At 36.1% G+C, this 72,089-nt stretch overlaps 2 protein-coding genes across 2 annotated transcripts in view; one reads left to right on the top strand and one right to left on the bottom strand.

Annotated features, from left to right (window-relative positions):
* The window catches only part of LOC142341596 (alpha-1B adrenergic receptor-like), a 213,196-nt gene extending 200,632 nt beyond the window's left edge, over nt 1–12,564 (bottom strand). The window contains exon 1 of the mRNA XM_075392669.1: nt 12,179–12,564. The gene's annotated coding sequence lies outside the window, so the exon portion shown is untranslated. The remainder of the gene's footprint in view (nt 1–12,178) is intronic.
* A 43,907-nt stretch (nt 12,565–56,471) lies between these two features.
* Nucleotides 56,472–70,697, top strand: LOC142340895 (uncharacterized). Its single transcript, XM_075391666.1, has 4 exons — nt 56,472–56,876; nt 62,107–62,423; nt 67,093–67,331; nt 70,428–70,697. The coding sequence occupies exons 1-4, from the start codon at nt 56,614–56,616 to the stop codon at nt 70,542–70,544; spliced, it is 936 nt and encodes a 311-aa protein (XP_075247781.1). The 5' UTR covers nt 56,472–56,613; the 3' UTR covers nt 70,545–70,697.
* The last annotated feature ends 1,392 nt before the right edge of the window (nt 70,698–72,089 follow it).

Genomic DNA, 72,089 nt, shown 5'->3' with positions numbered 1-72,089 from the left:
AAATTTGTTTAAAAATTCGGATGTCAAACTAATAAAAAAAATCACAGACATTGTAGGGACAAAAAAAGAAGCAAAGTTTTTATGCACACTCATCCCTTTTGTCAATTTTGAAAGACAATTTTGCTGATTTAAACACACTTCGAAAGTCAAAAATTGAAAATTTACTTTAATATCAGTTTATAAAAAGCATGCTTTTCTTCTTTTATATATATAAAAAAATTTTTAGAGCCTAAAAAAACGGTTCAAAGTTTTTAAACCCAGCAAAATTATGGAAGTTTAAGCAATATAAGAACAATAGTTCGATTGAAAATTAATTCTTCAAAAACTTGTTATAGAAATGGCGAAACTGTTTTCAAATTAGCCAAATTGAGTTTGAACTATAACTTGAAATTTCAATTTTTTTCTTCATATTCGGCATTTTCTGGCCTCCGAGAAAAAACTTGTATCCTAGCTTCTATGAAATTTATTCAAAGTGTTTTATCTTTTCAAATGAAAATAGATTTAGGAACAGAATTAAACCAAGAAGAAGAACTTTTTTCGATACATTAGTTTTTTAATCTACAAAAATTGCTTGAGTAACGTTTTAGCCATAAAAATCCAAGAAAACTATAAATAATTTTTTTTCTGAGAAATATGCCAAAACAGTTTCTTTGTTTCAAAGAAAACACTGGTAAGAAGTTTTTTGATCAAATGTATTAAGTGCTGCTCGACGCTATGAAATCTGTACATGATAAGTTTACTTAAGCAACAGGCTCAGTTTATCCGAGAAAAAATAATTAATGTGTTTGCATAGAGTTTTTGTTGTCTCATTTTGACTTCTTGAATATCGATCTCCTGATTGTGTACATTGAACCTTGAAGATTTTGCTATCAATTATTTATTCATTTTTATATTTATACATTATTTTTATCAACCTCACTCAAACACAAACTATGTTTTAGTAAATGTTATGTGTTACAAAAATGACAAGTCTTGATATCAGCTCTTATCTTTAGATTTTATTTTGATTTTCTTGAAACTCTTACCGCAAAAATGCAGGAAATTAGAAATTTTTAGCTAAATCAAAGAAAATGAGTTGAATACTCGTAACTATATTAAAAAATTAGCAATAAGTTCTAAGTTCTCAGAAAAATTTATGCGTTTTAAGACAGTAAACAAGAGGCTGTTTAAACCAAATTACGAACAAATATGATGGAAATGTGTAAAAACTCAGGTAAAAAATTTCTACTCCTTTTTTTCTACGTTTTGCTAATTTAATTAAATTGGGTTGTTTCCCCTCAATCACATATTTCGTTCTCATTTGCTTTCATAGTTTACTACTCAGGTAAAGTTGGGTTGTTCTGTGAAATTTTTTTATACATTCAGCTAATCAACAAGCATAGTGTTTCAAAGAAAAAAAGCATATATAATAAGACCAAAGATCAAAAATAGTTAAACTATAGTTAATTTATTTTTCAACTTTTTATACGCAACACGTAAAACGCATCACTGGCGCATTTCCCATTTGTTGTTAAAATTTACTGACAACTTTGATTACCTTTCAAAATTCATCTTCATTAGTTTTCCTTATTATCTTTTTTAAAATTTTTACTATATACCCCAGCGATCCAGAAATTTATAATCTTGTGAGAATCAGGCAAACATTCTTGCAAGAGAATTCATGATTCTTGAAAGCATTTTGTAAGATCCTCGCAAGATTTCAATTTTGTTTCTCCCAACTGTTTGACTGAGTACGCCGAAAACAACAATGATAATGATAAAACGGCTGGTATTATTGCTGATAATGTTTCTCAAGTCCAGTTAAAAAACCATGTTTGATATTTTTTTACAGTATCTGCTTTTTTACCCGCCCCTTTTCATTCCAGGCATGGAAATGACAGATGCGGTGTTACATAAAACTATTATAAGAGACTTGAGCATAGAACTTGGTGTAAAACCTAGGCATGAAATCTCTCCACAACAGAACAAAACAAAACAAAACAAAACAAAACGAAACAAAACAAAATAAGACACATGATCGCCAAGAAACTTCATAAAGTTTGTTTAAATGAGGGATCATTGAGGAGGTTTCTTACATTTCGGGATAGTTAGTTAAAAGATGCAAAAATTGCATTTCATAAAAAAGACGATATGCACTGTGTCACCCACTGGTAATAAACAACGAGATTCTTCAGATGATATTCACCATGATGACAGATCGACTGAGCCACTTTAAATTAAAGCGCTTTTGGTTTTAACATCTGACGTCTACAGGGCTGTTGAATAACAAACATAACAATCTATGGTAGAAAAATATTAACCATTCCTCAAAATTTATGTTTTCTTAAAAGCTTTTTGATTTGCATTGAAGTTGAACATTTATCAAGGCCATCCATTGGGTCTTCAACTTTGATTGAAAAAATTGTAGGTAGGAACAAAATCGTGAACACTAAAGTTGAACTTGGGGCTGTAATTTGGGTAACGGAAACATCAGTAAGAAAAATATCTTCCAATTGTTGCTTTCCGATAGAGGAGCATTCCGTGTAAAATGGGAAACAACTTGATACAAAACGTTTGATTACAATTTTGGCGTAAAAAGGTATTTATAGAAGAATTTTGAAGATTTTCCCAATGAGCCGAAAGAGTTTGTACATCACAAAAGACGTTATGCACCTCAATGCTAATAACATATCAATTGCTAATAAACAACACACCTTCTGTTTGACAACTTAGCAGGCTGTCGTGACCGCGCTGAACAGTCCAAACGCCTTGAGTTGTAAGGTTTTTTCCCTCTCATTTGATTTTAATCTCCTAGAGACTCTGTGAATGAAAGTGTACCATTTTATGGCAAAAAATTTGCTGGATTTGTAGCAAAATCAACTTAACAAAATCATCGATAAACTGATTGCAGCCGCCAATGATAAATTTCTGCACCTACAAAATTGGAACGCAGATTGTGTGGCATACTTATTTTGGTGTGTTACTTTGGGAAATCTTTGTACTGAAATAAGTCTCAGACTGTTGGTGTCTCTATAACCATTTCGTGTGAAAGAAAACAAAAAATGTCAAAACTTTTTGTCGTATAATCTATTAAAGTGAAGTTGAACAGGAAAGGTTTGTATTCCTCGTGATGTTTTTAGTTGCTTGTCGGAAAATAGTAATTGAATTCGAAATCTTGCATGTTTCTTGCGAACTTTCAAAGTGTATTTTAAAAAACTTATTGGGGATCAGTTCTGCTGATCGAATTTCTAGGAAGTTTCATCTAATTTGGTTTTCAATTAGGGTTAGGTACCAAAATTTCATTACAAACTTTTTAAAATTTTCAAAAATTTTTGAAAATTGCAAGATTCTTGCAAGATTTTGAATCAGGACTGAATTTTTTTGTTTTTCAGTTTGTAACTTGTTTAATGAACAATAATTTGCTTCATAGGTGATTTCTAAAACATAACTACTCTGATTTATTTTTTTTGGCTGGATTGATATCTTGCAAGATTCTTGCAAGAATCTTGCGAGATTTGAATCCATCATGCAAGATTCTTGTGAGATTTGAATCCGCTCATCACCAGGGTATGACTCAACTATATGTTAAGTTATGAAATAGAGAAGTTAAATGCACTTGAGTTCTTTGAAAACTGGGCTCGAAATTCTTGAAAAAAAATAATTTTGATCTTTAAAGTGTTATCTAATATAGGCCGTAGTACTGAAAGATCCTCGCATGATTACAAGGAATTGCGAAATAGTCCAGCATTTGAGCATTTCTGTGTGTTTGAGACAAGAGAAGCTTCAAACAGATCGCCAATTGGCATTAGATAAGAACAATGCCCGTTATATTCATAATTTAAATTTTCAGTTGAAGCGCGTTTCAAAACAATGATAATACTTCTTTCTTTGTACACTTTGGTCAATTTACACCATTCGACAAATAAGTTATTAAAATTCATTTGACGTGATCTTGATCATGCAGATCAGCAGTTTGACTTTCATGAGGTGTACACAAACTAAACTATTGAGCAGAATCTTCCGTGCGACGGCAAAGCCTTGACAAAAAGCCCACAATTATAGCATATATTAAGAAAATCAAATATCTAAATGGCCCCGTACTTTCGTTGCAGAGTAACACAGCACTGGTACATTAATTTGGCATTCAAAACAGAGCTGAAACATACTATCTGAAGATAAAAATAATCAAACAGTCTTCACAGGACATTCGCATAACAAATACCGACTGTAATTCCAATGAGCATGAGTATTAGATCAATGCATCTTGTCTGTACAGACTTAATTAACCGAACAAACTGTACATACATGGCAACATGAAATTTTCGAATAACTCACATGTTATACTTTTAATGGCCGCCCCCGTGAATTAGTCTGCCGATATAGTTTTCACAGGACTTCAAAACAGTACTGAATCGAGTTTAGCATACCCAGTCGTGATACAGTACCCACTGTCGTGGGACCAGCAGCAGCCACGACACCAGCAGCCGTGGCACCCTGTCGTGGCACCCAGTCCACGCACCCGATCGTCTTTGGCTCGAAGAAAAGACTTTCCCCCAGAAATTGTTGCAAAAAAAAACATGTTTCTTAGAAATGAGCTCGGCTACCGTCTTAAGAGCACTAAAGTTATAAGACGTGAAGACTTTGACGAAAAATGCCCTTTTCATTTTGATAAAAATGGCGAGGGTTATCGACATATGGCGGTTTTGATTCTATCTGTCTTGAGAGATTTCGAAGAGTCCGAGTCATCTGTTTAACAACGATTCTTTTCTGTTCTTGCCCCCCCTCACTTGCGAGGACAAAAAAGTACATAATTGGGTGGGGGTGCTAACTGACTGCTTTTATAGGTATGGGGGGAGCTAACTGACTGCTTTTATAGGACTGGGGGGGGGGGTGCTAGGTGACTGCTTTTATAGGACTGGGGGCGCTAACTGACTGCTTTTATAGGACTGGGGGGTGCTAACTGACTGCTTTTATAGGACTCGGGGGGTGCTAAGTGACTGCTTTTATAGGACTGCAAGTGGGGGGGCAAACGGGAAAGATCCATAAACTGTATTTGAATATTTGAATTCTTTTGTAATCCCTTAGTGATTTAGTTGTGCTTCGGTTGATTAGGTTGAATTCATTTTTTAACATTGCTTTCGTTTCATTTCTGTATTAATAATGTTCTTAGCTCAAAAGATCTGTATATTATTTAATTTGGCAGTTTTTTGCGTCTTTTGGTTTTGTTTCAGATGTCCTGTTAATATCTGTCACAACTCATGCGAATCTGGATATATTTTTATCACGGGTGCTCAAATGAACTTTTCGAAACAGTCGCTGGCTTCTGTGAACAAATGTGAGCAGATACCTTCCACATGGACTAAGATGAGTGGACTAGTCCATGATGGAAGATGGCTGCAACCATCTCGGGAGACGCCGCTGCATCACCTTCGTCAATTAGATTATTTCAAAAGTGCCATCACCACAGTGCGAAGATTTCACTTGCACATATTTCAAAACTAAACAGAAACATTCAAACTACTTAATTATAATTAATAAATTAATCGATGATTCCAACTCAAATCCAAATGAAATTGAGTTTTAGAACAGTTCTTTTTTTGTTCTAAGCAGCATGATTTAGCATAAGTTAGCAGTATAGTTTGCAATAGTTTGCATTAGCAGATGGATTTTGGAGTGAAAGTAATTAGCGGGAATTTGGAGTGAAAGTAATTAGCGGGAATTTGGAGTGAGCAAACACAAGCTGGCCTTCAAAGCAAGTATGCTCAGATTAAGTACATTATTTAATTGCCGCTGTAAAGATAAAGCGCATTCGGTAATTACCGATGCTAAGTTGAAAGACAGTCGGTGTGCACTTATGTACAGTTGAACTACATTCTTTTTTGTTCATGTTAAGAACTCATGCGCGAATGAGTCATATCTGTCACAGACTGTAAATTCCAAAAAGTGACATGAACATAATAATGGGAAGAAGAAAAAACATACTATGATTCAGTAATGGATTGCACTGCGGCGTAGGTCCGGGGCGGCTATTGCATTGCGAGCCTTCCAATCCTAATATAAAGGCAGTATTATCTAGAATTTTGACTAATCGGAAACAACTTTAAACAACTTTATCACAATTTCTTTAAAATTTTCTTTTAAAATTTTTATTCAATTTTTAGGTTTTTGTTCTCATGTGAGGTGCAACACATTAATTTTTTATCGTCATCTCAGGAAAGGGGCAATATAGATGCTCTCTTCTTGTTTCTGAGTTATGAAACACAGTAATTCCAGCAGTCGATGCCTAAAAATGGTACAATGCTCAAACTCTCCTTCCTCTCTTCACCTACCCACAGAACTTTCCACCCACCCCCGTACTTCCTACATTTTTCTGACAACTCTTACAAATAGAATAGGAATAAACTTACTCACTTTTTTGTTTCAAGATTTTCCACAAGTAACTGTCACACAGTGGCATTGATCGTTATAAGAATTTCTCCGCTTGATATAAAGAGTGCACTCGTTACAGGAAATGTCATTCATAATTAACAAGCGTATCTCTTACATCATTTTCACACAAATACTTATGAGACGTCTGTCTGCTAAAAGACACGCGTAATTGTCCAGAACAATTGTCTATTTATTTCAACAGTCTGAATTTGTTCAAGTGCGACTAAAAGGAAAAGGTTTAACGCTCAAGGCAGTTACTGGAATTCAAAAATCGTGCTCTAGGACTCTTCCCTTATTTCTCTATGGTTGGTGATACGATTGAGATTTCTGAAGGAACTCAAAGCCCAGTTAATAGGACACTATCGGAAATAAATTTCAGTCTCAGCCACTAATTATAGTTGAAAACAACAAGAAACACAATTTTTTCCAGAAGTCTGTTGTTTTCCACGGTCTTACGTTGTTTTTGTCGTTTAACCCTTTATTTCAGATGTCATTTTTGGTTTCGGGAGTTATGACACAAGTATTTACATGACCAATGGAAGCATCCGCAGTTAAAAACAAAGTTCCAAGACAATGCATTCGACAAATGAGAAGATAGGGTTTTGAAGCTTTTTTAGGAAGAAAAACAAATTTCAAAACTGACTAACGCCCCTAAAAATTGGTATATACTATTCGGTCAATTTCACCCATCCTTTTCCAAGAAATGTATCTTAAAACGTGTAGAATTGGGCCAAATGTGAAATATGTTTGCAAAAGAATTGCTTGGTAATTGAAAATTTTGCACAATTTGCTCATTTTGAACAATTCGGAGACAAAATTTGTCCGTCAATTTTGGCACTATTGCGGTATTAAATATGCCACAGGTTGTGGTATTCAATTATACTTTACGTCTCTTAGAATCCACCAAAAAGCAAGTAGACAATGTTCGTTAAAGCAGCTAATAATCCGATTTCAAAGACTTTGAAACCAATAAACTGGCCCGACAGTGCCGGCATATCAACTACAAAGCGCACAATTATACCAAGTACATTGTGTATTTTTTATGCGTTAAACGATTGATTACAGAATATATATTTGTAATTTATATTCTTTATTTGTGCTATAAATATAACAAATTTCATTTATTAAGTTTAGATAAACTGCTGTAACAATGAAAAAAATTTTCAGAGCTAACTTAAAAAGACTGAATAAATCAGTACAGATTAACGTATACTGGACGTCCATTTGGTGAAGAATGGGCAATTGTTCTAATAATTTTTTTCCTCTTAAAAATCCCTCTCTATGAAAAGTGACCAGTAATTAATTAATTCTAATAAATTATTCTTTATGAAAAGAAACCAAGAAATAATAATTTAAATAATTTTTTTATGAAAAGTAATCAGTAATTTTTGCTTCCCAAAAATCTTTCGGTCTGAAAAGTGATCAGTAGTTATTAATTTGTTTTAAGTTTCATTGCATTTAGTGTGAACAGTAGAGTGGTCAGAGAAACTCAAAAAGAACGAATAAATCAGTATAGGTTGAGGTATACAGAACGTCCATTTGGAGAAGAATGAGCAATTGTTTTTAATAATTTTTTCCCTCTCCAAAATATCCCTCTGTATGAAAATTGATGCGTAATTTCTTTTATTCTGATAAATCTGTTTGAAAACAGCCAAAAAATTTAATAATTTCCAAATTTTTTGATCAGTAATGGTTACTTCCTTAAAAACCCTTTTGTCTGAAATGTGGCCAGTTATTATTAATTTCTTCAAAATATCCCTGCTTGTCCAGTAATTTTTAAATTATGAAAAATCCTTCAGCATGTAAAGTAATCAATAAATCTTGTAAAGCATTGATAACCATGTCAGGAAAAGAGTAGGATCGCCCCGACAGACTGTTTTAGTTTATAAACTATGATAAAAAATCATAATATTTATTTGCGATGATCCAAGAGCAATAAAAAATTTATTTCATCATCTGAAGTTCTATTATCCGGTTTGGGCGGCAATTAGAGATAGCAATGGAGATGGATGAATGCCGTTTTATCAAAATCAACGCCAAATAGATAAATTTGCTGAAAACATTCTTACATGCTTAATTGTAAAATACGGTGACAATTTTTTGTCATCATATTCCACAATCTTAAAATCTGGTTTTCCATAAAAAACAATTGTGGACTATGATGACAAAATGTGTCGCCATACTCAGCAAAACACCTTTTCTCAAAAAGATTAAGTTTGGTTCTTTATGACAATGTCGATGCTTTAACACAGTTCAAATCGCAGGCATTGCAGACGTAATTTGGCACACACACTTCTATATGAAATGTTAAGCTAATTAATTGATTTTTGTTCTTAACTATTTTTCCTACTTGGATGAATTACAAAGTTAGTCATTGATAGAAATTCAGATCAATTAATCATAATCAAGGGATGTTGAATTGATTGCTAGCAAGCAGAAGCAAGACGTGGTTTTCTTATAGTTTTTCTAGTGTTGAAAATAGACACTGTTCTGCGGGTTTGAAAGGTTAAAATCTAATTTGTCAACCATTTTTTTTGTTTGAAACTCAACATGTCCATGATACCGGATACAAAAACGTAAAATTTATTATTACTTAGCTAACGCAAACAGAATACACTGATAATTTACATTCAAAAAAGAAAATTTCGGAAGTCAGTATAGTGAAAAATAATGAAATGATAGCGCACCTTCCAAAAAAATATTACAATGATAATTCAGAATGATCATAATAGAAGTCCTGGCAAGTAATTTTCCATAACCGTTGCTATTTTGTAATTGTTATTGTTCCGCTTGATTTATCTTTCTGTTAGCAGGTACTTTTTTTGTAATTAGGGCGCATAAATGAGTCAACTTATTTAAATCATCGAAAAAATTTTACGCAATAACATCAGCAATATATTAAGTAATAAAACAGCATATTTACCAAATCAATGGTTGAAGACATTACCTAGAATACAGAGAAATATGGTAATTTTTTATGAATTTTTGTCTAATATCAAACATTTTCTCATTAAATTTTTAGATTATACTGTGTTCAGTTGAAAAGCAACGCTGCATGTATGGCGTTTTTTTCTGCATCTGTTAATCTAGATTTATTTGGCTCTAACTGTCATCTTACAGTCTGGTGGTTTTCAAGAGCAATACTCAAGCTATAATACAGAAAATACAATCAAATATTGAATTTAATTGCAAAAAAATCATTAGCAAATGTACTGAAATTTCAATCATACTCCCAAACGCTAGCAAGCAAAAAACTTTGTTTTCATTTTTTCTTTTATTCTTTGTTGAGAACTGTATGATATAATGAATCAACCTGAATCTGATACATATGTAAAAATTCTCGAATCTTTATTTTCTTTATATATATATATATATATATATATATATATATATATATATAAGTTAGACAAGCATGACGCAAGACCGTAGGTTTTTTGCTTTGGATTTGTCGATTTGTTTGCTTTTCGAACGTATAGAGTTGTTGGCGTGTTCGGTTTCTTAGGTTCGGTATGTTCAGTTTCATAGATTCGGTATGTTCGGATATAAACGTAAGTCCTCCTCGGTGTGATCGGATTCCGACCACATGAGCTGATGTACTTGATTTTTTATGGTCATATGAGCACTTAGTGTGATTTAATGAACTTAACCACCATCAGTATTCAAAATGTCGAAGTCTATATATGAGTTCAAGAAAAAAAATCAATTAATTTTCAACTTTTTCAAGAAAATTGTTTCCAAGTGGTACGTTTGAAACTCCTGCGATGATAAAGTTATCATCACATTTGACTACTTCTTATAGAACTCAATTTTTGGTAGGAATAACTAACAACCGAGCATAATTATCATTCATTTAGAAAGGAATATACCGATTCTAATAAACCAAACATACCGACAAATATTCCACTATTAATACCAAACATACCCAAGCTAAGAAAAAAACATGCCGGATCTATAAAACCAATATGATGAAACTAAGAAACCGAATATACCGAAGAATTCTTACGTTTGAAACCAAAGACACAAAGAAACCGAACATACGCACAAATCAAACACATGGACAATTTCTTGCGTAGATTTTGTTTTGTATTTTCGTTTATAGAAACGTTTTAGGCCCAATATATTTGTTTATGCGCAAAACAGTGACACAATGCTGCTTCTAATTTCCAACTAAAACTGCTATTTGATAAGTAATTGCATAAAAGGCGATTCCCGAGCTCCTATTTAGATTACAGATGAGATTGCAAAAGGAATGAAATGTTGTCATGGTGTTCTGTTGACAATTGGTCTATTTAGATTTTATAAAAGTCTGAGAATAATCCATAAAAACTGTTGCTCACTCTTTTTGGTGTGATTTTTTGAACGTCTTTTCAACATAAGCCGCACCTAATTGTTTTGCTTGAAAGACTCTATTAACTAATGGTTAAGTGATTCTGCTTGAAGTCACTGAGTACTTCTGGCGTTTATCGAGAACCGCGAAGCGGTTCGAAATATTAAGTCAGAATTTCGAAGCGACTTCTGCAGAGTCACCTAACCATGCTTAAAACACTGAAGCGTGCACGTTTTAAAATGACGAAAGTCAACGAAATTCAATTTCTGGCTAAGCAGCAAATTCTGGCGTTTTGACTTCTGGCACTGCAGACTTTCGGCATTTTAAAACATGCACGTGAGTGTTTTAATACGTAATATTTAAATTCACTTGAACGTTTGGATATAAAAGGCAAAAACTCAAGAGAATTGTTCGAATTTGTAATAATTTTTGAGCTAGTAAAGTTGTTTTTTTTTTCAGAGAAAACCTGGCAAGGGTATGAAAACAGTAGGAGCCTCATCATCTCATGTACTTCCATGTATACAAATCTCCACTTGAGGTTTAAAAACCGGAGACGTTATGCTTTAACTCGTTAACTAGGGTTCTATAGATAGTGCTCTCTAGATGACGTACAATTAAGAAACTTATTAGTACTGACCAAACAGTAATTAAGTCTGCTAAAAATTTTATGTTTCAATAACGTGGCCAGCAGATAGTTGTGATCATGTCTTTAAAACCTAGTCGGGAAATTCTACAGTGCTAAATCTCCTTATATAGCACTTTGACGTCGATTCTCGTGAACAAAATTATGCCGAGACCTTAATAAGAGCAAAGAGGATCAAACAACATGATAAAAAAATATATCAAACGCAGAAAAACCTCAATTGCGTTTGTTCGAATTGTTGTTTTTTCTTTTAGCTGCAAGATACTTAAACAAGCGATGCGGTGAAAAAATAAAGTTTGGATGCCTTTGAAACTTTTTGTAATTTAGAGAGGTGTCTAAAGGTGACGGGGATGGAAGACTCGCCCGGATTGAGGCCGAATGGTTATCTTGTAAAAACTTGCAAGTTTCTGGCAGAAACTTACAAGGCGATGCATCGCCTTGCAAGTTTTTCTTCCAAAAACTTGCAGGTTCTTACAAGTTAACTATTCAACTTGCAAGTTCTTACAAGTTAGACATTCAACCTACAAGGCTCTTACAAGTTAACCATTCGACTTACAAGTTCTTACAAGTTAACCATTCGACTTGCAAGTTCTTACAAGTTAACCATCTTTTGCAAGAAACTTACAAAATCTCACAAGTCAACCATCTTTTGCAAGAAACTTGCAAGTTCTTACAAGCTAACCATTCGGTCTCGACCCGGGAGTGCTCTTTTTTTTTGGGGGGGGGGGGTCATCTATTACTGATACCTATCTTAATTCATATAGGATTAATTAGCTTAAGATCAACAAAATTTCACTTACTGTAATTTATAGATGTCAGACAGCCTTCTCCCATTGAGGGACAAATTCATTGGTCTTATTTTACATGGGTCAAATAAATGGATAATGATAACTCATAATGACAACAGCAACGGGTTGAAGGACCCGTCTTAACTTGGAGTTAGCTAGAGCAGCATATATAAAATGTTTAAAAGGTAAGTATCATCATATAGGGGCCGAAAAAGCCTGTTCACGAAATGGGAAACAACTTTAGGGTTAATATGATAGGGGTTAATAGAGGACACAATTCTGTATGAATTTGAGGCAATAGGAAAACATTTATGGTCAAAAAAAGATTGCCAAGTTTTCCTGTTATGATGATAAAAGGAAAAGTCCCTCAAAGAAGCCAGCAAAATATTGAAATACAATCGTTTGATGTTTCATCACTTGCGTGAAAATGAAAGCTGCTTCACACCGAACTATGAATGGATAGTTGAAAAAGATCTATAACAAAAAAATATTTCGCGCTTTCCCACTGTTTTTAATGCGATACATAACAAAAGGAGTTGACTTTAAGATGTGTAAGCCTTTAGGCGACAATGTTTATACAATTTTTATTTGCGATATGGAGTCAAATATAAATTGAGCGACAATTTTTGTTTGAAATTTGCAATAATTTGAACTAAATTGGTCGTAGAATCAATCCGCTGGATTGATTCATTGTGCTAGAACTTCTGGACAGCCGCGACAAAATGTCTATGGAAACAGAAAAAAATCTATTATATTTAATTACAGTCCGGCAGGTAGAATTGTTGCGTGCTGTCAGTAATTACCTCGCTGCAGAAGAAGATCAGCTTCACCAAAAATTGTGAGAATCCAAAATATAAATAGAGCCAATTTGTTAAATAGCCATATAAACACGAATTGATCACTTTAACTTAACTTAAATGTATCGTGAACAAGAAACGCACATATTTTGAGAATTTGGAATGTGTCTCGCTATGATAATATTGCTCGTTTTAACAAAACTCCTATGACATCCGTAAAAACAAACTTTTTCGCAAAATTTGCCTGTTTTTGAACTATTTTAAAATGCCTATGAAGCATATTTTGCGCTGGAGGAAACAGCTTTCAAAATAGTTATTGCCACTCAAAATCAATCTGGACAAAGTGAGGCCAAAACAAATAGATCATTTATTTGGATCTTGAACATTTGGCAAGGAATGAACGGCTAGGTTGTGTTTGCATCCTCCTTTTGAACTAGTTGACTGTTGTCAACTAGCGGAAACATTGTAAATACATATGACATTTTCTCCGTCAATTTATTCTCAGCTGCGTTGCAAAAATGAAACTTAAAACAATCATCAGAGGGAGCAAATGATTTCTGCACTAATTGTGAGCGGGTCCTCTTTGTCGCAGAATCTATTCTTTTATCAAGTAAATTCAGTATTCTTCACGGCGCACATTTTAAGATAAGAGTTGTTAGCGTGTGTGGTCAACTCTGACAGCAAGGGAAACTAGTTCAAATTTGCGTCAAATCGAAAAAGAGACAAAATTTTAACACTGTTTTCTAACTTTTCTTTAAAGGTCACTTGCAATAATGACCACAGATTATGAACACAAATAGCAATTTTGAAAAAGCCTAGATCACTACCATAAGATATTTTAGGTTCGTTCGGCAGCGTCTTAAATATTGTCCACCTATTGCCCGCCCTTGTATTAACTATTGCCCGTCCTTGAACCAATCAATTTTTGACGGCGAGAATAACTGGATAAATGATATAATATGACAAAGTGGCAGTAGTGTTGTCCATTAATTTTTTTGCCATATAATGATTTAAATCTTGCATGGCTGTACAAGACAACTGAAAACGTCCATGTAATATGCAACAACTTTCTAGGATAACAATCATGGTAGAAAGGTGAAAAAATTTTCCAAAGCTGTGGGATGTGTATTTGTAAGAGCTTAGTATTCTTTACAAAAATTTTGAAACTCCAACAGACCAGGAAAAAGCTGGCACGGATTCGAATTTTTTAATGTTCTTTTTCTCAACGCAATCTAATTTTGTTTCTATTCCTAATAACACACTCAAAGATCCCTACCAAACTAAATTGATGGTCATGTTTAATAATATAGAGTTTATTCTGATGCAATTATTTCAGACTAACACACTTCCTTTTGTAACAATCTTTGAAAAAATACTAGTGATAATTTTGATAGCAAATATCTTATAGTTTCAAAAACAGTGCAACCCCTTAACAAATAACCGTTGTTCGCAGAAATCTATGAGGACTAAATAAAATTTAGTTTAATATCCATATTTCTTGCTAATCTTCGAGAAAAAATATTGATGAATAATTTAATAAAGATCATTGATGAAAATTGCAAATATGTTAGATTTATGACCGTTATTTGGCGAATCCTAATTAGTAACCACTTCCAGCAATTATCTCGCAAAATGTTGAATTTTTGCAACCATTTGCAAAACAATTTTAAATTTTTTGAAAGAAAGAAACCAAAGTTTTGCAAAATATTAAGATAATAAGGTTGGTAAAATTTTTTTGTGGGTGTTCTATTTGGTGTAAGAATGTTACCAATGATTTATTTGCTATTGTTAACAAAAAAAATCACATTTCTTTTCTTGGTTATTTTTGAAGTAGCAATTTTGCCTTTCGAAATATGCAGTTATGCAGACCACTTTTATCATTAGATTCAAAGGCAAAATAACAGGTCTCAGTTTATATTCAAACAAAAACGAAACCCTGAAAAAAGAATAAAAGTTACCTTTTGTACAAAAAAATAAAAGCAAAAAAAGTAATGGATGACTGCAATGATTAGATTTGTCCACTGAAAATATATGTGTTGAAAAATTGCCTGATCTTAGATAACAACTTAAAATACGTTCGTAGAGTGCCTAGTTGACGCTGTAATAAATTTAGGCAAAATGAAGCAAAAAAATTTTCATTATTATTTTTTTGCATAGAGACAGAGACAAACAGGAAAATAACTAAGTTGGCAACTATCAAGCTATCTGAATTGTAGATTAATCAAAGGAAGTAATGGCCAAAAATATATTCGAACCTAAAAATTAGAAATCTCTGGCAATATTTTGTTAGCAAAGTTGCTGTTTTTTGCATTTTTTTTTACAATTTAGCGCTGAAGATAGAACAGCAATGTTTTAACAATGTGAAAGACATTCTTCGAGATGAGATGAGAAGATAAGGAAAAAATTGGCTCGTTTGTAAAAGCGGGTGGTGAAAAGTATCGTTTTTTCTAAATATTTTCGTAAAATTTTGAATGTTCATTTTTACCTGATGAACTGTGAATATTAAAAATAACTTCAATTAAATGTAAATAATTGAACAAAATCTTTAATCATTTTATGAATATCAGATATTCTGCGAGATTCTCTCATGGTGGCTGGTAAATTGATAATTGTCTGTATTGTATGCTTTTTTTGAGGTTCTTGTAATACAAAGCACCGTTTTGCAAGATTCTGTCGGATATCATTTAAAATATTACATAATCATTCTTCGGAATTGTCACTGATTGTCAGTACAAAAATTAGGATCCCTATTTTGAGTTTGAGACAAACTGGAGGAATATAGTTGACCAAAAAAACTCAAGCAATTCGCGAATAAGTGCTTAGCTCTTCTTGGTTTTTTGATTTTTCAAAACCGCCATGTATAACATATACAACTAATTTGTATCTTTAATTAATTATGTTTATACTTTGCAATTGCTTACTGCCTTCGTTATAAAATAGAAGTTTTAGAATCCCGTTTTTACAAAAAGTGGAGGATTTTTAAAATGAGAAGTAAAAATTTTCTACTAATGAGATTGTAAATTCATTTCAGAATTTTGTAAAAAGCTGCAGATAACATACAAGCCTTAATATTCTCCATGAAAGATTTATACGGACAAGCTATTTCCATGAGTTGAATCAATTAGGGTACCTCATTTGACTTTTTTCAGCAAGTGCTGAAGTGCTGATGTGTGGAAAAAATACAGCAAATATCATGTTTTGGTTTTACTTTTCGTTAAAAACAGCGAAAAAAGTAAGCAGAATAGTAAAATCCCTCCTCAATAATTGCTTTTCAAATATTGATAGAAGGATCCTGAAGAGCCGAAAAAAATTAAAAGCAAAAGTCCTTAACAAAACTTAAAGAGTTCAAATCATTTTTTAAAGATAATATAAGATAAGAATAAAAAAGTAAGCAGGGCAGAGATTTAGTTTTTAAGACCCATTTCATAGAGGGCGAATATTAGCAGCTGAATTTTTGGTAGAAAGTAATGATAATTATAATTTTGTGGTTCTTCTGTGTTTATTGCTGTGACAACTTTGCTAGTACCTTCGTAGAGTGCCTAGTTGGTAGAGTGCTTTCGTATATACTTTCGTAAAGTGCCTAGTTGATAGGTTTCGACGCTGTATTAAATTTAGGCGAAATGATGCAAAAAAAGTTTGACTATTATATTTTTGCCATGGAGATAGAGAAAAACAAGTAAATAACCTAGTCGGCAACTAACAATCTATCTGAATGTTAGATTAATCACAGGAAGTAATGGTCAAAAATGTATTTGAAACTAAAATTTAGAAATTTCTGGCAATATTTGTTAAACAGAGTTGTTGCTTTTGCACTTTCTTTTACGTTTTGGCGCTGAAGGTACAGCAGCATTGCCTTAACAATGTGCTGTGAGAAGATAAGGAAAAAAACTGGCTCGTTTGTAAAAGCGGTTGGTAGAAAATCTCGTTTTTGTTCCAAATTTTTGTACAATTTTTAAGTTTCATTCTTACCTGATGAACTGTGAATACTAAAAATAATTTCAATTAAATGTAAATAAATGAACAATATCTTTCAATCATTTTATGAATATCAGATATTCTCTGAGATTCTCTCATGGTGGCTGGTAATTTTTAAAAGTTCCTAATTGATACATGCCTGTATTTTATGCTTAATTTAAAATTCTTGAAACACGAAGCACCGTTTTGCAAGATTCTGTCGGATATTATTTAAAACTTTACAAAATAAGCTTTCGGAATTGTCACCGATTTTCAGAACAAAAATCAGGGTTCCTATTTTTAGTTTGACACAAATTGGATGAATTTATTTGAAAAAAAACGCAATCAATTGGCAAATAAGTGCTTAGCTCCTCTTGAATTTGTGGTTTTTGAAAACCGTGATGTATAACTTATACAACTCTTTTATTTCATTATTTAATTATGTTTATACTTTGCAATTGCTTGCTGCCTTCGTTATATAATAGAATTTTTAGAATCCCGTTTTCACAAAACGTGGAGGATCTTTAAAATGAGAAGTACTCTACCAATTTTCTACTAATGAGGTTGTAAATTCATTTCAGAATTTTGTTAGAAGCTGAAGATAACATACAACCCTCAATTTTCTGCATGAAAGATTTATACGATCAAGCTATTTCCTACGAGTTGAATCAATTAGGCTACCTCATTTGACTTTTTTCAGCGAGTGCTTAAGTGTTGATGTGTAGAAGAAATACAGAAAAACTCATGTTTTGGATTTATTTTTCGTTAAAAATAGCGAAAAAAGTAAGCAGAACAGTAAAATCCCTCCTCAATAATTGCTTTTCAAATATTGATAGAAGGATCCTGAAGAGCCGAAAAAAATTAATAGCAAAAGTCCTTTACAAACCTTAAAGAGTTCAAATCATTTTTTAAAGATAATATAAGATAAGAATAAAAAAGTAAGCAGGGCAGAGATTTAATTTTAAGACCCATTTCATAGAGGGCAAATACTAGCAGCTGAATTTTTGGTAGAAAGTTATGATAATTATAATTTTGTGGTTCTTCTGTGTTTATTGCTGTGAAAACTTTGCAAGTACCTCCGTAAAGTGCCTAGTTGGTAGAGTTCTTTCGTATATACTTTCGTAAAGTGCCTAGTTGATAGGTTTCGACGCTGTATTAAATTTAGGCGAAATGATGCAAAAAAAGATTGACTATTATACTTTTGCCATAGAGATAGAGAAAAACAAGTAAATAACTAATTCGGCAACTAACAATCTATCTGAATGTTAGATTAATCACAGGAAGTAATGGTCAAAAATGTATTTGAAACTAAAATTTAGAAATTTCTGGCAATATTTGTTAAACAGAGTTGTTGCTTTTGCACTTTCTTTTACGTTTTGGCGCTGAAGGTACAGCAGCATTGCTTTAACAATGTGCTGTGAGAAGATAAGGAAAAAAACTGGCTCGTTTGTAAAAGCGGTTGGTAGAAAATATCGCTTTTGTTCCAAATTTTTGTACAATTTTTAAGTTTCATTCTTACCTGATGAACTGTGAATACTAAAAATAATTTCAATTAAATGTAAATAAATGAACAATGTCTTTCAATCATTTTATGAATATCAGATATTCTGTGAGATTCTCTCATGGTGGCTGGTAATTTTTAAAAGTTCTTAATTGATACATGTCTGTATTTTATGCTTATTTTGAGATTCTTGTAACACGAAGCACCGTTTTGCAAGATTCTGTCGGATATTATTTAAAATTTTACAAAATAAGTTTTCGGAATTGTCACCGATTTTCAGTACAAATATCAGGGTTCCTATTTTTAGTTTGACACAAATTGGATGAATTTATTTGAAAAAAAATTAATTCGCAAATAAGTGCGTAGCTCCTCTTGGTTTTGTGGTTTTTGAAAACCGCCATGTATAACTTATACAACTAATTTTTTTCATTATTTAATTATGTTTATACTTTGCAATTGCTTACTGCCTTCGTTATAAAATAGAAATTTTAGAATCCCGTTTACACAAAACGTGGAGTATCTTTAAAATGAGAAGTACTCTACCAATTTTCTACGAATGAGGTTGTAAATCCATTTCAGAATTTTGTAAAATATGCAGAGAACATACATCCTTTATTATTCTCCATGAAAGATTTATACGACCAAGCTATTTCCACGAGTTGAATCAATTAGGCTACCTCAATTGACTTTTTTCAGCGAGTGCTTAAGTGTTGATGTGTAGAAGAAATACAGACAAACTTGTGTTTTGGTTTTACTTTTCGTTAGAAACAGCGAAAAATTAAGCAGAACAGTAAAATCCCTCCTCAATAATTGCTTTTCAAATATTGATAGAAGGATCCTGAAGAGCCGGATAAAATTAAAAGCAAAAGTCCTTCACAAACCTCAAAGAGTTCAAATCATTTTTTAAAGATAATATAAGATAAGAATAAAAAATTAAGCAGGGCAGAGATTTAGCTTTTAAGACCCATTTTATAGAGGGCAAATAAAAGCAGCTGAATTTTTGGTAGAAAGTTATGAGAATTATCATTTTGTGGTTCTTCTGTGCCTATTGCTCTGACAACTTTGCTAGTATTTTCGTAGAGTGCCTAGTTGGTAGAGTGCTTTCGTATATACTTTCGTAAAGAGCCTAGTTGATAGGTTTCGAGGCTGTATTAAATTTAGGCGAAATGATGCAAAAAAATTACTATTATTTTTTTGCCATAGAGATAGAGAAAAACAAGTAAATAACTAATTCAGCAACTAACAGGCTATCTGAATGTTAGATTAATTACAGGAAGTAATGAGTTGTTTTTTTTGCGCTTTCTTTTACGTTTTAGCGCTGAATGTACAGCAGCATTGCCTTAAAAACGTGCTGTGAGAAGATAAGGAAACAACTGGCTCGTTTGTAAAAGCGGGTGGTAGAAAATCTCGTTCTTTCTCCAAATTTTTGTACAATTTTTAATGTTCATTTTTACCTGATGAACTGTGAATGTTAAAAAATAACTCCAATAAAATGTAAATAATTGAACAAAATCTTTTAATTGTTTTATGAATGTCAGATATTCTGTGAGATTCTCTCATGGTGGCGGGTAATTTTTAAAAAAATCTTAATTGATAAATGTCTGTATTGTATGCTTATTTTGAGATTCTTGTAACACGAAGCACCGTTTCGCAAGATTCTGTCGGATATTATTTAAAATTTTACAAAATAAGCTTTCGGAATTGTCACCGATTTTCAGTACAAAAATCAGGGTTCCTATTTTTAGTTTGACACAAATTGGATCAACTTATTTGACAAAAAAACGTAATCAATTCGCAAATAAGTGCTTAGCTCCTCTTGGTTTTGTGATTTTTGAAAACCGCCATGTAGAACTTATACAACTAATTTATTTCATTAATTAATAATGTTTTTACTTTGCAATTGCTGACTGCCTTCGGTATGAAATAGAATTTTTAGAATTCCGTTTGCACAAAAAAAGAAGGGTCTTGTAAATGAGAATTTAAGTTTTCTACCAATGAGATTATAAATTCATTTCAGAATTTTGTAAAAAGCTGCAGACAACATACAGCCCTTAATATTCTCCCTGAAAGATTTATACGAACAAACTATTTCCATGGGTTGGATCAATTAGGGTACCTCATTTGACTTTTTTCAGCGAATGCTTAAGTGCTGATGTATAAAATAAATACAGAAAAACTGATGTTTTTGGTTTTACCTTTCCTCTAGAAAAGCGAAGAAGAAATAAGCAGAACAGTAAAATCCCTCTTCAATTATTGCTTTTCAAATATTGATAGAAGGAACCCGAAGAGCCGAATAAAATTAAAAGCGAAAGTCTTTAACAAACCTAAAAGAGTTCAAATCATTTTTTAAAGATAATGTAAGATAAGACTAAAAAAGTAAGCAATAAGGTAGAGATTTAGCTTTCATAGAGGGGCAATAAAAGCAGCTGAACTTGTGTAGAAAGCTATGATAATTATCATTTTGTCGTGTTCTTCTGTGCTTTTTGTTGTGATAACTTTGCTAGTTTTTTTTCAAAACTATTCACGGAAACTTAGAATTAGATATCAGTCGAAGTACAAACTTTATCTGAAGCTTAATAAAAAAAACGTAAACAGTTAAGTAACAAGGGAACTTTCAGAAGACAAATTTGTGGGTCTCGCTAGCGGCGGTGACCAACAACGCAATATCAACTTTTTTGTTAGTATCAGTAAAGGACCCAGTGGAATTATAATGAGTGTTCAGTCGGGAAATTTTGATAAATTTTGCAGTTGTTACATGTTATCCTTGAAACCAGCAACTTGAAATTTATTAAACAAAATTCTTACCTTTAAGCTCCACACGTGTTGGAAGATAACAACAGGGAGTATAATGTTGGGATTATCTACCTAAATCCACTAAGATATAAGTAGAAATATTTTATAAATTTTATTGATTCTTTTTCAAAAAGGTTCTTCATCAAACAGCGACACATCTACAGAGAAATATTTGTTTAAGGGAATCCGCGTGGATTATCAGAAAATACTCTCCGACGGCTTTTATCTGATGAATAGCTTAAGACGCATTCCACTGATATCTGATTTGGTTCAATTTTTGAAAGAAGAGTTGGTAGACAAAATTTGATCTGTCTGCTGGTCAGGTTTTGAAATCTAAAGAGATTCCAAAATAAACCGAAAAAGTGAAAGATGTGATAACGAGCTTCAATTTGTGTAAGTGTGTGTGTGTTTGCGTTTGTGTATGCGCGCGCGCGCGTGTGTGTGTGTGTGTGTGTGTTCGTGTGTGGTGAGTGTGGTTGTGTTCGTTTGTGTTTGTGTTTCTGTGAGTGTGTGTTTGTTTATTTGTTTAATCTTGTGTGAGTGTGTGTGTGTGTGTGTGTGTGTGAGTGTGTGTTTCGGCGTGGCTGTGTATGTCTGTGTAAGCTGGTCTGTGTTGGTGTGTGTGTGTAAGTGCGTCTCTGTGCTTGTGTGTGTGTTTGTGTGTTTGTGTGTTTCTCTCTGTGTGTGAGTGTGCGTGTGTGGGTGTTGTGTTTTTGTGTCTTTCTTTGTGAATATATATAAATGTACGATTTGAACTTACAGTTCACGACGAAGCAATAAATGTTTTTTAAAGAAGGCCAATAGTCTTTAAAAACGGCCAACATATATATAAAAACACAATATAATGCTCGGGAAAGTCCTGAGCAATGAATGCTATCCTTCACTCCGTTTTCAAAATTGAATCCAAGACATTTATCTTAACAAATGCCGAAAAACATCTTGAAAATGAGTCTATTTGAAGTGTTCGCATGAACACATCTGATTACATTACATTGCCAAACCTACATTTTGAAACCACAAATTTGCTTGCAAATGTCAACATTGTCTGCTCCACCGTGTTAAGATTATGCATTAAAAGCATTCGCGGACAACATGGCCAGTTTTGTCATTTTTTAAAAAAATGGTCATCTTTCTCCTTCTAATAATTTCACAACAGTTGCAAAGCTGAGGCGTTCTTTTCAAAAAATTATTCATCGACGCATTGTATTATCAGTCTGAGTAAAATATTTTTTATGTCAACGCATTTTTAGCTGGTTTAAGAGTCGAAAGCTTTTGACAAAATTATTTCCTCACCCTATTAAGATTCACAGGGAAATAAGCTAAATTCATGCTAAAATTTTGAAAAAATGTGTTACAACTCACGAATTTTTCCTCGCGGAGATTGAAAGCTTGAAAATGGAAAACAACTTTTGTTCTCCGAACTGCAGGATCTATTCTATTGTCATTTTGCAATAGCCGCTTCACAGCCCCAGGAAGGCAAGAGTATTCCTTCATCAGAAACTCAAAGATTTGACATTTAGCTTCAAACGACACTTAACAGATTTTTTCCCACATAGCCCCCAGCTTTGTAAACATATAACGTATCCCCCCATGTTAAACATGCTGAAAGAAAAGTATTATAATTGGGCAATCGCTTCCAGGGTAATTATATCGGGAAATATCCACATTATCTATTTTAAATAACGGTATTGAAATTTTGCAATAGAAATGACGTCAAGACCATCAATACCTCACATCGCATCAACATAAAGAAACGATCTCCCTCCTCAGAAAAGGGTAACATCATCTGAACAACTATCAACGTTATAGCAGGTCATGTGTCATTGAGCATCATCATGTCCAAAAAAGATAATTAACCTTAACACTCTTATGAGTTTATTTTTCGTATCATACAGGGTAGTGCAGCTTTTAAGATAACGTTACCGACGCTGTCCTAGAATTTTCTGTATTCGCATTTCAAAATTCACAATAGTTTTTTCTTTTTTAATTCAATTACCTACTACCAAGCTGCAAAAGCAAGCAACCCTAAGAGAAAAGCTTCATCTTAATGCAAAATCAACAAGACTTTGCATCAATAAATGGTTCGACGAAAAAAACCAGTCACTTTTACAGAGGCAATAAAAAAAATTTTAGGTATTCTCAGAAAGGCAAAAAATGACGAAATTTGAAATTTGTACAAAACAAAGAGGAATAAATGTCGGGTTTTGCCATTGAAATATATAAATTTTCTGTATATAATGTAGACAAATGTTTTGATACAATTTTTGCAGGAATTTTAAACGAGCTTCGAAGAAAAAATTTCTGAAAGAATGTAAAAATTCATTTCAAATTATTTTTTAGCTCATTCGCAAAAAAAATGTAAGAAGATAAACTTCTCGAGTAATTTTGACTTCAAAAAGGTAACATGCTGGTTGAACATTGCTGAGGATTCTCTTGATAAATTCCATTCAGTGATTTTTGACATGCTTTCTTGAAGTTTGCAAGCAAAATTTTCGAGGATTTGTTGCGTTTCAAACGCCGAATCCCGATGGCATTTTTTGTTCGTTCTGCTCGACTTATCTTCTTTTCAGACCCAGAACATAAAAATTGCTGGTTGTTCTCTAAAAATACAGAATCTCTCTTAAGTTGAGAACCGACGTGACTGAGTCTTTCTTAAGTTTAAAAATGATGACACTGAATCTGTCTATACCGAAACGACTATACCGAATCTTTCTTATGTTGAATACCGAACAAAAGCGACGATACCGACGAAACAAGGCAATTTCATAGGATATTTCGTCGTTTTTGGCTAGAACAAAACGACAATGCCGATGATTTCTTATACTTAAAAAAAGAGGGGAGTGAGTATATACTTAAAAGTTTCTCAAGTAGGGGAGTGAGTATATATGTGCGTGTGTGCGCTTGTGTGTGTATGTGTGTGTGTTTGTTTATGTGTGCGTTTGTTTGTGCGCGTCTCTGTGTGTGCATCTGTGCGCAAGTCTGTCTGTTTGTGTGTGAGTGAGTGAGTGAGTGTGTGTGTGTTTGTGTGTGTGTGTGTGTGTGTGTGTTTATGTGTGTGTGTGTGGTGATTGTGGTTGTGTGAGAGTGTTTGTGTTCGTGTGTGTGCGTGCGTGTGTGTGTATGTGTGCGTGTGTGCGTCTCTGTGTGTATGTGTGTGCAAATCTCTCTATGTTTGTGTTTGAGTGAGTTTATGTGAGTGTGGTCGTGTGAGAGTGTTTGTTTGTGTATGAGTGAGTGTGTATGTGCGTGCGTCCGTATGTGTGCATGTGTGGTGTGGTTCTGATTGGGATTATCGTACTCATTTATTAACGAGAGTTATTTTCTGCAATTTAGGCCTTGTGCCATAACTAAGTCTCTCGATGCGACACATGATCAGGTCGAAATGAAGTTATACCCATTTCAGACTTACTGGATAAGCAAAAATACGACATAATTTAGATTGTCCTTTGGCTGCAAAAACGGTATTATATCAAGCATTCAGATATAAGTTGGAAACAAATGAAGAAAAGAGAGAAAAATGGAGGTCTCATTTATCGCTGTTCCACAAAATCACAGTTTAAAACGAGGTCTCAATTTATCAATAAGGTAATCTTAAATTATATGCGAAAGGAACTTCCTTTCCCATTTATCGCGTCCCTCAAAACACAGAAGCCCTCAAATAACAGGAAAAGGTTGGGCTGTAGCACTTTAAAACTTTACGATTTGAATTTACGGTTCACGACGAAGCAATAAATGTCTTTTAAAGTAGGCCAATAGTCTTTAAAAACGGCCAACATATAAATAAACACATTATAATGCTCGGGAAAGGCCTGAGCAATGAATGCTATCCTTCACTCCGTTTTCAAAATTGAATCCAAGACATTTATCTTAACAAATGCCGAAAAACATCTTGAAAATGAGTCTATTTGAAGTGATCGCATGAACACATCTGATAACATTACGTTGCCAAACCTACATTTTGAACCCGCAAATTTGCTTGCAAATGTCAGCATTATCCGCTCCCCCGTATTATGCTTTATAGGCGTTCGCAGACAACATTGCCAGTAGAAAACTAGTTCAAATTAGCTCATTTGTTGGATTGGCGATGTAATGTAAAGTAAATTGGCAGTGGTGAATATCTTGCAATGTTCATTTGTTGATTTCCTTCTGTTTCCGTTGTTCAGTGAGACAGTGGTCTAGAAAATAACCACCCCCACTGTAAAAGGACCCCACGGAAGAAAAAAACAGGAACCCTAAAGTTCGCATTGAAATTCGGTGGCGATCATTTGATCGGTTGTAATATTTTCATATCAAGTCTCATGGGCCACTGAGCCATGGCCCAATGCGCTGGAAGTGCAGCTTTTCAACATTCAAGTGCAGCTTTTCATTGATTTCAACATTTATTTCTTTGAGTTTTTCCTTGGAGGTAATTTTCATTGGGTATATATTTTTCCTATCTAAAATCAGTAGTTTTTCGTGTTTTTTTAAAGCTGGAGAGTGAGAACTATTGTAACAGCTAGTTTAAAAAATCAGACAGCCGGTCAGAAATAATTTTACAAAACCACATATTTAGATCTTCTCAGCGGAGGTATTTTAAGACATAATTAAAAAATGAAGAATGAATATTAAACAACAAAATGAAATAAAAAGAAATTCACCACGAGCACTTGGTCTGGCACAATTTTCACAAAGTAAATTAAATAGTAAAAGATTACGCATACGCAAAACTGATAAAAACAACTGTCAAGATTAAAGCGGGATCACCTTCTTTTTATCATTTATTATAAGTGCACAAGTTAGAAGGTGTGCGAAATCCAATGTAAAATCTGCATAAGATAAGCGTGAAATAATTTGACAATATAAACTCTACTTGTTCAGTGTTGAAATGACAAGAGGAACAAGAAACAACACCAAGATGGTTTAAAAGAGTTGCCCAGATTCGGAAATTTAAGACCACTCGCAGTTTCTGTAATTGTAAGCAGATTTTTCTTGCTAGTAAGAGATGGTGTTTCGGATCCAATCGTTTTCAATTTTCACAGTAGTTGCGGATAAGTAGATCCGTTAATCGGTTATGGCCCAGACTCCAGTCTCTGAGATTAGCAGTATGAGAGAGAGAGAGAGAGAGAAAATAGCTAGAAAGTTTGATATCAGACAGGAAGTGGAAATTTAAAGTTTAGTACTAAAAGGTTCAGAGAGAACAACCTAATGAAAGTTGCGCTCTAAAACTTTACGTAAACTTATCGAAAAGCTCTACTTATTTATCCAGCGATGCCCCATTTCGAGAGCTTCGTAAATAATGGCTAGCGTACTAGCGAGAACTTTGTCAAAGCCTATCTATCGGCTGATCATGATTAATTATTGTCTGATCATTGCTGGTTACTGCTTATATTAAAAGTCAAATCTCACAAAAAACACGAAAAATCAAAACTCCACAAAATTTTTAGAGCTATAAGCTCATATTATTGTTTTCAGCGATGGCGATTAAGCACTCGGAGGATACTCGCATTTTAGAACAGTGATGAAGCGTTTCAAAATCATTCTGATGTTCTTTATGTGCTTTTCTATGTTCACGTCACATTTTGAGATGCATAAACTGTATTAGGCACACTTTTGAGTCATTAACTCTGCTCTCAAAAATGCCAGCGCTATATGCTTACTGCCCTCTACATGGACAGCGCTATATGCCGACTGACTGATATGTGCACAGCGCTAATTGCCCGGTGCTACGCATCTCAAGTGTTATTTATCTATCCAGATTAATCAACTAATTCACATTAATATCCACATTAAATAATTCACAATTCAATCACTGTATAAATGCGTTTTCAAACCTCTCTTCAAGCATGATTATTTATCTACTAAATATTTAAGTATATGCTCAGATAAAAACGGAATTATATAAACAATGTATTGAAATTAAATATATGGTCCCGCCCGGACTGAACTGCAAGTCAAGATCAGTACTGGGCGCGTCAAATTGCAAGTCTACAAGCATATATCAGTACTGTGTACGTCTAAAAACAAGTATGCAAGACTGACAAGTTTTTGCCAAGACTTGGATTACAATCGCAAGCTGTTACCCAAGTCAAAGCATCTTTTCAAAAAAAATTTCGTGTGAAAATTTCAAATTCCAAAAATTTTCGCAAAGTGCCACGATTATTGCATTTTCTCATTTGCACTTTCTCGGGGCCCCTGAAAAGGGTCACCAGCTGATAGATAATGAGCCAGAGCAACCCGGTAAAGGTGACACAGGGAAACCAGAGGCTATATGGGACCGTTTTCAGGTGTCTCTGGACCGTTTTCAGCCGTTTTTCAGCTATTTCGAGCCGAATTTTAGCCAAAAATCGATAATTCTTGATTTTTCAGTTTTGTTGAACATTCCTATTGGGTCATACCTCCCTGTTTAAGTGAAGATTGTGAACAGAAGCAATGCAGTTAGGGTCCCCTTGCTGCCCCGAGGCCGAGTTATCAGACACCAAGCCGCAACTGACCCCATTTGGGCACGAACCGGCTCAGATCAAGCAGAAGATGTGTCAAATCAAAGCTCCTCCAATTTGGCAATGGTGATACCTTCATTTACTTTAGCCCGAGAGCCAGTATTGTCATCACTTAGTTGCAATGTATTAGTTATATTTGATTATAACCAGAATGACCAGAATAACAGAATAACCAGTTATAATCAAAATAACCAAATAACCAGAATGGCGGGGGGCCAGTGATCACTGCCCTTTGTGTCTTCAAAAACTGATTAAAAATGAATGTCTTATATATATAGTTTGTGTAAACGCCTTGGCCAAGACTTTTATTTAGACGTGCAGGTCTTGGCCACGACTTGCATTTAGAAGTGCACGTCTTGGCCAAGACTTGCATTTAGACGTGCAAGTCTTGGCCAAGACTTGCATTTAGACGTGCACGCCTTGGCCAAGATTTGCAGTTAGAATTGCAAGTCTAGGCCAAGACTGGCATTTAAACTTGCACGTCTAGGCCAAGACTTGCATTTAGACGTGCACGTCTGGGCCAGGACTTGCATTTAGACTTAAACGTCTAGGCCAAGACTTGCATTTAGACTTGCACGTCTAGGCCAAGAATTGCATTTATACTGACAAGTGTAAAAAATGACATGATCATAGCTCTGAATCAGTACTGTTAAAAGACTCGCAATTTGACGTGCCCAGTACTAATGTTGACTTGCCGTTCATCCGGGCGTAAAACAAATTTTTGACAGACCTCTTTGTTGTTTGTAAACAAAAGGATTACAAACAATAACAGTCCTTATTTGCAGTTAAGTTTACGAGCCATTAGCATACAAGTGTCACAGCACTACCGATACCAGTAGATGAAAACACGCTTTTCAAAATAACCATCAGGAAATTGTTACTCCAATTCCTGGAACATGCAGCTTTTACCCGCCTAGACTCAAGTGTCATAGTATATCAGTATTGATTCATGCTTTTCCAAAAGTAGGAGCTTAAATCAGTACTGTATCGTGGTCATCCAAGATTCTTTTTTTGCAGTATGTTCAGAGTGAACTCAGAATCGTTTTTCGCAATGATTTTTTATAGAATTTTATGTTTTTGTTTACTCATTATGTTCATATAATTTTCATTAAAAAATGAAATTCTCGAAATTCGGGAAATGTGCATGACGCATGCGAAAATGCAAAAGCGAATATACGCTTTTGCATGTTCTCATGCATCATGGAAACCGCAATCCCTCTCCCCATCGGAATTCAAACGCCAGTCCCCATTATATATTAAATTTTAATCGAATCTTGTTTGCGGAACTTTTTTTCCAATACAACATCCAACGGAATGAAGTGTTTTACTGGACATTTCTGAACATTTTCCATTATATCCCGAGCTCCCATCTTTGTTACAGGATCCTATACCTGGCGCTATCTTTGACTTGGTGACCTCCCGTTCCCAACACGAGTGTTCAAAACACTCAACAATGAACAAACTTTAAATGGATAATTATTCGCAAATATAAATAAGGTGTAGTAGTAGTAGTAGCAGTAGTAGTAATAGTAGTAGTAGTAGTAGTAGTAGTAGTAGTAGTAGTAGTAGTAGTAGTAGTAGTAGTAGTAGTAGTAGTAGTAGTAGTAGTAGTAGTAGTAGTAGAAGTAGTAGTAGTAGTAGTAGTAGTAGTAGTAGTAATAGTAGTAGTAGTAGTAGTAGTAGTAGTAGTAGTAGTAGTAGTAGTAGTAGTAGTAGTAGTAGTAGTAGTAGTAGTAGTACCAGGCAAAGTGTTCGCTTCCGTTATTCTCAATCGATGCAAAGATTCAGTGGATCGCGTCTTAAGGGAAGAGCAGTGCGGCTTCAGAAATAGCAGAGGATGCGCCGATCAACTCTTTGCCTGCGTCAAATAATAGAGAAATCAGTGGCGTTTCAATTGGATATTAGCTTTTGTTTCATAGACTTTCGAGCGGCATTCGATTCTGTCGATCGTGAGCAGATGTACCAGATAATGAAACACTATGGTCTTCCGCAAAAAGTGATAAACATCATAAGAAACAGCTATGATGGATTCAAATGTCGAGTCAAAGCCGAAGGTGAGAAAGGACGCTTATTTGATGTCAGAACGGGCGTTAGGCAGGGTGATGTGTGGTCCCCAATCCTATTCGGCCTTGTCATCAACTACATTTTAGCTAACTCGGTGCATGGAGGATTAGACATTGGGAGATTGGTGGCTGACTTAGATTTTGCTGATGATGTTGCTCTCGTGGGGGTCTCAGACAGTGAGGTGCAAGAAAACCTACATCGAATCGAGGCCCTTGCGGAAGCCGCTGGTCTGAAGATTAATGTGGCCAAAACAAAGAATATGGGCGTAAAATGCGACAGCCCAAATGTTGTTGCAGTGCCTAGTATCCAACAGAACGTGGAGATACTCACTGGAACACATAAAGGCAAACTAGGACTCCTGGCAGAGACGTCTAGCCAGTCACGACTAACCATCAGCACGGAGGTGCTGCTGGGAACGAAAAAGAAAGCGGGCTGGTTCGAAACACAAGATGGCCAGAAGCTAAGATTGAAAAGCTTAGCGGTGGCTAAGCCAGCGTTGGTAGCTTCACAACAACAATCTGCAATAGCAGATTCAGAGTCGCTAGAAAATGAGAGTCGGTCAGTGGTGGCTGACCAAGAGTCTTTAAGATGTCAGAATTGTCAGCGGCAATTCAGTACAGTTACCGGACGCAAAGTGCACCAAACAAGATTCTGCAAAGCCGGTTTGTCAAGGAATGTCGTCGACAAGTCAAAGTTCGAGCAACTAGAGGCGAGCCTTACCTGTGACAAGTGTGAAAGAAAGTTCAAAACAGTCAATGGCCGAAAAGTTCACCAATCGAGATACTGTGGCAAACCTAAAGCAGTTGCCACACGCGTGTTTTCCTGCAAATTACAAGATGTTCTCGGAAACGAGTTTGAAAACATAGAAGCGTTCAAGTATCTCGGATCATATGTCAGCCTCAAGCATGGAGACCTGCAGGAAGTCAATTGCAAACTTGCAGAAGGTGGACAACGGTTTGCTAACTTCCAAAATCTCTGGAAGAGCAAGCAGCTCAGCGTGCACCTCAAGTGCAATTTGTACAAAGCACTCGTTTTATCAGCCGTGCTGTACAGCTCAGAGACTTGGACTCTTTCGAAATTAATGGAGAGAAAACTTGAGAGTTTCCACTGTGGTTGTCTTCGGAGAATTCTAAGTGTGTCATATCTGGAGAAAGCAACGAACGAAGAAATTATGTCAAGATCACGAATGCCCCAACTATCCACGATGATCATGCTCAAACGGATAAAATGGTACGGACACATCCAGAGAATGGAACCAGGAAGATTAGCCCGCAGTGCCTTCGATTGGGACCCGCCCGATCAATACGTCCATGCTAGACGCGCTCCTGGGGGGCAACGGAAAACGTGGATGAGTCAAATCGAAGGAGACTGTGTACGAAACAAAGTATCGTTCACCAGATTGCAGGAGAAAGCAGCAACCGGGTCAAAGAATGCCTTCAACAATTTCGTCGTACAGCACTTCACAGAATAACCAAACAAATAACTCTTCTCGTTTTGTTTGTATTTGTTGCCAACCGTGCCTTATTTCATATTTGGAATTAAAGTGTTGAAACAGTAGTAGTAGTAGTAGTAGTAGTAGTAGTAGTAGTAGTAGTAGCAGTAGTAGTAGTAGTAGTAGTAGTAGTAGTAGTAGTAGTAGTAGTAGTAGTAGTAGTAGTAGTAGTAGTAGCAGTAGTAGTGGTAGTAGTAGTAGTAGTAGTAGTAGTAGTAGTAGTAGTAGTAGTAGTAGTAGTAGTAGCAGTAGTAGTAGTAGTAGTAGTAGTAGTAGTAGTAGTAGTAGTAGTAGTATTAGTAGTAGTAGCAGTAGTAGTAGTAGTAGTAGTAGTGGTAGTAGTAGTATTAGTAGTAGTAGTAGCAGTAATAGTAGTAGTAGTAGTAGTAGTAGTAGTAGTAGTAGTAGTAGTAGTAGTAGTAGTAGTAGTAGTAGTAGTAGTAGTAGTAGTAGTAGCAGTAGTAGTGGTAGTAGTAGTAGTAGTAGTAGTAGTAGTAGTAGTAGTAGTAGTAGTAGTAGCAGTAGTAGTAGTAGTAGTAGTAGTAGTAGTAGTAGTAGTAGTAGTAGTAGTAGTAGTAGTAGTAGTAGTAGTATTAGTAGTAGTAGCAGTAGTAGTAGTAGTAGTAGTAGTAGTGGTAGTAGTAGTATTAGTAGTAGTAGTAGCAGTAATAGTAGTAGTAGTAGTAGTAGTAGTAGTAGTAGTAGTAGTAGTAGTAGTAGTAGTAGTAGTAGTAGTAGTAGTAGTAGCACTGGCGTCAACTTACGGACGAAAGAGGAACGATTTGAACGCTGGACGGAACATTTTAGCCAACTCCTGAATCCCTCAACATTCAGTTGCAGTACGAGATTGGATCCCGAAGAAGCAGCTGAAAGCTTGCCGATTGACCTGAGCCCAATTCGATTTGAAGAAGTGCTTGAAGCTGTCCGCAGGTTGAAGAATGGCAAGGCAAGTGGACCCGATAACATTTCCTGTGAGATGTTGAAAGCACACAAGGGTATTGTCGAGTGGCTCTGGGACATCATAGATAAATGTTGGTCGACGGAAGTTCTGCCCGATGACTGGAAGGTAGCAGAAATTGTCCCATTATACAAGAGTAAAGGAAAGAGGTCAGAGTGTTCGAACCACCGAGGGATCTCTCTATTGTCAGTACCAGGCAAAGTGTTCGCTTCCGTTACTCTCAATCGATGCAAAGATTAAGTGGATCGCGTCTTAAGGGAAGAGCAGTGCGGCTTCAGAAAAAGCAGAGGATGCGCCGATCAACTCTTTGCCCTGCGTCAAATAATAGAGAAATCAATGGCGTTTCAATTGGATATTAGCTTTTGTTTCATAGACTTTCGAGCGGCATTCGATTCTGTCGATCGTGAGCAGATGTACCAGATAATGAAACACTATGGTCTGCCGCAAAAAGTGATAAACATCATAAGAAACAGCTATGATGGATTCAAATGTCGAGTCAAAGCCGAAGGTGAGAAGGGACGCTTATTTGATGTCAGAACAGGCGTTAGGCAGGGTGATGTGTGGTCCCCAATCCTATTCGGCCTTGTCATCAACTACATTTTAGCTAACTCGGTGCATGGAGGATTAGACATTGGGAGATTGGTGGCTGACTTAGATTTTGCTGATGATGTTGCTCTCGTGGGGGTCTCAGACAGTGAGGTGCAAGAAAACCTACATCGAATCGAGGCCCTAGCGGAAGCCGCTGGTCTGAAGATTAATGTGGCCAAAACAAAGAATATGGGCGTAAAATGTGACAGCCCAAATGTTGTTGCAGTGCCTAGTATCCAACAGAACGTGGAGATATTCACTGGAACACATAAAGGCAAACTAGGACTCCTGGCAGAGACATCTAGCCAGTCACGACTAACCATCGGCACGGAGGTGCTGATGGGAACGAAAAAGAAAGCGGGCTGGTTCGAAACACAAGATGGCCGGAAGCTCAGATTGAAAAGCTTAGCGGAGGCTAAGCCAGCGTTGGTAGCTTCACAACAACAATCTGCGGTAGCAGATTCAGAGTCGCTAGAAAATGAGAGTCGGTCAGTGGTGGCTGACCAAGAGTCTTTAAGATGTCAGAATTGTCAGCGGCAATTCAGTACAGTTACAGGACGCAAAGTGCACCAAACAAGATTCTGCAAAGCCGGTTTGTCAAAGAATGTCGTCGTCAAGTCAAAGTTCGAGCCACTAGAGGCGAGCCTTACCTGTGTCAAGTGTGAAAGGAAGTTCAAAACAGTCAATGGCCGAAAAGTTCACCAATCGAGATACTGTGGCAAACCTAAAGCAGTTGCCACACGCGTGTTTTCCTGCAAAGTACAAGATGTTATCGGAAACGAGTTTGAAAACATAGAAGCGTTCAAGTATCTCGGATCATATGTCAGCCTCAAGCATGGAGACCTCCAGGAAGTCAATTGCAAACTTGCAGAAGGTAGACAACGGTTTGCTAACTTCCAAAATCTCTGGAAGAGCAAGCAGCTCAGCGTGCACCTCAAGTGCAATTTGTACAAAGCACTCGTTTTATCAGCCGTGCTGTACAGCTCAGAGACTTGGACTCTTTCGAAATTAATGGAGAGAAAACTTGAGAGTTTCCACTGTGGTTGTCTTCGGAGAATTCTACGTGTGTCATATCTGGAGAAAGCAACGAACGATGAAATTATGTCAAGATCGCGAATGCCCCAACTATCCACGATGATCATGCTCAAACGGATAAAATGGTACGGTCACATCCAGAGAATGGAACCAGGAAGATTAGCCCGCAGTGCCTTCGATTGGGACCCGCCCGATCAATACGCCCATGCCAGACGCGCTCCTGGGGGGCAACGGAAAACGTGGATGAGTCAAATCGAAGGAGACTGTGTACGAAACAAAGTATCGTTCACCAGATTGCAGGAGAAAGCAGCAACCGGGTCAAAGAATGCCTTCAACAATTTCGTCGTACAGCACTTCACAGAATAACCAAACAAATATCTCTTCTTGTTTTGTTTGTATTTGTATTTGTATTTGTATTTGTTGCCAACCGTGCCTTTATTTCATATTTGGAATTAAAGTGTTGAAACAGTAGTAGTAGTAGTAGTAGTAGTAGTAGTAGTAGTAGTAGTAGTAGTAGTAGTAGTAGTAGTAGTAGTAGTAGTAGTAGTAGTAGTAGTAGTAGTAGTAGTAGTAGTAGTAGTAGTAGTAGTAGTAGTAGTAGTAGTAGTAGTAGTTCTGACATTTACCGGACGCAAAGTGCACCAAACAAGATTCTGCAAAGCCGGTTTGTCAAAGAATGTCGTCGACAAGTCAAAGTTCGAGCAACTAGAGGCGAGCCTCACCTGTGACAAGTGTGAAAGGAAGTTCAAAACAGTCAATGGCCGAAAAGTTCACCAATCGAGATACTGTGGCAAACCTAAAGCAGCTGCCACACGCGTGTTTTCCTGCAAAGTACAAGATGTTATCGGAAACGAGTTTGAAAACATAGAAGCGTTCAAGTATCTCGGATCATATGTCAGCCTCAAGCATGGAGACCTCCAGGAAGTCAATTGCAAACTTGCAGAAGGTAGACAACGGTTTGCTAACTTCCAAAATCTCTGGAAGAGCAAGCAGCTCAGCGTGTACCTCAAGTGCAATTTGTACAAAGCACTCGTTTTATCAGCCGTGCTGTACAGCTCAGAGACTTGGACTCTTTCGAAATTAATGGAGAGAAAACTTGAGAGTTTCCACTGTGGTTGTCTTCGGAGAATTCTACGTGTGTCATATCTGGAGAAAGCAACGAACGATGAAATTATGTCAAGATCGCGAATGCCCCAACTATCCACGATGATCATGCTCAATTGGATAAAATGGTACGGTCACATCCAGAGAATGGAACCAGGAAGATTAGCCCGCAGTGCCTTCGATTGGGACCCGCCCGATCAATACGCCCATGCCAGACGCGCTCCTGGGGGGCAACGGAAAACGTGGATGAGTCAAATCGAAGTAGACTGTGTACGAAACAAAGTATCGTTCACCAGATTGCAGGAGAAAGCAGCAACCGGGTCAAAGAATGCCTTCAACAATTTCGTCGTACAGCACTTCACAGAATAACCAAACAAATAACTCTTCTTGTTTTGTTTGTATTTGTATTTGTATTTGTTGCCAACCGTGCCTTTATTTCATATTTGGAATTAAAGTGTTGAAACAGTAGTAGTAGTAGTAGCAGTAGTGGTAGTAGTAATAGTAGTAGTAGTAGTAGTTATAACAGTAGTAGCAGCAGTAGTATTAATAGTAACAGTAGTAGTAGTAGTAGTAGTAGTAGTAGTAGTAGTAGTAGTAGTATTAGTAGTAGTAGTAGTAGTAGTAGTAGTAGTAGTAGTAGTAGTAGTAGTAGTAGTAGTAGTAGTAGTAGCAGTAGTAGTAGTAGTAGTAGTAGTAGTAGTAGTAGTAGTAGTAGTAGTAGTAGTAGTAGTAGTAGTAGTAGAGGGGACAAAATCCAACCTCACCTCCACGTGGTGTCCCCTGGGGGTAGGTCATGTGCTGCGGCTCTACGCTCACATGGTCGAGCTAACGAGGCACTGGTCTTCTAGTTTGTGGCGCAACTAGTCGTATCTCAGCCTTCAAACACCAAAGCAATGAGTTGCAGTGCCAAGTATCCAACAGAACGTGGAGATACTCACTGGAACACATAAAGGCAAACTAGGACTCCTGGCAGAGACATCTAGCCAGTCACGACTAACCATCGGCACGGAGGTGCTGCTGGGAACGAAAAAGAAAGCGGGCTGGTTCGAAACACAAGATGGCCGGAAGCTCAGATTGAAAAGCTTAGCGGAGGCTAAGCCAGCGTTGGTAGCTTCACAACAACAATCTGCAGTAGCGGATTTAGAGTCGCTAGAAAATGAGAGTGGGTCAGCGGTGGCTGATCAAGAGTCTTTAAGATGTCAGAACTGTCAGCGGCAATTCAGTACAGTTACCGGACGCAAAGTGCACCAAACAAGATTCTGCAAAGCCGGTTTGTCAAAGAATGTCGTCGACAAGTCAAAGTTCGAGCAACTAGAGGCGAGCCTCACCTGTGACAAGTGTGAAAGGAAGTTCAAAACAGTCAATGGCCGAAAAGTTCACCAATCGAGATACTGTGGCAAACCTAAAGCAGCTGCCACACGCGTGTTTTCCTGCAAAGTACAAGATGTTATCGGAAACGAGTTTGAAAAAATAGAAGCGTTCAAGTATCTCGGATCATATGTCAGCCTCAAGCATGGAGACCTCCAGGAAGTCAATTGCAAACTTGCAGAAGGTAGACAACGGTTTGCTAACTTCCAAAATCTCTGGAAGAGCAAGCAGCTCAGCGTGCACCTCAAGTGCAATTTGTACAAAGCACTCGTTTTATCAGCCGTGCTGTACAGCTCAGAGACTTGGACTCTTTCGAAATTAATGGAGAGAAAACTTGAGACTTTCCACTGTGGTTGTCTTCGGAGAATTCTACGTGTGTCATATCTGGAGAAAGCAACGAACGATGAAATTATGTCAAGATCGCGAATGCCCCAACTATCCACGATGATCATGCTCAAACGGATAAAATGGTACGGTCACATCCAGAGAATGGAACCAGGAAGATTAGCCCGCAGTGCCTTCGATTGGGACCCGCCCTATCAATACGTCCATGCTAGACGCGCTCCTGGGGGGCAACGGAAAACGTGGATGAGTCAAATCGAAGGAGACTGTGTACGAAACAAAGTATCGTTCACCAGATTGCAGGAGAAAGCAGCAACCGGGTCAAAGAATGCCTTCAACAATTTCGTCGTACAGCACTTCACAGAATAACCAAACAAATAACTCTTCTTGTTTTGTTTGTATTTGTATTTGTATTTGTATTTGTTGCCAACCGTGCCTTTATTTCATATTTGGAATTAAAGTGTTGAAACAGTAGTAGTAGTAGTAGTAGTAGTAGTAGTAGTAGTAGTAGTAGTAGTAGTAGTAGTAGTAGTAGTAGTAGTAGTAGTAGTAGTAGTAGTAGTAGTAGTAATAGTAGTGGGGGACAAAATCCAACCTCACCTCCACGTGGTGTCCCCTGGGGGTAGGTCATGTGCTGCGGCTCTCCGCTCACATGGTCGAGCTAACGAGGCACTGGTCTTCTAGTTTGTGGCGCAACTAGTCGTATCTCAGCCTTCAAACACCAAAGCAATGAGTGCATTCAACCATGGCCCCGAGTCCCGGGTAAGGGGTGCTAAGAATCTCCCGAGGAACCAACTCAGAATTGCATTTTTAAACGTCAGAACACTGACCCAAGCCGGATCTTTAGAGGCTTTGAAAATGGATCTGGCGCAATTCAAGTTGGATATTCTGGGAGTGCAGGAGACGAGATTGCAGGAGCAAGAAATTGATCTCGGAGACCACAAGCTCTACCTGTCTGACTCGTGGTTGTCTGGTGTAAAGTCAAGACAAGGAGGAGTGGGCGTTGCTGTAAAGAAGTCATTGATAAACAGCATCGTAGAACAAGTGGCTCTAAGTGAACGTATTTGCTACGTCAAGTTCGCGGCTCGGAGGAGAGCCAATCTAGCTGTTGTTGTATGCTACGCACCTGCGAATGAAGCTAGTCTCCAAGAGAAGGATTTGTTTTGGAGTCAACTTTCAGAACTAGTTTCCAGCTTCAAACATAGGGAGCGTATTTGTGTCATCGGTGACCTCAATGCAGGGCCTGGACACCAGTTGAATGACACCACGAGCTGCAGAGTCCCGTTTGGAATGGGTGAAGAAAATGAAAACTCGGAAAAGTTGTTATCATTTTGCACTTCACACAAATTGCTCGTAGGTGGTACATGGTTCCAGCATCGACAAGTGCATCGGTACACCTACAACCCTCCCGATCCGAGTTGTCGAAAAAAGATGCTGGATCACATTCTGTTTGCAGAGAGATACAGAGGATGTCTGACGAATGTGAGGACCAGAAGTGGGAAAACCACAATTACCGATCATGAAATGGTCATTGCGGAAGTATCTATGAAACTTTTGTCTAAAAAGCCATGTTTCACGCCCAGAATCAGTTCTGCAAAGCTGCAAGATGAAACAACACGTGACTTATTCACGCAGGAGGTCAAGTTACATCTGGATAAGAGCGGCGATTTCGAGAATACAGAGCAGTCTTGGGACAATTTTCGAAAAGCCCTGAACCAAGCAGCAGTGAAATGCCTCCTTCCGGACAAGCGAGTGAACAAACCTTGGATTTCTCCAGATTCTCTGGAACTTATCCGGAAACGAGCTGATCTACAGTTGAAGAAACACAGCAGCGCGGTGGCGTTGTTAGAGTTCACAAACTGCTGTAAGGAAGTCAGAAAAGCTCTACGTGCAGACAAACGGGCATGGCTTGAACGCAAAGGCCAAGAAGTGCAGAGCTTTGCGGACAGAGGCAACTTGAAGGAGGTTTTTGGGGCATCACAGCAGATTTGCCGAAACTGGAGTCCCCAGTTGACCAAATTAGTTTCAAGCACTGGCGTCAACTTACGGACGAAAGAGGAACGACTTGAACGCTGGACGGAACATTTTAGTCAACTCCTGAATCCCTCAACATCCAGTTGCAGTACGAGATTGGATCCCGAAGAAGCAGCTGAAAGCTTGTCGATTGACCTGAGCCCAATTCGATTTGAAGAAGTGCTTGAAGCTGTCCGCAGGTTGAAGAATGGCAAGGCAAGTGGACCCGATAACATTTCCTGTGAGATGTTGAAAGCACACAAGGGTATTGTCGAGTGGCTCTGGGACATCATAGATAAGTGTTGGTCGACGGAAGTTCTGCCCGATGACTGGAAGGTAGCAGAAATTGTCCCATTATACAAGAGTAAAGGAAAGAGGTCAGAGTGTTCGAACCACCGAGGGATCTCTCTATTGTCAGTACCAGGCAAAGTGTTCGCTTCCGTTATTCTCAATCGATGCAAAGATTCAGTGGATCGCGTCTTAAGGGAAGAGCAGTGCGGCTTCAGAAAAAGCAGAGGAGGCGCCGATCAACTCTTTGCCCTGCGTCAAATAATAGAGAAATCAATGGTGTTTCAATTGGATATTAGCTTTTGTTTCATAGACTTTCGAGCGGCATTCGATTCTGTCGATCGTGAGCAGATGTACCAGATAATGAAACACTATGGTCTTCCGCAAAAAGTGATAAACATCATAAGAAACAGCTATGATGGATTCAAATGTCGAGTCAAAGCCGAAGGTGAGATAGGACGCTTATTTGATGTCAGAACGGGCGTTAGGCAGGGTGATGTGTGGTCCCCAATCCTATTCGGCCTTGTCATCAACTACATTTTGGCTAACTCGGTGCAAGGAGGATTAGACATTGGGAGATTGGTGGCTGACTTAGATTTTGCTGATGATGTTGCTCTCGTGGGGGTCTCAGACAGTGAGCTGCAAGAAAACCTACATCGAATCGAGGCCCTTGCGGAAGCCGCTGGTCTGAAGATTAATTGGGCCAAAACAAAGAATATGGGCGTAAAATGCGACAGCCCAAATGTTGTTGCAGTGCATAGTATCCAACAGAACGTGGAGATACTCACTGGAACACATAAAGGCAAACTAGGACTCCTGGCAGAGACATCTAGCCATTCACGACTAACCATCAGCACGGAGGTGCTGCTGGGAACGAAAAAGAAAGCGGGCTGGTTCGAAACACAAGAGGGCCGGAAGCTAAGATTGAAAAGCTTAGCGGTGGCTAAGCCAGCGTTGGAGATTGAAAAGCTTAGCGGTGGCTAAGCCAGCGTTGGAAGCTTCACAACAACAATCTGCGGTGGCAGATTCAGAGTCGCTAGAAAATGAGAGTCGGTCAGTGGTGGCTGACCAAGAGTCTTTAAGATGTGAGAATTGTCAGCGGTAATTCAGTACAGTTACCGGACGCAAAGTGCACCAAACAAGATTCTGCAAAGCCGGTTTGTCAAAGAATGTCGTCGACAAGTCAAAGTTCGAGCAACTAGAGGCGAGCCTTACCTGTGACAAGTGTGAAAGAAAGTTCAAAACAGTCAATGGCCGAAGAGTTCACCAATCGTGATACTGTGGCAAAACTAAAGCAGTTGCCACACGCGTGTTTTCCTGCAAAGTACAAGATGTTCTCGGAAACGAGTTTGAAAACATAGAAGCGTTCAAGTATCTTGGATCATATGTCAGCCTCAAGCATGGAGACCTGCAGGAAGTCAATTGCAAACTTGCAGAAGGTAGACAACGGTTTGCTAACTTCCAAAATCTCTTGAAGAGCAAGCAGCTCAGCGTGCACCTCAAGTGCAATTTGTACAAAGCACTCGTTTTATCAGCCGTGCTGTACAGCCCAGAGACTTGGACTCTTTCGAAATTAATGGAGAGAAAACTTGAGAGTTTCCACTGTGGTTGTCTTCGGAGAATTCTACGTGTGTCATATCTGGAGAAAGCAACGAACGAAGAAATTATGTCAAGATCACGAATGCCCCAACTATCCACGATGTTCATGCTCAAACGGATAAAATGGTACGGACACATCCAGAGAATGGAACCAGGAAGATTAGCCCGCAGTGCCTTCGATTGGGACCCGCCCGATCAATACGTCCATGCTAGACGCGCTCCTGGGGGGCAACGGAAAACGTGGATGAGTCAAATCGAAGGAGACTGTGTACGAAACAAAGTATCGTTCACCAGATTGCAGGAGAAAGCAGCAACCGGGTCAAAGAATGCCTTCAACAATTTCGTCGTACAGCACTTCACAGAATAACCAAACAAATAACTCTTCTTGTTTTGTTTGTATTTGTTGCCAACCGTGCCTTTATTTCATTATTTCATATTTGGAATTAAAGTGTTGAAACAGTAATAGTAGTAGTAGTAGTAGTAGTAGTAGTAGTAGTAGTAGTAGTAGTAGTAGTAGTAGTAGTAGTAGTAGTAGTAGTAGTAGTAGTAGTAGTAGTAGTAGTAGTAGTAGTAGTAGTAGTAGTAGTAGTAGTAGTAGTAGTAGTAGTAGTAGTAGTAGTAGTAGTAGTAGTAGTAGTAGTAGTAGTAGTAGTAGTAGTAGTAGTAGTAGTAGTAGTAGTAGTAGTAGTAGTAGTAGTAGTAGTAGTAGTAGTAGTAGTAGTAGTAGTAGTAGTAGTAGTAGTAGTAGTAGTAGTAGTAGTAGTAGTAGTAGTAGTAGTAGTAGTAGTAGTAGTAGTAGTAGTAGTAGTAGCAGTAGTAGTACGAAAAAGGGAACGGAAAAGGAAAAGAAAGCGGGCTGGTTCGAAACACAAGATGGCCGGAAGCTAAGATTGAAAAGCTTAGCGGTGGCTAAGCCAGCGTTGGTAGCTTCACAACAACAATCTGCGGTAGCAGATTCAGAGTCGCTAGAAAATGAGAGTCGGTCAGTGGTGGCTGACCAAGAGTCTTTAAGATGTCAGAATTGTCAGCGGCAATTCAGTACAGTTACAGGACGCAAAGTGCACCAAACAAGATTCTGCAAAGCTGGTTTGTCAAAGGATGTCGTCGACATGTCAAAGTTCGAGCAACTAGAGGCGAGCCTTACCTGTGACAAGTGTGAAAGAAAGTTCAAAACAGTCAATGGCCGAAAAGTTCACCAATCGAGATACTGTGGCAAACCTAAAGCAGTTGCCACACGCGTGTTTTCCTGCAAAGTACAAGATGTTCTCGGAAACGAGTTTGAAAACATAGAAGCGTTCAAGTATCTCGGATCATATGTCAGCCTCAAGCATGGAGACCTGCAGGAAGTCAATTGCAAACTTGCAGAAGGTAGACAACGGTTTGCTAACTTCCAAAATCTCTGGAAGAGCAAGCAGCTCAGCGTGCACCTCAAGTGCAATTTGTACAAAGCACTCGTTTTATCAGCCGTGCTGTACAGCTCAGAGACTTGGACTCTTTCGAAATTAATGGAGAGAAAACTTGAGAGTTTCCACTGTGGTTGTCTTTGGAGAAATCTACGTGTGTCATATCTGGAGAAAGCAACGAACGAAGAAATTATGTCAAGATCACGAATGCCCCAACTATCCACGATGATCATGCTCAAACGGATAAAATGGTACGGACACATCCAGAGAATGGAACCAGGAAGATTAGCCCGCAGTTCCTTCGATTGGGACCCGCCCTATCAATACGTCCATGCTAGACGCGCTCCTGGGGGGCAACGGAAAACGTGGATGAGTCAAATCGAAGGAGACTGTGTACGAAACAAAGTATCGTTCACCAGATTGCAGGAGAAAGCAGCAACCGGGTCAAAGAATGCCTTCAACAATTTCGTCGTACAGCACTTCACAGAATAACCAAACAAATAACTCTTCTTGTTTTGTTTGTATTTGTTGCCTACCGTGCCTTTATTTCATATTTGGAATTAAAGTGTTGAAACAGTAGTAGTAGTAGTAGTAGTAGTAGTAGTAGTAGTAGTAGTAGTAGTAGTAGTAGTAGTAGTAGTAGTAGTAGTAGTAGTAGTAGTAGTAGTAGTAGTAGTAGTAGTAGTAGTAGTAGTAGTAGTAGTTGTACTAGTAGTAGTAGAAGTAATAGATAAAGTCTTTTGATAAGTCGAATTCTTAACTGGGGATACTTCGTGAAAAAGAAATTTCTAAACATCTCCAAAAATTACTTAACAGATCAAACTGAGACATCAAACCTCTTGAGACTGCTCCTTTTATTTGCTTTGAAGTCTATTTTTTATGAGCATTTAGAAAATGTAAGTTTGCCCACCAATTCTTTAGTTAGTTTAAGATTCAGGCGGGAAAATAAAAGTTTCATTCGAATAAGTGTGAATATGAACCGAAGTCATGGTGTTCAATCAAAGCAGTGCATCAGTGAATGATAACAATTTTGAGCGTTAGGCCAGCCGGTCTTAAAATCTGGACAATGAATGAATGAAACATGAAAAGGTAAGTCCTTAAATTCAATCAATGGATCAAATGCAACACCAGAGAACCATTTAACAGGACCAGGATAATTTTTCAAAATCAGAATAAAAAACAACAGCACTTGAGTTTTAGTAATGTTCTCACTAGGGAATCGAATTTGCATTGCGACGCAGAGGTATAAACCGAAATTTCCGCTTTAGTAAAAATCGCGCGAAAAATAGATAAATAAAAGTAAATTCGGAGACAAGCTTTGTATCTTACTTTCCGCAAAAGGGGTTGCATCATGTTTGCGAAATAGAAATACTAAAAAAGTGTAAAATAAGTGACAAGTCTTATAGCACGTTTCCGCTCATTTTATGTATCAATTTTTAAAAAGTATGCATTAAAAGTATCTCTAATCCGCAATTGAGCCTAATTAAACGTAATGCTCTTAATAGGGAATCGAAATTGAATTGCGACGCAGAGGTATAAACCGAAATTTCCGCTTTAGTAAAAATTGCGCAAAAAATAGATACATAACAGTAAATTCGGAGACAAGCTTTGTATCTTACTTTTCGCAAAAAGAGTTTCGCCATGTTTGCGAAATAAAATTACAATAAAATTGTAAAATAGTTGACAAGTCTTAAAGCACGTTTCTGCTCATTTTACTTATCAATTTTTAAAAGTATGCCTTAAAAGTATCTCTAATCCGCAATTGAGCCTAACTAAACGCGCGCTTTTTGAGCACAACAGTGATTCATTACTTTTTTAATCAAAGCACTTTAAAAATTTTTGAAATAAAGCTTTTAAAGCTTGAAGTGATTTAAATACAAACCGCTTTAAAGACGAAGTAATAAATAGAATTAGTAGTAAGAGTTTGTTTTTGTTAAACTATTTCTCGAATAGAGCTGGAATCATTTTATGCGTAATTGTTCACATTTAATTTCCTGACACAGTGTTTTTTTTTGAAGCCTCTTTATACCAAAAAATTTATTAGACAACCATAAACCTGTAAACAGGCGCAATAAAATGTCGATTCAAAAGTCAATAGACCCCTGCCAACCTGTAAAAAGTCGCAAAAAGGGGTCAATGGGGTCAAAAAGGGGTCGCAAAAAAGAAGCAATTCAGGGAATCAGATAAAAAGGGACAATCAAAACAACCGCCGAATTGAGGGATTTTTCAGAAAAAATTGTTAACCCCTAAAAATCTGTAAGTGATGGCAAAAATGCTAAACAAACTCAATTCAACAATTCATTTGCTATATTCGAATGCATATCGCTCATTAAGCCAAAGTTAGCAAGAAAAAGTTAATAGTCAATTCACATGCCATTTTTAGCGAAATTTCCGTCTCTCCAATTTTTTCTTGTTTTGGCAAATAAAAAGAACTATTAGGTCGCTACAGGACGAACCTTCGTTTTATAGGTGGAAAAATTTACTTAAATGTTGACTTTTTTGATGAGTTAACCAATTCAACCATAGAAAATTAGTAACGAAAAACATGAAAATGAGGGATTTTGTCAGAAATAAGTTGATTCCTCAAATTTTAATAAAATTATCTCAAACAATGTCTCTTGAAGACAACGAAAAGCCTGAAAATTCATGAAAGAATAGTTGCCAATTCCATTTCCTGACCTACAACTCACTTCAAATGAAAACTTTGTGATAAATTTGAGCCTCATATGGTTTAGTTTCAAACTGTAAACCTTTTTTAATCACTTAATTGCTGTCAACTAATAAACGCGCTTTAAATTAGGCCTAATTAGATGCACTCAGTGCAAAATAGAGTTAACATGCTTGCAAAAAGATACATAATTCGAGCAGATTTTTTAGCATTTTCAATGCATTACCATAGAGAAACGAAAAAGTGATACTCAGATCGTGCATGTTTGCCCGTGACGATTTGGGTGTACCTCTAGAGCGTAAAGACAATAAAAAATATTTTAATGCTTGTATTGTTTTTTTCCTCCCATTTTCAAAATTCTTTTCCGAGTAACAATTTGATAAATATGTCCGAACCGCAAATTCTCCGATTTTTTGTTTCATTTAGGGGAGACTGAACTGAGTACTGGACTAGAGTAGTTTATTTTGGCTTGCTCTTTGAGTTTCGATTTATTTTATAATCATGTCCCGCTCATTTGTTCCTGAATCAGTGAAACAGCTTTTTTTATCCACGGGTTGAGGTATCGACGCCAAAAGATAAGCGGTGAAAGTTGAAAATTTTGTAAAATAAGCGATGAATGCGGTGAAAATACATATATCAGGCGGTGAATGCGAAGACAAGAAATTTATTGCTTGGTAGCGTTGAAATATATCGCATGGTAGCCTTGACACAATTTTACCACTGAATTTTGCAGTGAAATTACGTAATTTCACTCCTTTGGAAAACTGTCCAATTATGTCAAACAAGCGGTGAATGCGGTCAATTTACAAAATTTAACAGCTTGAATTAGTCGTGAAAATAATTAATTTTTCTTCTTAGAAGAAAGAGATAAAATTGTATGAGATCAGCAGTGAAGATAGTGAATTTACATAATTTCACCGCTTAACTTGATGGTGAAATTAAATTAATTCATGCTGAGAAAAAGAGTTAAAATTGTGTGCGATCAGCAGTGAATGTGGTGGAATTACTTCAATTTTCCCCTTAACGTGGTGATGAAATTGCATGAAAATACCGCTCAAAAATGTGTTAAAATTGTGTGAGATCAGCAGTGAATTCAGCAAAAATTACTGAATTCACCGGTTAGCTTAGTGCTGAAATAACACAATCTTTTTCAGCGGTGAATTTATGTAAATTAACCAATAGAGTAAGCGCTGAACTTACAAAAGATCATCAGATTTCATTGCTAAAATTTGTAATTGTACCGCTAATCTTAGAAAAATTCAACGCACATGTTTTAAAGAAAGGAGACTCAATTTGATTTTAATTCAAAACGAATACTCAAAAAGTTAGAGAGCGGCGGTGCAGTGGAAAAAGAAGTGGCTGACATGCATGAGGTGAGAGGTTCGAATACGTGCAAGGCCGGTAATTTGTAGTAAGTTGTGAATTGTGGTGAATATTTGTAAATTCAGCGCTTACTCAAGCGGTGATATTACAAAAGTTTACCGCATTTTATCGCAAAATTATCCACGAAATTAGCGGCGAAAAAATACTTTTCACTGCTTATCTAACATCTTTTTCCAATTTTTTGTCGAACCGGGTCATATAAGAGGAAGAGAAGCTATGCAGTATTAAAACTCGACTTGCCTTTCTCACGAGAAATGTGAACAGAAAAAGAAACATTTATTGAACGTTTTATCTCCCGCTTGGAAACGCGTTTTAGTTTTTTAACGTAGCATCAAGGAGAATAGTTACTATACAGCCGGGTTCTTTCAATTTTTGCTCGTTTTTATGATTTTCTTCATCGGCTCAGCGGAGGAAACAAATTTAATTGCAAGCGACAACAGAAAGCAATCAGCAAAGATAAAGAGCGCGATTATAAATTTATTTATTCAATGTCGACAGCAAGACACCATCTTTAAGCGCCTACCTTTTCATGTTTTAACGTCCCTTAAACATGGTTTTCTGAGAAAACGACTGACAACAGTCGGTCTTCAACGGGGTCTATGGGTTGAGAAGCGGGAGCGCAATGAGTTGAGCTAAGCAGCAGGCGACGCGCGTAGATTCTCGGGATTTTTGTCCAGTAACGTCGCACCCGTTTACCTTTTCTCAAACTCCTTCCTCTTTTCTTACTTTTTTGTCTTTCTTGTCGTTATCTATCTATCTATACCTATCTCTACATATTAAACGTAATTCGAATGCCTATACCAATATGCTTAACCGCCTAATCTTCACATGTTTTAAGGCTTCTCTTGGATGCAGCATTATGTTTTGCATACAGAAAGGTCAATGAATAAAATAGGCGCAATAAAATGTCGATTCAAAAGTCAATAGACCCCTGCCAACCTGTAAAAAGTCGCAAAAAGGGGTCAATGGGGTCAAAAAGGGGTCGCAAAAAAGAAGCAATTCAGGGAATCAGATAAAAAGGGACAATCAAAACAACCGCCGAATTGAGGGATTTTTCAGAAAAAATTGTTAACCCCTAAAAATCTGTAAGTGATGGCAAAAATGTTAAACAAACTCAATTCAACAATTCATTTGCTATATTCGAATGCATATCGCTCATTAAGCCAAAGTTAGCAAGAAAAAGTTAATAGTCAATTCACATGCCATTTTTAGCGAAATTTCCGTCTCTCCAATTTTTTCTTGTTTTGGCAAATAAAAAGAACTATTAGGTCGCTACAGGACGAACCTTCGTTTTATAGGTGGAAAAATTTACTTAAATGTTGACTTTTTTGATGAGTTAACCAATTCAACCATAGAAAATTAGTAACGAAAAACATGAAAATGAGGGATTTTGTCAGAAATAAGTTGATTCCTCAAATTTTAATAAAATTATCTCAAACAATGTCTCTTGAAGACAACGAAAAGCCTGAAAATTCATGAAAGAATAGTTGCCAATTCCATTTCCTGACCTACAACTCACTTCAAATGAAAACTTTGTGATAAATTTGAGCCTCATATGGTTTATTTTCAAACTGTAAACCTTTTTTAATCACTTAATTGCTGTCAACTAATAAACGCGCTTTAAATTAGGCCTAATTAGATGCACTCAGTGCAAAATAGAGTTACCATGCTTGCAAAAAGATACATAATTCGAGCAGATTTTTTAGCATTTTCAATGCATTACCATAGAGAAACGAAAAAGTGATACTCAGATCGTGCATGTTTGCCCGTGACGATTTGGGTGTACCTCTAGAGCGTAAAGACAATAAAAAATATTTTAATGCTTGTATTGTTTTTTTCCTCCCATTTTCAAAATTCTTTTCCGAGTAACAATTTGATAAATATGTCCGAACCGCAAATTCTCCGATTTTTTGTTTCATTTAGGGGAGACTGAACTGAGTACTGGACTAGAGTAGTTTATTTTGGCTTGCTCTTTGAGTTTCGATTTATTTTATAATCATGTCCCGCTCATTTGTTCCTGAATCAGTGAAACAGCTTTTTTTATCCACGGGTTGAGGTATCGACGCCAAAAGATAAGCGGTGAAAGTTGAAAATTTTGTAAAATAAGCGGTGAATGCGGTGAAAATACATATATCAGGCGGTGAATGCGAAGACAAGAAATTTATTGCTTGGTAGCGTTGAAATATATCGCATGGTAGCCTTGACACAATTTTACCACTGAATTTTGCAGTGAAATTACGTAATTTCACTCCTTTGGAAAACTGTCCAATTATGTCAAACAAGCGGTGAATGCGGTCAATTTACAAAATTTAACAGCTTGAATTAGTCGTGAAAATAATTAATTTTTCTTCTTAGAAGAAAGAGATAAAATTGTATGAGATCAGCAGTGAAGATAGTGAATTTACATAATTTCACCGCTTAACTTGATGGTGAAATTAAATTAATTCATGCTGAGAAAAAGAGTTAAAATTGTGTGCGATCAGCAGTGAATGTGGTGGAATTACTTCAATTTTCCCCTTAACGTGGTGATGAAATTGCATGAAAATACCGCTCAAAAATGTGTTAAAATTGTGTGAGATCAGCAGTGAATTCAGCAAAAATTACTGAATTCACCGGTTAGCTTAGTGCTGAAATAACACAATCTTTTTCAGCGGTGAATTTATGTAAATTAACCAATAGAGTAAGCGCTGAACTTACAAAAGATCATCAGATTTCATTGCTAAAATTTGTAATTGTACCGCTAATCTTAGAAAAATTCAACGCACATGTTTTAAAGAAAGGAGACTCAATTTGATTTTAATTCAAAACGAATACTCAAAAAGTTAGAGAGCGGCGGTGCAGTGGAAAAAGAAGTGGCTGACATGCATGAGGTGAGAGGTTCGAATACGTGCAAGGCCGGTAATTTGTAGTAAGTTGTGAATTGTGGTGAATATTTGTAAATTCAGCGCTTACTCAAGCGGTGATATTACAAAAGTTTACCGCATTTTATCGCAAAATTATCCACGAAATTTGCGGCGAAAAAATACTTTTCACTGCTTATCTAACATCTTTTTCCAATTTTTTGTCGAACCGGGTCATATAAGAGGAAGAGAAGCTATGCAGTATTAAAACTCGACTTGCCTTTCTCACGAGAAATGTGAACAGAAAAAGAAACATTTATTGAACGTTTTATCTCCCGCTTGGAAACGCGTTTTAGTTTTTTAACGTAGCATCAAGGAGAATAGTTACTATACAGCCGGGTTCTTTCAATTTTTGCTCGTTTTTATGATTTTCTTCATCGGCTCAGCGGAGGAAACAAATTTAATTGCAAGCGACAACAGAAAGCAATCAGCAAAGATAAAGAGCGCGATTATAAATTTATTTATTCAATGTCGACAGCAAGACACCATCTTTAAGCGCCTACCTTTTCATGTTTTAACGTCCCTTAAACATGGTTTTCTGAGAAAACGACTGACAACAGTCGGTCTTCAACGGGGTCTATGGGTTGAGAAGCGGGAGCGCAATGAGTTGAGCTAAGCAGCAGGCGACGCGCGTAGATTCTCGGGATTTTTGTCCAGTAACGTCGCACCCGTTTACCTTTTCTCAAACTCCTTCCTCTTTTCTTACTTTTTTGTCTTTCTTGTCGTTATCTATCTATCTATACCTATCTCTACATATTAAACGTAATTCGAATGCCTATACCAATATGCTTAACCGCCTAATCTTCACATGTTTTAAGGCTTCTCTTGGATGCAGCATTATGTTTTGCATACAGAAAGGTCAATGAATAAAAACTTGAAATTGCCAGAAATGTCAATGACCAGAACACTGCCGTTGCCATAGATAAAATGACCGAAATTTCATATAGGTCAATTGTTGAGTTGCCGCGGATGCAAAAAAGGTCATTGACCAAAAAGATGGCAATAATAGAAAAGCTGCTTTGCCAAAAGTGTCAACGACCAAAAATCTACAGATGCGAAGTTCGTTAAACAAATGAAAACCTGCTTTTGAGTTGCTGCCAATGATTCCAATTAATGAGTCGATTATCAAAAATTTTTTACACGAAATTAGTCTTCGAATGACATATGCTGACGCATCACAGATATTAAAAGACTGAAGGTTCTCTAAAAGGTCAATTACTAAATTTGACCTATAAAAGGCCTTAAATTAGCCAGATAGTAATGCTGTAGGGGCAATCTTTTTAATAGTAATGTATTCGTGTAACGTTTGTAAATTCTCATCATAGTTTGTGGCAATTCTTTAAATTGGAACCTTTTAAGCAAAAAGATAACGTGACCGATTTGATTTTAACACGATCTTATGCTTCAGTTTTTGTTTATCAATTTTGTTTGATCTCATTCTCATAATAGTTCTCATTCTCTAAACAACTGAAGTTTATACAAATTGATCAGTTTTTGTCAATTTTTTTAAAGATCAAATGAGGAGTTAGGCTGCGTAAAATTAACTCTATATTTGCTTTTAAGTCCCAAAGTCAGATCTTTTCTCTTTCATGTCTTTCTTTTCTGTTTTTGTTGCTCTTCTTTCTCTTTTTCTTTCCTTTATCACTTTCTTCATTTCGTTTCTACTATTGGTTATCTTTTTTTTTCTCTTTCTTTTCTGTCTTTTTCTCTTTTGTTTGATTTTTGCTTTCTTTGCTATCATGCTTTTCTCCCTTTCTTCTTTCATTCTGTTCTGTCATTCTTTTCTATTTTGTTTTACTTTTTTTTCTGTTTTTCCGTTCTCTCCATTTTTTCTCTTTTTTTTCTGATGTTCTTTTCTTCCTTTATTTTTCATCTTTCTCGTCTTTTCTCTTTACTTTTTCTTCTCTGTCCTTTCTTTCGGTCTTCGATTTCCATTTTTCTTTTTTACTTCGTTTCCTTTTTCTCCATACACTTGTCTTTTCTTTCTGTCTTTTTTCTCTTCCGTTTCTGTTTCTTTGCGTTTTTTTGTCTTTTCTTCTCTCTGCTTTTCTTTCTCTATTTGTGTTCTCTCTTGTTTTGTTTCTTCTGACTTCCTTTTCGGTCATTTTTTCCTTTCTTTCTTTTCTCTCTTTAGTTTCTCATTCTTTTTTCCTTTCTTATAACCATTTCTCTCTTACGTTTCTTTATCGTTTCCGTCTTTTCTCTCGGTTTTCTATCTTTCTTTTCTCCTGTTTTTCTGTGTCTTTTTATCTTTCGTTTCTTTCTCTATATTTTTTTGCTGCCTTCCTCTTCTCTTTTTTTTCCTATTTTTGTTTTCTGATTTTCTTTTGGCTCTTTATTCTCTCGTTTTATCTGCTATTTTACTCTTTTTTTTCTATTCTTTCCTTTCAAACTTTCTTTTTCTTGCTTTTCCACTTTTCTGCTTTCAGTCTCTCTTGCTTTTGTCGTTTTCATATTTTTCTTTTCTCTTCTTTTGCTCTTTTTTTCTCCCTTTTCTTCCTCTATTTTTTTATTTCGTTTTTATTTTCGGTTATCTTTCTTTTCTGCTTTTTTCTCTTCTGTTTGTGTTTTTGCTTTTTCTCGTCATTTATCTCATGCTTTTCTCTTTCATTCTGTTCAGACTTTCTTTTTTCTATTGTTTGTATTTTTACAGTTTCTCCGTTCTCTCTATTTTTTGTTTTTTTTTCATCTTCCTTTCTGCTTTATTTTTCCATATTTCTTGTTTTTTTCTTTACTTTTCTTCTGTCTTCTGCCTTTTTTTTCTTTAATCGTTTTCCATTTTCCTAATTTAATTCGTTTCCATTATTCCTGTCCGTTTGTTTTTTTTTCTGTCTTTTCTCTCTTGCGTTTCTCTTTCTTATCTGTTTTTTCTCTATTGTTCCTCTGCCTTCTTCTCTCTTTCTTTTCTTTCTTCCCGTTGTCTTCTTTCTTCTGACTTCTCCTTCGGTTTTTCTTTTTCGTTTCTTTCTTTGTTCTCTTTAGTTTCTCGTCATTTTTTCTAATCCTTTCACCCATTTTTCTATTTCGATTCTCTATCTTCTCTGTCTTTTCTCTTGCTTTTCTCTGTCGCTTTTGTCTTTCTATTCTTTCCTTTCAAATTTTTTCTCTTTTTTTGCTTTTCTTTTTTTTTCTGCCTTCATTTCCTCTTGTTTTCTCTCTTTCATGTCTTTCGTTTCTATTTTTTCACTCCTTTTTTCTCTTTTTCTATCATGCTTTTCTCTTTTTCTTCCTTCATTCTGTTCTGTATTTTTTTTACTTGTCTTTCTTTTCTGTCACTCCGTTCTCTATTTTTGTTTCATGTTAATTTCTGCCTTTATTTTTTCATATTTCTTGTCTTTTTTTCTTTACTTTTTCTTCTGTCTTTTTTCTGCCTTTGTTTTTTTATTTTTCTTATCTACTTCGTTTCCATTTTTCCTTTCCTTTTGTCTTTTTTTCTGTTTTTTATCTTTTGCGTTTCTCTTTTTTCATTTTTTTCTCTATTTTTCCTCCGCTTCTTTTCTCTCTTTTCGTTGTCTTCTTTATTCTGACTTCATTTTCAGTCGTTCTATTTCGTTTGTTCATTTTTTCTCTTTAGTCTCGCTTTCTTTTCTTTCCTTTCTTTTCACTTCTTCTCTATTTCGTTTTTTTAAATCTTCTCAGTCGTTTCTCTCGTTTTTCTATCTCTCTTTTCTCTTGCTCTGTCGTTTTTGTTTTTCGTTTCTTTCGTTTTCCGTTTTCTGCCTTTCTTTTCTATTTCTTTCTTCCTTTTTCTATTCTTACCTTCTTTTCTGCCTTCATTTTCTCTCTGGTTTTTCTCTTTCTTTCACTTTTTGTAAGTTCTTTTTTTCTGCCTTCCTTTTTTCTTTTCTTTTTAATCTCCACTTTCATCTCTTGTTTTTCTCTCTTTCCTCTCCTGATTTTTATTGTCTTTTCTCTTTTGTCTTTTTTGTTTCTGTCTTTCTTTCCTCGGTTTCTTTTCTCTCTTTTAGTTTTTTTTCTGTTCTCGTTCTTCTCTGTCTTTAATTGTTTATTCTCTTGCACTTTTGTTTTCTCGTTTTTATTTTCTGTGTTTTTTCCTTTTTTATTTGTCTTCTTTATTTTTTCTCCTTCTCTCTCGCTTCTCTTGCTTTTCTCTTTTTTAGTTTTGTTTTCTCTTTCATTTGTCTTTTTCTTTTGTTTCAATTCTCTTTTCCTCTGTATCTTGTTTTCTGTTTCTCTCATGCACTTTTTTTAAATTTTTCTCTCTTCTTTTCTCTTTCTTCTGTCTTTTTTCTCCTTCATTTTTAAATTCTGTTGTTTTTCTTTTCATTTTTGCATGCCTAAGCTCCTCATCTTTGCATGTTTTAACGCTTCTTAGACAAGCAGCCTAACTTTTTACTATGTTCGTTACGCTCGTCAGCATGTATAGAATCGTTATCTGCAGAAGTCTTAGCGCGCCCTAAATGTGCAAGAGAGCGAAGCCAAACAATTCTTTGAAAAAACTATTGCTGGTGCTTGGTGTAAAATACTAAACCAAAAACATCGGTAACGCAACGTAAAATCTTTTGCTATTGAACCAGTAGCATGTGATCCAGCTTGAGGTGACGAAAACCTGAAGTTTTAAAAGTATTCATTAATTTTGTTTTGATGCCTTTGCGGGCATGCTAGTTATTTTTGTCCATGTGGAGCTAAACGTTCGATGTCGCGGCTGCTTAGAAATCTCAGTGGAACCAATATATCACAGTCTGGTTCCCGAGCTTTACGCCTGCCTGTTTGTTCACAGGGTTCGGTTTACTAATAATCTTGTCGAAACAATTAGTCGCTCGGACGTATCAAAGGACGGTAACTTCAATTTCGTTGATTGCAGTTAAGAAAAGCCGTAGTGATAATTTTTGTTCAAGCTCGTGTTAAGTATGTAAGGCTTCAGCTACTGTTAGTAGTGTTGCAAGTGTCCCGTCAAGTAAGCTCAACTAGCTTGAAACTCGCAATAACTTAAGATCTATCAAAAATTAGCAAAAAAAAGCTAAAGTTGTTACAGAATCAATAATTTTCCTAGTCTGAGAGCCAACTGCTCTGTATAACAATTTCTAAAGATTCTAAATACAATTCGGTTTTCCTATTACAACAATTAGGTTAAAGTAAATAATTGTACAATTATCATATATAACATAATTGCTATACGTTTCCGATTGCCTAATCAAGTAAAGTGATATAGGTGATTGTTTACAAAGTAAATGTCAATTGTCGCATTGTTTGTTGACATAAGCACTGCTGGCTTTTGCGTAGCTTTAATTGCCTTGAAAGTATGGCGTTTGACCTTTAATGATCACTAAGGTATCATAAAATAAACAATTTAATTAATTTCACAAAAATTAAAAAAATATGGAAAAGTGCCAATTTTGCACCATGTAAATGCTAATAGCCACACTTTGGGGTCTGATGAAATAACGTTCGTTTTGTCCATGAATAATTTAGGGGTAACCCAACCATCTGCTATAACCTCGGGTTGCTCAGGTTTAACATTCCAAAAATCGAGCGAGGTACAAATTGTCGGTGCCAACTTCTAATGGCTCTTGTTGCTGATTTGAACTGGCGGCAACATCGCCGGTCCTGTTTCTCAACTTGGAAAAACCATCATAGAATACTGGCGCTAACTTCACGACTGGTCGGATCAGCTCTCCATGTGCCATTTTCACTCTTTTTTATAGTACAACACCGTCGTTCCCAGTAAATATCTCAAAGATTTGTCCCACCTTGTACTCACAGCTTTTCACAGAGTAATCTACTAGCCAAACAAGTTCACCTTCTTTCAGGTTTTGCACATGTTCTTTTGCCCACGATATCTGGTTCCTTTGTGGTAGGTCTTCTCGAGCTCATCTTTTCCAGATTACGTCGGCATATTCTTGAACATTTTGAAAGATTTTCTTAGATCATCGTAGCGTTCACTGGATGGCATAAATTGTGCACTCGCGTTCTCATGTCCTACTAAGGAAAGCTTTGGCGTGAGTGCTGTCAAACCTTCATGGTCGTCACTTACTGCTGTCAGGGGTGTTGCGTTGAGCGTTTGCTCTACAATACACCTTGTGGTGCTGAGCCTCTTGTCAACGAAGCTGCCGTTGTCCAGGATTACATTCATATCCTTCTTGCAACTTTGAACTATTTTTTTGCAGATTCCACCAAAGTGGGGATCTCCAATTGGATAGAATTTCCAAACGTTCTTTTTTTTAGCAAATTCACTCTCAACCTTAGCTTTGTCCCTCTGTGTCAAGAATGCTCTCAGTTTGTTGGCTGCTCCAACAAAAATTGTTCCGTTGTCACCGATGATGGCGCTCGAGTAGCCACGCCTTGCACTGAATCTTGTCACTTCAGCTAGACATGACTCGTCTTCAATGACTGTGCAACTTTGATGTGTACTGCTCTCGTTGTTAGACAAGTGAAGAGGCAGCACCATCGCTTCAATGAGCGTTAAAAGAAATTGTTTCAAAGGGTCTGAAATAGTCGACTCCGGTATGGGTGAGTGGGAACACATGTTCATTAAGTCATTCTTGGGATAGGTCAGTCGATTAGTTTGTCTAGTTTAGTTTCTGTGGCACAGTACTGGTGGCTTGCTCAGACTCAATTTTGTTCATTGGCACCATGGCTTTGGCCACTTTTTCAACTATGTGGAGCCATGCCGACTAGTTTAACCAACCGGGCGCCTAAAACTTGTTCTTCTTCATGTGATCGTACAATAAATTGAAAAATGACAGATCTTAATGCCCACCTATAGAAATATAGATAATTTTGAATCTCACTGATGTTTTTTTTGACATCCAATGTTTTTCATTACTTTGAAATAAATTGTTTTTAAAAATATAAGCGCATTTCTTAACGTTGCTGTTTTTTTGTGTTTTGTCTAATTGTTATCATTCTAATGAAGTACAATAAATTTTGTTTAGATTCAGTTTTATCTGACGCTATTTTGACTTGTTATTTTTTTTAAATGGACATAAATTTTGGATGTAATTAAAAATTGTTGTTGTTTGATTTTGCTGTTCGTCTTGACTAGCTTTCTTATCAGATCTAATCAATCTAATGCGGCATGTTTTACCGCACTGAGTTGTTTGCTTTGGAGGCAATTTTTTGGTCCATAGGCCTTTTTTTTGAAAAATTTTGATTTTGGGGGTTTTCTATATGTTCCTCATTTGGTAGATAGTTATGCCGAAAAGGTGGATGCGCGGGTTCGGCACTTTATTTGCAATCGCGCGTTACCGAGTCTCCTTGTTTTGGTTTCTGCATTTGTTTACCACTTTTTTCATGCACATGTGTTCTCTATAAACATTGTATACATTTTGCAACATTTTTTATAGATGCAAAAAGAATAGAATCATCAAATAAGCTTACGTTAAAATTTCTCGGTGAGATTAGAAAAGGTAGTAAACGCCACTTTTTAATTCTATTTTTAGCAGCATTTTATTCAACAGCCCACCGCGTTTTGTTGAACTCGTGGTTTTTAGTTTTGTTGTTTTAAAGCCAGTCGTGTTTATTTTTGCTCTGGCGACATTATCGCTCAATGTAGTGGTTTGTTCATCCATAACATGTGCTTGAGGCATTTAAATACTGTAGCTGCATTCATCGGATTTTCAATTTAACAACTGAAAGTTTTGTAATTTTTATGTATTAACTTGTACCAGCCTTCATTTTTGCAGATTTATTTGTTCTTTAAAGCTCACAAGTTATTGATTTGCATATAGAAAATAACTGCGATTCAAAATTGCCTCAAAATGGCACAGAGTGGTCAAAAACTATTGTTGGTGGCTAAAATAAAGCAGAAAACTGGTCGCCTCAATAATGCCCTCGCTGATAAAAATCCCAATTTTGACATCAAAAGTTTTAAACTTGGAATTGATGCTGATCTTGATGAGTTGGAAAACTGCGTCAGAGCTCAGATTGATAACGCAAAAAATCAATCAGATGTTGAAGAACTGACGAATGAGGTTATGGAGCTCCGTCAAAACGCTGAGGAAGCTGTCGATGAATACCAAGGGTATAATTTAATGTCAGATTCTTGTCATTTTACTTTGAAAGACTCCAGACGCCAGAAATTGTAGTTTGTCGCGTAATCTCAGATTTCATGATTTTTTTATATTTTTTGCAAAATGCTCTATCTAGCATACAATATGAAGTACAGATCTGGGCCTGAAAGGCTTGCGCTGAGAACGCTCAAAACCAAAAAACCTCACATCTGACTTTTGAACGCTCAAAAAAATGTCCCGCTACTCATATTATCTCGTTCATAGACATTTTTAAATTGAGATCTTAGAGACGATTTTTGCTCTGTCTCATGCCTATCCGTACCAAAGTTCAAGAACGATTCAGTACTGGAAACGCATAACTGCAAGACTTTCTGAAAAATCAGTATTGGATCATTGCAATATCACCTGTTTTAGTCATATAAGACTCATTTCCACTTGGCAAGTTGATTCCCAAGTTAAAACTAAATTTTCAATAAACTTCCAGTGAAAACTTTAAATTCATGAAACTTTTGTAACGTACCACGATTTCCACATTTAATTTTTGGTCACTTTCCCGGAGTGCTATAAAATGATGCCGGGTCATACCAAACAGTAAGTTAGCTTTTGGACGTTTTCCTGCTGTTTTTTGGCGTTTTTGTGAGCAAAAAATTATAATTAATGCCAGTCTGCAAATGTAAGAAAATCAGAATTGTCGCAAGTCTAGCCAGTAAAAAAACAGAAGTGGCACAATTCCGGCAAGTAGAAATTCAGAAGTGGCGCAAGTCCGGCGAGTTAAAAATTGGAATCGCGGCAAATCTGACAAGCAAAAAATCAGATTTGACCCCAGTTTCACCATTGGAAAAGCAGGATGAACGCACGTCTGAGAAGTGAAAAAACAGATATGAATCAGTGCATAACTCAATAAAGATGAGCAATTACATTGATAGTGGCCCAGTACTTCAACGCACATAGAGTTAGGCACGGTAAAACGCTTAAAATTTACACACTAACCATCTTCCAAAACGGTATATTAATAGTTTTGTTCCTGTCTTTCCAAATAAACCACATGTATTTTTCAATCGTCTCAAGTAATTTCTGAATTTGTCCAAGGACTCTGAAACAATCAATATATAATCCGATCAGGGCAAATATGTCAGGGCAAATATGTTGGAGTGACTCATAAAACCTATAAATCCTATAGTGACGCAATTCATCTATAAAAAGCAAACATAAAAAATACAACCATACCAAAAAAGGTTGGTTATCTGTCTACGTTTAAGGAATCAATCTCCCATGATATAGACATTTTAGTCCTTGAACTACGCGTACCGATCTCCAAAAACAAATCTGTACTGGGACTGTTCAAATGCAGTTCTCCGTCAATATTGATTCTTGCGCTGACTCGTGTCATTTTTTTACCTGTCAAACGTGTGTCCAAACTGTTATTTTTAGATTTTTTTAGAATCTGAATGAATCCCTACTCGCCAGATTGGACCGAATTCTGAAAAAAAAGTGCATACTTGGCCAATTCTGATTTTTCAGATGCCACACTGGGGCAATATCTGATATTTTACTCGCCAGACCGGCACAAATCTGTTTTTTTTTTCAGAAAAGGTCTGGAATACGTCGAAAAAAGTCAAAAATTTTCCATTTGCTTAAGTCTGAAATCTCCTATAAAACGATAAGGGTCCGTAAACACTCAATTTGCAACAAGTGACCATACGGGGTACAAAAACGCCGACACATTTTTTTTAAAGTGAAAGCAACAATTGTATAGGCATCGTATCAAAATATAAAGGCTTCTTCGTTTTTGACCCCAAGCAAGATTATGTTTTTTTTAAAAAAAATTGGTTTGTCGGAAAATTTCAGAAATTCGGTGATTTGGGATATTTAGGGGCGTTATCTGGCTTAAAACTGCTGAAAATGGTTGAAAACGGGCGAAAAACGATATAACTTCACACTTTCTTACCCCCCCCCCCCCAAAGTGATGAAAAATTCAAAGAAAAACGATATGTAAATTAAGTTCTAAAAGCACTTATAAATGAAACTCTTTGCCCTTAACAAAGGTTTCGGATGAAAACATCGCTTAATTAATTCCATAGGAACTTACTTATGTAGTTGCTTGGACGAGCTAAAAATTGGAATCGAAGCAAATCTGACATGCAAAAAATCAGATTTGACCCCAGTCACACCATTGAAAAAGCAGGATGAACGCACGTCTGAGAAGTGAAAAAACAGATATGAATCAGTGCATAACTCAATAAAGATGAGCAATTACATTGATAGTGGCCCAGTACTTCAACGCACTTAGAGTTAGGCACGGTAAAACGCTTAAAATTTACACACTAACCATCTTCCAAAACGGTATATTAATAGTTTTGTTCCTGTCTTTCCAAATAAACCACATGTATTTTTCAATCGTCTCAAGTAATTTCTGAATTTGTCCAAGGACTCTGAAACAATCAATATATAATCCGATCAGGGCAAATATGTCAGGGCAAATATGTTGGAGTGACTCATAAAACCTATAAATCCTATAGTGACGCAATTCATCTATAAAAAGCAAACATAAAAAATACAACCATACCAAAAAAGGTTGGTTATCTGTCTACGTTTAAGGAATCAATCTCCCATGATATAGACATTTTAGTCCTTGAACTACGCGTACCGATCTCCAAAAACAAATCTGTACTGGGACTGTTCAAATGCAGTTCTCCGTCAATATTGATTCTTGCGCTGACTCGTGTCATTTTTTTACCTGTCAAACGTGTGTCCAAACTGTTATTTTTAGATTTTTTTAGAATCTGAATGAATCCCTACTCGCCAGATTGGACCGAATTCTGAAAAAAAAGTGCATACTTGGCCAATTCTGATTTTTCAGATGCCACACTGGGGCAATATCTGATATTTTACTCGCCAGACCGGCACAAATCTGTTTTTTTTTTCAGAAAAGGTCTGGAATACGTCGAAAAAAGTCAAAAATTTTCCATTTGCTTAAGTCTGAAATCTCCTATAAAACGATAAGGGTCCGTAAACACTCAATTTGCAACAAGTGACCATACGGGGTACAAAAACGCCGACACATTTTTTTTAAAGTGAAAGCAACAATTGTATAGGCATCGTATCAAAATATAAAGGCTTCTTCGTTTTTGACCCCAAGCAAGATTATGTTTTTTTTAAAAAAAATTGGTTTGTCGGAAAATTTCAGAAATTCGGTGATTTGGGATATTTAGGGGCGTTATCTGGCTTAAAACTGCTGAAAATGGTTGAAAACGGGCGAAAAACGATATAACTTCACACTTTCTTACCCCCCCCAAAGTGATGAAAAATTCAAAGAAAAACGATATGTAAATTAAGTTCTAAAAGCACTTATAAATGAAACTCTTTGCCCTTAACAAAGGTTTCGGATGAAAACATCGCTTAATTAATTCCATAGGAACTTACTTATGTAGTTGCTTGGACGAGCTAAAAATTGGAATCGAAGCAAATCTGACATGCAAAAAATCAGATTTGACCCCAGTCACACCATTGAAAAAGCAGGATGAACGCACGTCTGAGAAGTGAAAAAACAGATATGAATCAGTGCATAACTCAATAAAGATGAGCAATTACATTGATAGTGGCCCAGTACTTCAACGCACTTAGAGTTATGCACGGTAAAACGCTTAAAATTTAAACACTAACCATCTTCCAAAACGGTATAATAATAGTTTTGTTCCTGTGTTTCCAAATAAACCACATGTATTTTTCAATCGTCTCAAGTAATTGCTGAATTTGTCCAAGGACTCTGAAACAATCAATATATAATCCGATCTAATATATGTCAGGGCAAATATGTTGGAGTGACTCATAAAACCTATGAATCCTATAATGACGCAATTCATCTATAAAAACCAAACATAAAAAATACAACCATACCAAAAAAGGTTGGTTATCTGTCTACGTTTAAGGAATCAATTTCCCATGATATAGACATTTTAGTCCTTGAACTACCCGTACCGATCTCCAAAAACAAATCTGTACTGGGAACGTTCAAATGCAGTTCTCCTTCAATACTGATTCATGCGCTGACTCATGTCAATTTTTTACCTGTCAGACGTGCGTCCAAACTGTTTTTTTTTTAGATTTTTTCAGATTTTGATTCCCTACTCGCCATACTGGGGTCAATTCTGAATTTACAAAGGGCATCCTTGGCCAATTCTGATTTCTCACCTGCGAGACTGGGGCGATTTCTTATATTTTACTCGCCAGTCTGGCACAAATCTGATTTTTAGCTCCGAAAATGTCCGGAATACGTCAAAAATAGTCAATAAAATTTCCATTTGCTTAAGTCTGAAATCTCCTATAAAACGATAAGGGTCCGTAAACACTCAATTGGCAACAAGTGACCATAAGGGGTACAAAAACGCCGACACGTTTTTTTAAAGTGAAAGCAACAATTATATAGGCATTGTACAAAACTATAAAGGTTTCTTCGTTTTTGACCCCAAGCTAGGTAATGTTTGTTTTTCAAAAATTTTAGTTTATCTGAAAATTTAAGAAATTCGGTGATTTGGGATATTTAGGGGCGTAATTTGGCTTAAAACTGCTGAAAATGGTTAAAAACGGGCGGAAAACGATATAACTGCACACCTTGTTACCCCCCCCCCCCCCCCAAAAAAAAAAGTGATGAACAATTCAAAGAAAAACGATATTTAAATAAGTTCTAAAAGCACTTATAAATGAAACTCATTGCCCTTAACGCAGGTTTGGGAGTAAAACATTGCTTAAATTATTCCATAAGAACCAACTTATGTAGTTGCTAGGGCGCAGTATACTACTGCAACCTGCATACTACAGCAGCATGGCTTCAATGAATCCAAATTCAACCGCTTAGCAGTCGAACTGATTTTTGAGTGCACAATTAAAATAAAAACTTGGTGCTATTTGGGGGGATCTTTGTGGGAATTTTTTGGGGGGATTATTTTTGTGGGAACTTTTTGGGATTAATCAGCAATTAACATGAAATGAAACGTTGAGTAAAAAAAATATAGCTATAATGCGTAGAAAAATTTTGAGTAAAAGGAATTCTGTTTTTGCGATACATTAAGCATATTCCATCTCAGTTAAAGAGAAAAATTCGAAAACAATTGACAAATTAAACAATTGGAGCTTCATGTCAAGCTAACCTACTGCCCAATTTACAGTAGGTTATTTTCTCCTCTAACACAATGTTGAAGCTTCTAACATAAAACAAAAACAAAGAACAATTTTTTGTTTTAGAACCGTTTGTAAATGTAAGCTGGCATTCTTAAAGATGGCGGTGCCAACTAAATCCACTCTTCGCTCTGTTGCTACCACTCTCATCTTCAATTGGAGAGTTAGCTGCATGTTCCTGGCCATTCTGCTGGCTGTGGCCATTGTTGTGATTCGGGGCATATTTCATTATCGAATCTGGTGGGATGTCAAATATTCCTGGAATTATCTACATTACAATCCGTATGTCATGGAATATGACTACCAAAGTGGCAACCGATACAACACCAGATTCCATCACTTCGACAAAACTGTCTACGGTGATAGAGCTTTGAAGGCAACAGGTGAAGTCAAATAATTAATGACTAAAAATAAAATAAACAAATAAATGCGACAGGAACATTTTTGGAATTTACTTTTTTTGCATAAAAAGTAAAATGGAATTTGCGGTTGTCTATTCGTCTCTATCAAACTCATCGGTTCGAGACAGTGCCCCCACCAATAGATTTAAAGGACTATTGCAATAATTTGCGGATTTTTGAGGCGAAGACATTGTAAGTTCTAATGCCAACAAGGCGGCTCGGTAATGTGCGATGGCACATAAGGTTCCGACCCCGCCCATCCACAATTTTGGCATAAAGGTCTACCAAATGAGGACCAGATAGAAAAACCCAAAAATTATATTTTGGGAATCCCAAAAAACCCAAAAAATGCACAAGTAATTTTCAACAAAGTTGTGTATGAACAATACGATAGCCTCCAAACCAAACAACTCAGTGGAGTAAAAATTGATGCTTCAGATTGCCGAGATATGCCAATATTAAGAAAGCGAGTCAAGATGAAGAGCGAAATCAAACAACAACAACAACAACAACAACAAACATTAATTACATCAAAAAATTTATGTCCGTTTTAAAAAACGAAATTTAATAACACAGTCAAAGTAGCGTCAAATCAAGCAAAAACTCAACAAAATAACTTATAAATTACCAGAAAATATATGGGACCAGTCCATAAAAAGGTTTGGCAACAAATAGACAAAAAAGAACAAAAACAGTAAAGTTAAAAAATTCGCTTATTTTTTTTGAAACAATTAAACTCAAAGTAAAGAAAACTGTTAGAAATCAAGTAAAATATCCCTAAGGTTTACGATAACCAATGCTTCTATAGAAGGGCATTAGGACCATTCCTTATTTATCTTTTTAAGCAGCTAAAAGAATAACAAAAAGAACAACAAACAAAAAGTCAATTGAAACTTGCCGGAAAACGCTGTCAAAACCGTCAAGCCATATTTTGGCCCTCAAAATATATTAAATTGCGCCTTCTTCAAAAAGAGGCAATGTAGTATGTGGCAATTCATTAGTGAGACTAGGTAACAAGTAGACAAAAAAGCGAAGGGCAAAAGTAAGTAATACTTTTGATTTTTTTTTCGAAATAAAATTGCGTCCAAAGTCATGAAAGACATTAATTACAAAAGAACTATTTAAATAGGGTCATTTAGTCATCCGAAAGAAGCCCTCGAGATCTGATGTTATCCTGAATATTTCTTGCGTCTTCAATAAGAACTTCAAATATGAAAAAAAAATCAAATTAATTTACTTTTTTTATGAAAAACCTGTGTCGAAGCCAGTAAAGTCATAACGAATAGATTTTAGGACAGCAATCCCTTTTGACACCTTCCCTTGACACCCATAATGTCATATTAGACCTGTTATTAACTAACAAGATTAGGTAACAAAAAGATAAATAAAAAGAACAAAATTGCGAAGTTAAAATTTTTTTTTAGTTTTGGAAAAAGAACATCGGCTCATCTATTAGTCCATGAAAAACCAATGAAACCTATCACTATACACGAAGTTTCATAGGATCGAAACGACAAAGTGAAAATGACAGTTAAAGACAAAATTAAAAAAATCAATTAATTTCTTCAAGAAAGAGGTGTCGAGGCCGTTAAAACGATAATGTATATCATTCAAGATTTTAATATGTTCAATTTTGCCTTATTTGGAACGCTAATAATGTGATATGAGAACTGTCAAGAATGTGATAATGTGACAAAACTAGAAAACGTGAAAAATTGGCAAATATCTAAAATCAAAAAAAAATCTGAAGTCTAGTATAATCAAAGCCAGAAAACAATAACTTCAGGCTTAAAACCGCAACCGAGACTGAATTTTAAATCAGTAGAATGAAGAAGCTTTCTTTCTTTGCTGACACTAAGCTAGAACTAGAACAAATTAAGAAAAAAATAGAGAAAAAGTTAATTAAGCACTTACTTATTTAAAAATCATTTTTTTCTAAAAGTCCAAACAGGACCATTCAAGTAAAAAATAAACTTGGAGCTGCTTAGGAAGCTAATTGGACCTATCACTCCTGAGCTATGATTTGATGTGTTCTGTTCTTTATTATTTAAAAAGGTCTTTTTTTTCAAAAAAGACCGACTGATTACAATCCGATTTCTTTTTGGATTGTAACAATCCAAGATTGGCCCAAAACTAGCCCTGCTAATGCCTTTTGTGTGCTAGGACAATTGATATTTCGAGTGTTGTAGATATAGATAAATTGTTAGTTGAAAACTTAAAAATAAAATCAGCATTTTTGATAATCAATGAGTAAAGTTTGCAAAAAATGGCGAAGTTTTAATTACAGAGCCTTCGCAGCGGACACTGAAGCAGGAGTAGCCCTCTTTTGAGTCTACAAAGGTTGTGTGGTTGTTGCTTGGGAGTTTACTGCCAGCTTTTCTAATCAAAGTGGACTAAAGTAGCTTATTTCGCGCTGTTTTTGATGAAAAAGGCTGAATTTTGAAATATTTATCCAGAATTTTTGACCACAAAAATTTAATGAAAACATTCAACATTGCTTGTTTGTCTTTAAAAATAAAATCAACGACACTATTTTAGCAAAATTGGCGAAAATTTAGGCAAAAATTCCGGAAAATGTGAATAAAAACAATGTGAATTCACTAATTTTCTCACAAGTTTAAACCTCGATAACTCCCTGTAGAAAACAAAAAATTAGAAAAATCTTTTTAATTTCATATTCTACGCTGGACGAGTTTTCTGATGATACCAGTCTCAACTCTCTACGATGAATATATCGATCGGCGAAAATTCACGGAACAAAAAAAACCCATTTGAGTATATAGTTCCTCCCCCCTCAAGAGGGTCGGAACAATTAGAATGATTTTAATATGGAAGAATTTACAGTCATCTATCGCTGAATACTGAATAGCAAATAATTAGTACAATTGCTCCTTCTGGCGAGCAATCCAAATAATTAGATTGTTCGCCAAAAAATGTGAAAATCAGTTGTAATGTTTCACTCTTTTGCTGTTGCAAATAGAGTTTCGACGCTTAGTTTGCTGGAAATTTTCCTCGATTTTTCAATGTTTTGACTAACAGTGCTTTTGATTACTTAAATTGTTCAAATTTTTGTTATTTGCAACAGTTGAAACAATCATTTTTACATTTCTCGACATTATTAAATGCACTGTAGATAGCAAACTGTTTACACAATATTTTCGGAGAAAGGTGCCACATGCTAAAGTATCAGTGTTTTTTTTGCTCCCAAATATAATGCATGTGTTATTATATAGCACCTTACAATGTAAAAAATAACACGTACTTCTGGGGTTGTAAAAGTTTTAACATGAAAACTAAGAAATCTCTCTTCGGCGATAGCCAAACAGCCATGAACTAAACTCTTTATGAAACAAATTTTTATTAATGTTATTATTAACCAGTATTTATCAGTAAAAAGTATTAATAAGTTTTTTCACTGTCATTTTCCTCAAAAAACAAATATGTGTAAACCCATAAATTTTCAAGTGATCTTGAAGAGGAAGTTGGGAGAAAACTAATTATCGAAACTCCTTGGTTTCTTGAATACCAAAAATTCTTGTTCAAGAATTTTCAGACACCCAAATTTTTGTTGAACTATAAAAAATAACAGTTACATCAGTTGTTTGAGGAAAAGAAACATTTACGATGAAGAACTCTTGTCTTTTAGTTTGCGTTTTTTGTTGTTAGTTGACTGTTTTATTAGCAAGGAACAAACTGCAAATGATAATTTTTGCATGGCCCCCTCTACAAGAAATCTTAGTTTTAGAGTGACATCTTTCTTTAAAAACACGGTTAAAAGCATAGTATAGCTAAAAAAGTACAGTTGACAGATTATTTGTTCCATTCGCAAAATGATTAAATCACTATTTAAATTTGCTGCACTACGTATACATTTTTATGCACCTCTTAAGTTCTAATTAGTTTTTGCTGAGTTTTTTAGTTTGTTTATCTGTTTTCGTCATTTCCAATTTAGCTTGGAGTGCTGTTGCGCTCGATTGTGCATTTTGAGACATAGAAAATTTTTCTCTGAACTATTGTTTAATAGAAAACAGTTTTCAGTTTAATCCTTCCTTTGTTGACATATCGAACACTGTAAAACACTTTTTTATATGCGTTTAGATGCATTCTGTGGAGCTAAAGAAGATTCTTTTGACCATTAGTGATTTTATTAAATTAATTTATTTAAATTTTCGTTGAATGAAACAATTGTAACAAAAATCAACTACGCATTAAAGTTATCTCAACATTATCACACGAAAAGAATTTTCTCATGTAAAATTTTTCGAGATGTATAACCTATACACGCAACAATTTGTGTTGTGTGGTTATTTCACACGGGAAAGTTTTTGAGTGTATACTATACAAAAATTCACAAAACTTAATTGGTTGTATCTTAAGTTTTTGTTTGTCATTTTGACCAAAGTTTGTTTACAAACAGGAAGGGTAACCTGGCAATTTCGAACAATCAGCGTAGCATCCGTTAGCTAGAAATAGGAAAACTATTGTCTTGATTTGTTTTGATTTCTCTCTTTCAACTTCCACCTCCAATCCACTTTTTGAGCGGAATAGGAATTTAAAACTTCCTCCGTTTACTTTGTTTTGGTCGCATCGTTTATTAATTAACTATTTAAAAGGTCCTTCGACTTAATGGGAAGTTTTTGCTGAATTTTAGCCTGGACTTGCCTGTCCTTCTCTGTGTTCCTTGGTCTATTGAACATGTTGGAAAGAGGGCTTGGAATCAAGTCAATTGGATGCAAGGTGTTTGAGATTGTGATGAGTGTGGCTGCTGTCGCTCTGTGGAGTCTGTCGATCGTTCTGATTGTCTTGTATGATATGAAACCTCACGAAGGATACCCGAAGGGCTACAACATTATTCAACTCACCCTCTGCACACTTTCTCTGTTTCTCCAGGTTTGCCAAGCTTCTATCATAGAACCGGTCGATCGTTACTTTTAGTGATATATCTATTCCTTTTCCCTTTTCTTAGGTTCGTTTGTAGGCTAAAAGCAGAGTGTTCAAGCAAGATTAATTCATTCCGACTTTCAACTCTCAACTATTTTCAATTTCTTTTCACTGCTCTTATTTTCACCATATATCATTCATTGCTCGGATTGGCGCAGCTCTCAAACAATACTTTCATGCAGTATATGACACTTGATACTGATCACAATCCAGGTCATGCTTTGGCTTATTGGTCAAATGCGTGCAGACAATATTGAGACATGATTTTGCTCGTTCTTTACACGAGATTCTTTAGCTCGTTTATAAGCAAAACGTACTTGTACTTTTTTCCGCCACTCTTTTGATACGTTTTGAATGTGATCATGAAGGCACGACACTGCAATACAGGTGATATCTAAGACGCTTTTTTAAAACTTTAATTTTTAGGCAAATAGTAATATTACGTATGACTTGTTTTGCGGCAAGACAACAAAATTTCGTTGAAATAACTTATGCTAAGTTTGAAATTCATCTTGCTTTTATTTCATCAAAGTCATTTGGGTTTTTCAATTGTCTCATTTTTCCCAGTGTGACTTGTGACTGAAAGATGTGTTAAAATAGAGGGTTTTTAAGTAAGTTGGAAGTATTACTACACCACACCAAGAAGCACCTAACTTGCCTAGTCATAAAAATGGTTACTAAAACTCTTTCCGAGTGATTAAAAGTAGCAGCACTGGGACTTAAAAAGTATTGAAAAGAGTGATAAATGGCGAGAGGGGAACATCAGTGTGAATGATTACAGTCGTGTGAGGATTTTTATCCTATTGAAAAACTAATCATCTCCGGAAAATGTACACTGAAAAATCTTTAACCTAGTTTTTGTTGTTATTGCACTTAGTTTAATTCAAAAAATAGCTAAAAAGTTCCGTTACATTATAAATCTAACCTTTACTCTCGAAGGCTTTTGATAAATACTTTCAAGATTTAACATTCTTTTGGAAATCTTTCACAAGAATAATGAAGAACCAAAAAAGTTGGCATTGATTTATCAGAGTAGATCCTTATTCCTCGATGATTTATTGGGTTATTGCAAGTTGTTTTGATGTTTATCAGGGTCATGTTTACATAAATTTTGATTTGCAGTTTAAGATTCATGTAATCAATATATTGGAACGTTGTAATTGATATGCTATAGCATATCAATTACAACGTTCTCATAGGAGTTAGGTGGCTATGACTCTCCCACGAACCAAAAAGAGATATCTGTTCTGACCAGAGACTCATTTGCGACCCCTTGCCTCCTTTCAGAACGACCAGGATCAAAGAATCCACCGCTAAATAGTGGTCAGTCCCTTTATAAAAGGGAATGGCAACTGTTGGTTCATACGTTTGTTTTAAATGACTGTCAAACTTCATCTATGGAGCCGGCAAACTTAAGCAATGGCACGCAAAGTTTTCAATCTGATTTTGAATTGACTTCATTGAATTTTATGCATGAGTCATTGGTTTTATGAAATGCATATGTTATAACGATACTTAAAATCTCGTGGGTGTTTAAGTATAGCCTCTGATCAAAAGGTCACTTAAATCTGGAAGGTCTGATCAGAGGTCACTTTGTTTTGAAAGGTCTGATCATAGTCTGTTTATAGTCTGGAAAATGGTCTGAAATTGAGTCCGATCATACGCGCACTATAGTCTGGACCATAGTCTGGGTACCGTCTGATCAGGAGTTAATTTGGTCTGGCAAGTCTGATCAGAGGTAATTTTGGTCTGGAGAGTCCGATCAGAGGCCATTTCACTGTGGAAAGTCTGATGATAGCTCAATTTGGGTCCGGGCCTCAACCTGGTTAGAATGAATTGGTTTCCACATTTAGGTGTGTAAAATTTTTGATGCAAATCAGATTCTTAACTGGGACCTTGTGAGATCTTTGGTTCTTGTGAGATCATGTATTGTACGGTTCAAAAGTTACAATAGCATTTGGCAGACTTTACACATTGTTGGGTGTCAGTCAAACAAAATTTAAAAGCTCGTCATGCTTAACCTTATAAAATTCACTCTTTCTGCTGAAGTAGTGCTTGGCTGGTTCGGGAACTAAGTGCACAACGATCTTTAAAATTTAATTGTTTGCCAAAACTGATAAAATCAAACTAAGGAAAACTGAATTATAATAAGTACCAAATTCTCAGAGTACTTGAACTATTTCTTTTTGTCTCCTTTTCCTCAAAAAACCTACTCTCTTCTCTTTGAGTTCTGCGTCTGCCTGCCTAACAGTTTCTGCTGCTACTCACATGTCTTCTGCGCTTCATTGAACTTTATACATTTTATTCATTGTTCCTTTTATTTTCCAGTGCGTTTGGTTTTTTCCATGTGGTGTTTTCTGATCATTTTCACCTTGCATTTTGCCTTGCATTTTAATTTTCTACATGTAGAAGAATGAATAGATTGCAATTTCAAATCGAAACTATGAATGTGTACTTGTTGAGAGCTCGTTTAAAAAATGTATTATATGGGTTTACAGGATCATGGTTCAGTGACGAAAAAGTTGCGAAAAAAAGAAGTTCAGCTGTTCGTTTCTGCTTTCAGCTCAATTTTTTTTCCACCATCATATTTTTGATAACTTTTTCCAGCTTTTGTTCTTCAACGCATATGGTTTTTGGGTTTTATTCAACTCAATTAAACAATTTATGCTGTGGTCGGAGCCCGTGGGCGCCAAAATCTAATAAAATCAAAATAAATGCACTTAACTGAAAAACTCATTTGAAAGCTGCTTTTAAAGAAAAATGCTGCAAAGTGAAACGAAATCTCTTTGATTGTCTCAAAACTGCCTATAACTACATTTCAACCTAATTAAATAATGTATTACGCTTTAAAACTATTTGATTGATTGCTGCTTGCTATATAACTGTAGTACTGAACATTATCTTGCATTCACGATACGTTTCGGGGCTATCAGCCATACTTCTAAATTTTTTGTCGGGTGACCTCGGACTTGTTATTTATTAATTTAATCTCCAAGTGATCAAACTAGTGTCACCATGATTTTGGAATTTGAATTTCTGCTTTAGATTCTTTTGATTCTGGCCAATGTGCGAGAGATTATCAAAATTCGAAGAAGCCGAAAATGCGACAAATGGGAAACCCTTACCAATGAACAGCACCCAAGCCTGGTTACTCTAACTTGAAACCCACTACTGCACTACTGAAATTGTTTGGAAAAGCAGAAACTGAACCGAAAACTAGTAATACAAAGACCAGACTTGAAGAGTAGATGCTCAATTAGTTAAACTCCAGCTCGCTCTACTTTCACCCCTTGCTTCCATTATTATTTCAAGCCATTGTTCTTTTGCCTAAAATGTTGGAGACCCAAGTTACAAGGAGTAATGATAATACATTTTCGTACTAACCCAAGTTGCAGGTTAAAAAAATGTAAGAAGGTCGCATATTTGACTCTGTTATATAACCATGATTATCACAATCCACTGAGATTGTACTAACAAGGGTTGACCTTTCTTGGCAACCATATCCAAGAGCCATATATGGTTCCATACACTCCATACAAAATTTTCGTTGCATGATCTTACTATAGTTTCCAAGTTTTCTATACAATTTTTTTTTCGCGTTTCAGCGGCTCCATGGAGGGGTTGGTATATACGAACAAAATAGACAGGGTGCATCACAAACAGTACATTTTTGGTCTCTATTGCTCTTGTATGGCATGCAGGAAATCTTGTAAGCCATCTTTGTTTTCTTGGTCATCATATATGGCTTGGATATGGTTGCCAAGATTTATTAATGGTAGTCAAATCGAGAAAGTATTATTATAAATTGGGCTCAAACTTCCTCTTTTTAAAAATCATCTTTTAGCAGGTTGGCAAATCCCCATTAATCTTAAAAATAAATTCAATTAATAATTTTGACTTTTTTCAAATAGTTACGGTTGAATTGATTTTAAAACTGTACATAAGAAAGCAGTGTGTTCATCAGATTTTCAAAACCTCACTTGTCATGTTTTTATAACAGACAATGCTTGTGATGGCTTGATGAACTAATTTAGATTAAAGGGTAATTTTATTTGCTTCGAATTCAGTTATTGCGAGCCTGTGTTTTCGCTCTGTAAAAATATTCTGATCTTCACTTTTTAACATGAAAATTGTAAATTCAGACGAAAGTTTCCAAGGCTGTAGAGAGTCAAAACAGCATTGAATTTAAAACTTTAGCAGAGACTGGCGAGAACTGATTCACTCTGTTCACTCCCTGATCAGAGCTCATACCAGAGTAAAATAGAATTGTCCAGTAAAAAATTGGTAATAAGCTAGGCTTGCGAAATAAGCAGTAAGCATAATAGTTGAAATAATTTCGATTACTGAAACTATCATGCTTCATGATGACTTATTAGACATTTTCTTAAATTAGTTTTTGGAGCTAAAGAATTTTTTTGCTCAATCTTCTTAACTGCTGGATCCGTCTCGCTGCTGGGTCTGTCTCGCTGCTGGATCCGTCTCGCTGCTAGATCTCCACGGGTCGAAGGTTTCCGCCCAAAATGTTGTAAGAGTGGGGCTACAAGGGGAGGATTCTTTTAGGAAAATGCAGCTCACAACTCTTACGTCTTTTTGGGCTGCATTAGGTTTCCAACGGGAATAAAAGGGTGTAAAAGTGAGCGGGTAAAAAACAAATTAACCCCCCACTCTTACATCTTTTTGGTCTGTCAAGGGGGTAAAATGATGTGA

This window comes from Convolutriloba macropyga, chromosome 6, assembly GCF_964194025.1.
Source record: "Convolutriloba macropyga chromosome 6, txConMacr16.3, whole genome shotgun sequence".
Lineage (NCBI taxonomy): Eukaryota > Metazoa > Xenacoelomorpha > Acoela > Convolutidae > Convolutriloba > Convolutriloba macropyga.
The sequence above is the reverse complement of the archived record's forward strand: the minus strand, read 5'-3'. Positions and strand labels throughout refer to the sequence as shown.

Coding starts and splice junctions, on each gene's coding strand:
- LOC142340895 (XM_075391666.1), top strand. CDS start 56,614: ATGGCACAGAGTGGTCAAAAACTATTGTTGGTGGCTAAAATAAAGCAG. Junction 62,424..67,092: donor TAGAGCTTTGAAGGCAACAG/GTGAAGTCAAAT, acceptor GCTGAATTTTAG/CCTGGACTTGCCTGTCCTTC. Junction 67,332..70,427: donor CACTTTCTCTGTTTCTCCAG/GTTTGCCAAGCT, acceptor TTTCTGCTTTAG/ATTCTTTTGATTCTGGCCAA.